Raw genomic sequence first — 60,438 nt, 5'->3', positions numbered from 1 at the left:
TGTGCATCAGCAGCTGCACAGAGCTTCCTTGTAGAGCGAGCAGAAGTATGTAAACTGTTCTTTGTAAGACAGAATAAGAAACTGGTTTTCTGAATGATATGTATATTGACTAAATGTAGTGCCTCTCTTTTCAACCATACTGTACAGTATGTCTCTGCACCAGTTGCTTTGAATCTACATCCTTCATGCTGCTATAACTTTGTTGTCTGCGAATCATATCATTGAAATCGCTGTCCTGCTTTTCATCATCATCATCTACTAACATATTCAGACAAATATGCAAAGGTTTAATTTATGTTAATGTTACATTCCTAGTATGACAATGAGTTGTTATATAATGTGGAATTTTCATAACATAGAGTAAATGTCATGTTTATACATACAAAACCATACTGATATTTCATGATTATCATGTCAGCCTTAGAAGTGTATGGCTATATTTGTCAAACAAATGAATATGCTTTCAAAGGAAAAATCAACCCGGTTGGCAGTGTCAAAGTGCAAGCTGCAAAGACTATAATCATGTCATAGCTGAGTTTTGGGTTGTTGGTTTTTGTTTTTTGTTTTTTTACTTCTTGAGCCCATCTTTAGTCCAAATTGCTACAGAGCATTCATGCACAATGGGATATTTTTCTGACCCAAGAAAATGACAATTTGAATCTGAAACTGAATCTGGTCTCAAAATGACCACTAAGATAGTTTGTGAGTTGGCTTTGGAGTTGGAGTGATGAGCATGCCTTAGGTCAGCCAGCCTAGAGAGCATGTTAGCAGTAATGACATTGCACTTACAGTATGGAAGCACTACTGAATCTCACAAATCAAAACAACTGTACTAGAACAATATCTCAAAGTGTGCATGGTTAAGCTCTATTACTCGAGACGGCAAATGCACAGTGAATCCAAATGTGGAATTGTTTGAATTGGCTACAGCACTTCAAAATGTTGTTAATTATGCTGCTGATATAATCCATACAGTACATTACACTACAAAAACCATATCTCCTGAGATTAGAAAGTATTCTCTGTGTGTTGCTATACTTTGTGGGCATCTAATGAAGAGATCCAAGTTTTTAATTGATTTTACAGCCCTCCAGGTATTGTAAAACTGTTAGGAGTTGTGGTTAATCAAAGAGCAAAATGTGTGTTAATGTCTTTCTTTTGTTGTGCACTTATTAGAGTCCAGCTGATCAATATTACGCTTAAAGTCTATCACAGAGATTCATAGCAGAGGTTGCAGTTGTATTCTATCCAGCTACATCATCATCATCATCGAGGGAAAGCCCCGCTGTACTGTACACTACACTGTGTCAAACACTGTCTGATTTCCTTTAACACCCAATATCATAGAATAGCACCACATGTGGGCCCCAGATTGCTCCAAAACAGGTTTATTTTAAATTGAACCTTACCTTGACCTTTATATCGAGAGTTTTCTTATTTTTATTCTGATGGATTGGGCCTTGTAATGTCACATTTGACTAAATCAGCCAACCAAAGTTTTGTTGGTGCAACACAGAAGTTTCACACTGAATGTAAATTAATATTTAAATTAATGGCTCTACTGGGGTGGTTGTGTTGCCCTATCTACTGGTGTCACTGTCCGGTTCCTTATTGATTGTAGGTAGGCTATTACCATGGAACCATACGGTGGATGTGGGACATACCTGTATTAATCCATCCAATGTGTCAGGAGGAGTTTGGTTCATTATGGCCCAATTAGGCATTGCATCTTATATACAGTGATGCTGTAGATTATGTTACTGTCACACACTGTCAATATGACGTAATGCCTTCACAAAACATTTTTTTTTATCTATCCCCTTTTAATGAACATCATTTCAATTTTTGTGCTTCCACACCTAATCAGAATTTATTCTTTTTCTCGCACCATCAAATCGCACCAGTACATTTCTATTTTTTCTTCATATTATTTTGCATTGTATATAAACCTGATTGCTGTGAACAGTGTATTATAAAGTTGTACCCATTTACGAAATCTGAAATGGGCAGTAGTTCAGTCAGTGTCTCTATTTGAGTGTTGGAGTTTAGCGTCAAATGTTTGTGTACACTAAACACATTGTCATATATTAAATAAACATGGAAATTATGCAGCACAAACTGATGTACTAGTCCTATTTATAGAGTCTACTGCATGTGTACCAATTAACCAAATGTTTCCTTTCATACTGTACATTTTGTGCTTGGTGCCCTTGCCTGCCTTATACTAAATTTTATAGAACCTCCTTATTTTACAACCCCTACAACAACCAAACCAATGAATAGCCATAAATTAACACATTTGGTCCTGAAAATCAGATTTGGCTTAGGGGACAGTTCTTCATGCAATGCCTGAGAGACCAGGTGAAACTGGAACACATGGTTTGGCTCTCTGGTAATCATCATAAAAGCCTCAGCAGTAAGGCTAAATGAACGTGAGTCATAGGAGAGCCACTTGGTGAAGTCAACGCACATCATCATCATCATGGTTTAACTTATGCTAATCGAGGATGAAGAGGATGAACTCAATTGACATTTGTGGAAGCCAAATTTTGCAGACAGATCTCTCGAGAAAGGCTCTCATCAAAGGACTGAAAAGGATAAAGATAAAACTTTTTCATATTTTACCCACATGGGGCTCAACTTTTTCCACATAATCTTTATGCTCAATTCATCCCTACCCTGGAGTGGTTTGAGCCTAAGCACCAATGTTGTGTCTTACCTCTGAAACTGTATTAGCAGTTACATCAGAAAATAATTTCATTTTCACGGATGCCCAACAATCTCAAGCATAGATCACAATTATGATTTGAAATAGCCTCAATACATTTATTTTGCTGTAGTAGCATAAAATGTAAAAAGTGTCTCAGACAAATATTTCCCATTCTCCCCTGTCCTTTAACATTAATTTGTATCAACTGTGAGAAAGCACACTTTGGTTGTCTATTTATTAAACTGAATAAACATTCACTGCATATTTCTTGCATATTCTTGCAGTGTCCAATTGCAGATAGGTGTGAGTTTGTTTGTGTATAGTATGGTATATGATGTAGTATATGATGTCTATGTAGTAGTATGTATATGATGTATATGTAGTATGATGTAGTAGCCTAGGTACATGACATGTATATGATGGGCTTTATTTATATTAAGGACTATATAAATAAACATGACTAGACTAGACTAGACAATTCTGGAGACAAATAAATACATTTTCATCTTCCTTCCTGATGCAACAATAAAGCATTGAACCAAAGCTTCCTGGCTGTGGTAGCAGTATCTGGAGTTGCCATGTCCGGCTATTACACGCGTCTTTGGAATTGTTTATCATTTCAAAGTCTCATGAATATGATGGAGTTACAAGTTCGCGGCTTCTTTCCAAAATATTCTTGCTCTTAAGCTTGTTTGTATTGGCTGCCAAATACATAACAATGCGACAAAAAATAATAGCTGTCAATCATTTCCATCTGCTGCAGTATCCTTAATGTAACACCATTAACGCAATTACTTTAAGGCTCTTCGGCATGATAAAAATCTTGATTTTTGCGGGACATTCTTACATTTTGACTATTGTCCTGCCGTTGCATCCCTCAGAGGAGGTGGACTATTTTCATCAGTCACAATCAGAAATGTGCACCCAGGGACTTCAGTCTACCTAAGTAACAAAAGGACTACATACAATATACAGTTTATCATGTCTGTGAAGTGTTTTGTCCATGCCTTAGGACGATAAAGAGAGAAAAGCAGCTTCTTTGATTTTCACGTATGTAAGTGAAGTGGTAGAGTCGCTTGGGGCTTCTTATAACGGCTTAAATTGCATATTTCCCTTTGCGATATTTGGCAACCCTGTGTAGTCGCGCATCATCCAGTCTTAACAACTGGCTAGCTGATGATTGACACAGATAACTAATCTAGCCAGAGCACCTTCACATCACTTTACAAGGTCAGAGTCGTCCTACAGTAATAAAGCTAAGAAATCCAGCCTGCCATCTCAGAACTGAGAGGAAAAATATTTGACTGAAGCTTAATGTTGAAAGCAGATTAACGTCGACTCTAATCTTGCTAGCTAGTGCCAGTTAGCAATACTAGCTAAAGTTAATGGGTCGCTAGCTAAATACCAAACTCGGTCAGGTAGACATGCCAGGGATGAGTCCGGTGGTCCTTAATGTTACAGCTGCGGGTTAGTTAAAGGTCCCCAGTGTGCCTTGATCAGTTAAAACGCATGAATGAACCGCGGAGCATGGCCAGGACTAGGAAGCTTAGCTAACATGATAGCTGAGTAAACACCTACCTGTCATGCTGCTGACAGGCGTGACGTGGACTTGCCAGTAGAGAGTTTGGCCAGGTTTTATCATGTTAGAAGTCTTGGCTAGAAATGTGTAATATCGTCTTGGGTAACACAATTGTAACGAGAATCACAAATTATTTAGCGATGGCCATGAAGGGAATTGTGGAGCAAACATAATTGACACTAGAAATTGCAAAGGTTAAACTCTGCCTTGAGCTACAACTACTGTGCTTTGTTGATGCTTGCTTGATGTGGCGTGCAGTCGCTGAATTAAACAATGTTCTGTGTATAAGCTTCAAATGAATTAGCTTATAAAAGAAATGTTTTACACAAAGTTGACAAAGTCTCTTATGTCTCCTAGGTTATTATGGCTGAACAACCTGATGTAAAGGGTCATACCCTTGTTGGCCATACCTTCTGTCATCATGCAGAGATGAATCTGGACAGGTGGGGAGTTTTGATTGGATTGGTAACTTATTGGTATCAGCAGTTAGAGCATCATCTTAGAATCAAACTCACCTTCTCTCACCAAGTACATAGCATGGGAAATGAGTTTGATTTGATGATTTACATGCTCTTCACAATACACATTATTGTTTTAGTTTTAGTCTTTTGTAGTCGGTGATCATGTGGAGACTCCACCACACAGGTTATTATCCGTGTCATTGTATGTTTATAGCAGATAGCCTATGTTTCTCTCCTGTACATTTTATAATACAGGATCTATATGGACTACAATGCCACCACCCCTCTGGAGCCAGAAGTGATCCAGACGATTTCTGAAGCCCTACAGGAAGCATGGGGAAACCCTAGTAGCAGCTATACACCAGGTGAAGGTTACATCCTGCCTCAAAATGCCACTGAATTGACACTTTACTTGAAATAGGAAATGCAGAGCGAGTTATGTAACAGGATATGTAATGTAATTTATTTATTTTTAGTGGGGTTATAAATTACTGTTTCCAATATATTATCCTGTTACTGTATGGTGATGAGTGAAATGTTTTTTGTTGTTACACTGATTGAAACCCACACCTTTTTAGTACCCAGCCACATAATGTTGTATCTATGTGTGCAAACAGTATTTGACATCTAACTAACATGTAAAATTTTGCTATACTTTTTTTTCTGTATGAAACATGTTATTTCTAGGTGCCAATGCCAAGGCAATGATTAATCAGTCCAGAGCAAATGTGGCGAGAATGGTTGGAGGTAAAGCAGAGGACATAATTTTCACCTCAGGTGGAACAGAGGTAAGCATCAATGACGGTACACGATTGTGCACTAGTTTTGCAAAGCCACAACAGTCTTGTGTGATGACTAAACCTTTATAATAATAGTAATAGTATCATGAAAACACCAGTGTTTAGAGTTGAGAGGTCTGTAACAGGCTAACCTTCTTTCAGGCCAATAACCTGGTGTTCCACACTGCTGTGGAGCACTTCAGGAGAAGCTGCAGGGCTACAGAGCAAGGTGAAGGGAAGAGGAATTACCAGAATGGAAGCGCTGGCCTTCCTCACATCATCATCTCTAATGTGGAACATGACTCAGTCAAACTAACAGCTGAACACCTACAGAGAGATGGCAAGGCAGGTGAGAGAACCTGCTACACACCCAGATTTTTAATAACATGAATCCTAAGAGCATAACATCTTGTTTTATGTAGTATTTTTTTGGCAGTTTTCTCTTTCACAAGCAACTGTGAACAATTTTTAGTTTTCACTCTTTCTTGACTTGTTTGTGTATTGAGTGTTGTCTCAGTGACCAGCTATGTTTTTGTCACAGATGTGACACTTGTGCCTGTTTCCAAGGTGACAGCCCGTGTGGAGGTGGACGACATCATTGCTGCGGTGCGTCCCACCACTTGTCTCATCTCCATCATGCTCGCCAACAATGAGACAGGAGTCCTTATGGTGAGAGGAGACAGAGGCTTGGACAGCTGAAGGCCTCTTTCTTGTCCAGCTCTTCCTGCATCTTTTACACAATTCCTCTTAACTTGAGCCCCTTGAATTTGAGATTTGTTCTCAAGTGGACTAAATCTCAAAATGGCTCCAGCTTTCAAGAGTTAGTCTCAATGTAACATATCAAACCTTTAAGTTCTAAGATTTCATCTAGGTGCAGAAGTTGAGGGTAATACAGAGGAGCTTTAGTGACTGGAGAGTTTTCTTGAATGAAAAAAGGCAAGTCAGGCATGTCATTTTTACAGTTCACCTCAGTTCTTGTGATAGGGACACACGGCATGAAAAAAACTCATTGTAGGAAATATACTGTATATTGGTGTACTGTTTTTAGGATACATAACCAGTATTGCAAGTAATGTATTATTGTAATAGAAGTTAGTTAATTAATCAATTCATGTTGGACGGAGGAATTTGTTTCTGATGAATCGTAAGACGTCATCAGTTATGTTCTTGTCAACTCCTTGCAGCATTTAAAAAAAATCTAAATTTCTGTGTAGCTCTGTATATACGACCCCCAGTATGTTGAAATGCCTTCCTCTTTTTAGCCGGTCCAAGAAATCTGCCAGAGAATAAAATCTCTTAACAAGCAGGATCAGCAACCCAGAATCCTCCTCCACACGGACGCTGCGCAGGCTTTGGGGAAAATCCGAGTCGATGCCTGTGACCTGGGAGTGGATTACCTAACCATTGTAGGACACAAGGTCAGGGTTTTGTTGTATAAAAAACATGATTTGCCCTTTTGAAAAATAACAAGAATAGTCATTGAAAGTTTTTCTTACATTTCTAGTTCTACGCTCCCCGGATTGGTGCTTTGTATGTGAACGGTCCTGGGACAAAAACGCCGTTGTATCCAATGCTATTTGGAGGAGGACAGGAGAGGAACTTCAGACCAGGGTAATGTTCTATTAATGTTCTCACCTGAATAATCATCAATCAACTACCAAGCATGCATGAAACGATTACTGAAATCAGAAAGAGCTGCAGATTTAAATATAAGGGTCTCATTTCTTCTTTTTTGAATATTACAGTACTGAGAACACACCAATGATTGCTGGTCTGGGAAAGGTAGATCTCCTGTACTCCTATACTTGGTATTGGGATTGTTAATGGAAATATTTTCAGAAGTAGTTTAAAAAAAATCAAAACTGATGATTTCTAATATTTATTTGCTGGTTACCATGAATGATGTTTCACTTCAACCATACCCGATGCCCTGTTGGAAGACCACTGGCAAGTTCAGTCAAAATGATCAGTGATATTCACACTAATACAATCAACCCTACTTACGAAAAGCCAGCTATATCTGCTGCAGATTGATTTTAAATTCATAAATTCAAATGATTTTGGGTGTGGACGTTCCAACGAGTTAGACACATAAATGCTTTCAACTTTCAAAAGCAGTGAAATAAAGTTCTTTCTTTTGCTACTTCTGCCATGACATGAACACGGCAAGTGTTGTGCAAAAATTTGTTTCCGCTAAAAAAATGTGTTTCTCCTTGATTTTTGGAAGTCTATAAAATTATTTCTGCTCGGCCATTTTTCCTGCCTAATTGGAACAGCCAACCACACAACAAACGTTGACCATGATGTTTGCAGTGTTGACAGCAGCGAGCAAGGCAGTTGTGCTGGATGTGATGGTCTCCCAACATGGCTGCCAGGGGGATCTAGAATACCTCTGTTGACCTTAAACTCCTTTAGCCCTCACTAAAAGAGTTAAAAGACATTGTTGAATACAATTGATATTGATTTTGTAAAGTATTTCATTTAGACACCAAAACTGTCATGTCACTGCTGCTTTTGCAGTTACTGATTTATTATGTGTGTGTTAGGCTGCAGAGCTTGTGACCTCCAATCTGTCAGATTATGAGCGTCATATGCTAAGTACCAGACTTTACTTGGAGGAACGACTAAGGGTAAGTCAGTTTCCATGTCTAGATCGAGAATTAATTTAAAAGAAAATTCTAACAATGATATCTATTTACAGTATGATTATGGTTCATATGCCTTATTGTTTCTCTTAATTAGAAATGATTACCTGAGATTATCTTGTTGCTTACATGTCATACATTTAAAAGTTTAACGTCAGTATGTTCGCATTTTCAGGCTGTTTTTGGGGAGAAGATCCGCTTCAACAGCCATTTCCCTGGCTCTGACACCCTTCCCAACACATGTAACATCTCCATTCTGGGCCCAAGATTACAAGGTGATGTCACGACTCCCTTCCTTCTCTTTGCTTTGTCTGTTTTGGCCTGCCACTGCGGACAGTGTCCTCTAACCCTACACCTATGCTTGTCAGAGGCAGGTCATGACCTGCATGGGGCTATTTGTAAACAACAAAAGCTTTGAATGATTAATCTCTCTCCTGCTTCAGGGCGGAAGGTATTGTCCAACTGTACGAGGTTGTTGGCCAGCGTGGGCGCCGCCTGCCACTCAGACAGTGGAGACAGGTAGAGAGTCTCACTTGTTGCGCCTTTATCAAGACCCAGAATTTATCAGTGAATAAGTTACATGACTTCTCTGTACTGTGTCTGTCCATCAGGCCGTCCCATATCCTTCTGAGCTGTGGCGTTCCCTCCGAGGTGGCAGCTAATGCGTTGCGGTTGAGTGTGGGTAGAAGTACGTCAAAAGCAGACGTGGATACAGTGGTGGAGGACCTGAGAGGCACTGTACAGCTGCTGGAAGAAATGGACTGATGGCCTTCATGTATGCTACATAAACTGCACTTAACGGGTCAAATATGGACATAGAGAATTAAGAGTGCGTCATCTGTTTATTGTACATTAATTCATCATGTAAAATGGTTTAAAATGTTTAATATAAATAAGGGAAAAAAGTGACTTGAGGAGTGATGTTATGCAGGGATGGATTGCTTTCATCTGCTGAAAGACCATCAGCAGCTTCCATCACAGCGTCATGCGAGCAGCTAATCAGCTAATCGTCTCTTCTGGAGCCGGGGAGACATGTAGGGGTGTTATTGAAATAAAATATTTACGTATACTTTAAACAATTTTCTCACTTTCTGTATCCTTTACACACCTGACCTAATCAGCAGTCTGATTATAATCTGCTGATTATAATCTGGCAAATTTAACAGTTGTGTTTATTTACTCCCCCGCTGAGATCGAGATTAATTTTTAAAATAGTTGTAAAAAATAACACTCATTGTAATCCACCATGCCTTGGCGGTGACTTCTCCCATTACTTAAGTTTCCGTGCTGCCTCAGTTCCCCTGTCTCCAGTGAAGCGTGGGTGCGTGTGCCAGCGTACGTTCATTGCCACACAAAGGGGAGCAGGAGGCCATGAGTGCTGTGCCTCCACCCGTCTTTCATTACCTTTCTATCTCACTGGGCCTGACCCCCTCCTCTCTCCCACAGCCATGCTGGCCAGCTGGCTGCTGCTCGGGTGTCGCTTTTCTGGCTTGGGAGGAGGCAGCGAGTGCGTGCGTTTTATGTGATTGTGTGCGAGTTTGCCTGTACATGTGCGTATGATAGAGAGATGGTAACTTGCTGGGGTCCAAGGAGCTCCAGGGAGCCTGTACTGTGTGCCATAACATACCCATAGGGCCAGTGCGGGGGATGGTGCTGCACCGGGCCATCCAGGCGGCTCGGGCAGGAGACCTCGCAGCTCTGAGGGACCTAGCGTCTTCTGGTCACCTCTCAGCAGCCATCACTGATGCCCAAGGTGCTGGCCCGGTGCACCACGCAGCCCGGTGTGGACGCCTGGAATGCCTGCGCTTCCTGGTGAGCGACTTGGGGCTGGCAGCTGATGCCCGGGCCTTGAACAGGGCCACGCCAGCGCATGATGCAGCAGCTACTGGCCACACCCGGGAGCTGCAGTGGCTGGTGGACCAAGGCGGCTGCAACATTGAGGTAAGGCTGGCCATTGAGAGCCGGCTGCACAGAGGGATAAAGTGACACTGAGAGCTCAAATCCCCTGGGAACGTGCCACATCTCCGGCTTTCTTGTTACTTTCAACTGAGTTGTGTGTGAGAGTCTAAATTCAAGAGATGGCCATCTAACCAATCCCAGAGTGGGATTACATCATTGCAGTTGTAAAAGGTACTGTAGAGTACCATTTCAGATGCATTACCAGCTGATTACATCATATGGTGTTGACTTACTTGTTATCCTGTAGTATTACATAGCCATTGTAATTACGTCCAGATGCTTCAGAGGTGCTCCCACTAAAGTTAGCTATTAGTTATACAGTTAAATTTACCTTCATCTCTGTTGTTTTTCAGAGAATACAAGGCAATCTCTTGATTGAATTTGCAGACAGCTGCTTAAAATTAAACAACACATCTAATGTTCCATCTTATTATTAGCTTCATTGGTGGTCTCCCTGAGAACCTCTGCTAGCTTTTGAAGTGAGGTCAAAAGGACAAGGTGTTTGTGATGAATTAATACTGTTTCCCCTGATATTCAAGCTGGCATATGTTAAAGTTGGCTACACCGCATTGGAAAATAAATGCATATTTCATACACGTTCAACAAGCAATTAGTTTTGACTGAGTCAGTTTTGTGTATAATGTGGTGTGTGTGTGTGTGTGTGTCTGTGTGTGTGTGTGTAATAAAGTCCCATGATGTGTCCTGACTGTCTACATGAAACTCAAAAACAACTTTCTGGATGATTCCAGGACCAGGACGCTGGTGGGGTCACTGCAATCCACCTTGCAGCCCGGTTTGGTTGTGTGGAAGTAATTAAGTGGCTGCTTTCTGTTGGGGGTGTGGCCGAGGTGGAGACAAACTGTGGAGCTGTACCTGCTCACTATGCTGCAGCAAAGGGGGACCTCACCTGTTTAAAACTACTGGTTCAACAGGCTCCTGGGTAAGTAACCCCCCCCCGCGCCCCCTTGCTTTTACTGGTGCCATTCCTATTTCTTCTTTGAAAGGCCATAAGAGAAATGAGCTCAGCTTTGATAGGGAATTTCCTTCAAAATGTACAACATGTACAACATACCTCTGGTGACCCACAGAATAAACCACAGGGTATCCCCTGACACTCCCTTTGCCCCCAGTGACATGTGATCACAGGACACACACCTACAGACCAGACACCTTGGAACCCCACTGCGGTCCTCACACAGAGCATGTGGGGACATCATGGTAACCTTTGTAGACTTAATTTTATGTAGAGGTTTAGGTTTGTGAAGGGCAAAGTATGAATATTCGTATACAGTAATAAAATAATGACTAATTTTCCAATCTGTGATATAGATTTGTAGGTTTTGTTTTGTTTGAAAATTGGCAAATTTTGTTTGAGAACCATTTTTTTCTGTAAAGTCATCTACCTGATATAGATACAGAAAGTGTATTAATTCCCTATACATTTTCTGTTATTTTAGATAAAATCACATTTGCAGATGATGCCTGAATATTATCAAATAATCAATTCCCCAACTTAACTTTTTGAGGTCATAATTAAGAGGATTTACTGCAGTAGGCTGCACTCCTCCAGAGGGAGGGGATCATGTGAAACATTATTCCCTCCCCATGAATCCCCTTTCTTCTCCACCCTCTGAACCTGAGACAAAGGCACTCAGATGAAGACATGTTACTGTCTGCCTGTTTCATCTCCTTGTTACAGGAGGGTATGACTGTATTTTGCATGGGGCATGGTGGGGTCAGAGCATCACATGTGACCATCAGTAACCGGTGAATAATGGATGCCTAGACGCTGTCGATCACATGTCAGCCTTGTGGTTGTATGTACTTCAATGTAAATAGAAATGCAGCCCTACTGTATGCATTTACTGAATGTTTCCCAGATTGTGTTTCTGACCACACGACTGCTATACAACACTAATCACACGCACAGGATACTCCCAAGATTCAAGGGAGCATTTATGTAGATGTGAAACTCCTTTATCAAAGATGTGTGAAGTGAGTGACATTTATTTCAGATCAACCCTACATTAGCATATTTATGTTGGTTACCGTTTAGTTTTACAATTGATTTACAAAAAAGAAAGCAACACTTTTTGAACAGGTCTTGTCTGACACATTTAGCTTTGCTATATTTTCTTTTCTTACTGGTTTCTGCCATTGACTTCCATGTGCTGTGGCCACTAGCCTCACCTTGATAGTCACAATCCAGATCACCGCTGGCCACGCCCACAGGAAATGGTTTACACCCTAAAATGTCCCAAACATTACTGAAAATCCAATTTCAGGCGAACAGGGACTTTGTTATATTTAGAACAAAGCTGGCTAAATATATATATATCATCTTTTAAATCACTACTTAATTCACTTTGATAGACTTGCTTTTATGTAATGATATTTTATTAATTGTCTTTGACCTTCCTTTTTATGTTTTAGTTAATTTTTACTTTTCATGTTTAAGTTAATGTCCCTTTTTATGTTTTATGCTTTGCTTACATTGTGCTTTTATTGTTGATTTTATCTCTTGGTTTTTATAGAATTTTTATAGAATTTTATTTACATTGTAATGCACTCTGTAGCTGACTAACCAATACTAGTTATTATTATGTTGAGTAATTGTGTTTTGTAAAGTGTTGTACAAATAATAATAATAATATGTTCTGACAATAGGCCTGCACTGTTCAGGTCTTTATCTTTGTGCTATTGGTGTGTGTCGCACTGCAGGTATGTGAACCATCAGACAGGCATCGGTGCTACTCCACTGTACCTGGCCTGCCAGGAAGGGCACCTGCATGTGGTGGAGTACCTGGTGAAGGACTGTGGGGCCGACATCCACCTGAGGGCCAATGATGGCATGACCGGCCTACATGCTGCTGCCCACATGGGCCACCATGCCCTGCTGGTCTGGCTGGTCAGTACAAAAACACAAAAACACTGGGAGCATCTATAAAATTACAAGATAGTAGGGTTGGGTTCCGTTACCTGGTTCCATTTTAGAACCGGTTCCGAAAGAGCAAAATACCCAGATTCGTCAATCCCTAAGTGAACAAATCCTCTACAGAATCTTCCCCTCCCCGAATGATGTCATACATTTGCGTCTCCAGACCCCACTTCCCAGTGTCCACTTTCCAGTGTGTTTGTCAACATGGTGGATGGTGGAAAAGCATTTGAAAGCATGGGCACACTTCTCGAAACTAAATGAGAATACGGCGAAAAGCAGTATTTTTGGTTTGGTCCTGCAATAGTTAACGAGTGATGTGTTTTTGAAATTTTCTTTGTCCTTTTTTCCCCAACAAGTTATGTAAAAAGGTTCTATAAAGTAGAAAGGATTCGAAAGGATTCGGATTCCATAAGCAGATTCAATACTGGATTCAGATTGATAAAATGCTTTCAAACCCCAACTTTACAAGAGAGTGATATATTTTGGTTCCTAGGAATATTTGTGTGTGTTCAGTCAACACTTTCATCTTGTTTCATGTTGATTCATCGACCCCAAATAGGTCACTTTTACAGACATAAGCCTGTCCTGCAAGGACAGAGATGGAGCCACTGCGCTGCATTTTGCTGCCAGCAGGGGGCACTATTGCATCTTGGAGAGGCTGCTTGACATGGGTTCAAAGGTCATCAAGGATTACTGGGGAGGCACCCCACTGCATGATGCTGCAGAGAATGGAGAGCTAGAGGTTGGTCATAACTTGGTCATAACTTGTACTAACAAGTCAATAATCATGTAAATTGCTGTGTCTTGGTTTTATTGACACTGGTCATGTATCCTTTCTCTTAGTGCTGTAAAATCCTGTTGGCCAATCAAGCGAACCCCTTAGACCAAGATATTGATGGGTTCACAGCAGCACACTTGGCAGAGTACAACGGACACTTTGAATGTGCCAGATATCTCCGTGCCATGGAGACAAATGTAAGAAACCACTCTTACCTATATTATATTTTTCAAGTTTTCACAGTTTGTTGCGTCTGTGTCAGTTTTGCCCTGCTGTTTATCTTGGCATGAGAAACAAAGCCAGAATAGGGAGCATGGTCAACAGCAGACATCTGGGAGATCTTGGAACCACTGTGACTCATTTTCTTAATTTGTGACATGTATTTAATTCAAGCCTGTCCTTTCCAGAGCTATTCTCTCCACTCAACTTGATTGAGGGCTCTCAGTTTAAGAGGTCTAGAAAGTGGAGGATGATGGTATTGGTGGTTAATAAGGCATTACGACCTATAATGCCGTAAGTCCATGTACTGGAGCAGGTTGTCTTTGTCTTCTCAGTTTGCCAGTGAGGACTCTCTGAGATTAGCTCTTTTGTTTTGTGTGGTAAGCACGACACTCTTAATTTGATTGATGAATATTTCAGTGTTAACACCTTGTTTGTGTCGGTGTTCCCTGTTCAAGGCAGAAGTCAATGTAGTAAAAATTGGCCTACATTAACCTCACAAAATAAAGTCAGTTCACTGCGTGTAGCTTATTTTGATACATTTATTTCTTTTTTGATTTGTTTGTCCTTAAAATACCTACATAATGATTGGGCCTAGAACAGTTGACACTGAAATTTGAGCATTTGTTAAATTGTTTTTCAAGTGGAAACAAAGAGAAAACCATTAGCTGAAGCAGCCTACGGGGACCACCCTGTCAGCAAACCTGTTGAACTTTAAAGTAACAGCCTGTCCGCCTGCAGACGTCGTTCTTTCTCTGTTGCCGCGGGCCAAGTGAGGCTCACAGTGCAGGCTACACAGTGATGCGCAGAGTAACGGAAGCTGTCAGCCAATAGAAACCATGAATAAGTCAGCAGAGGAGAGCAGTACTCATACGTGAAGAGGATGATGATAGGGAGCCAGTGAGGCGTGGCTGCTGGGCTCCTTCAGAAATAATCCTCCATCAACAATGGAGAGCTAATTAGCACAGGGGCCGCTGCAGCGTCGAACGCAGCCGGAGCCGCCGCCAGCTAAGGGCCTATCAGTTACCCCTCTCCAGCGGCTCAGGTGGAAGGCCCAGGGGCTGAGCCCGTTATGAGATCCAGGAGCTTAAGTTTCAGCGTTTTCACCATTCTGATGCCTGGAACTGGCAACTCTATCCCTCTGTGGACTTGGAGAGCAGGATGTCATTGGCTTCAAACACACGTTTGATTGTGTGTCATGTTTTTTCCAGAGGGTTTGGAAGTGCTATGATTGTCACTTCTGGATGCTGTGCAATGCTGGTAGCAGACTGTATGGTGTATTATGTTTCTTGGCAATGTATGTTTCAGACAGACAAATTATGAAATGATTTCAACAAAGGGGTCATCTGATAGAGTACCTGAAATTACACGTAATTTTTTTCAGTTCAGTCTCATAAGATTTGAAGAACCGGTTGTGTATGCTTTGAAGCCTACAGCACCGGAATTGACATGCTTTAATTACATTTCTAGTGGTGTTGCACATTTGTACCATGTAGCTCACAGGGTTTCATTGGTTCTAAAGTGTCAGTCAGATAATCTCATTTCCGAGCAGCGACCTAAATCGATTGGGACATTGACCAGAGAGTTGCGTGTTTGGCATTTCCGCATGTTTGGTGTGCTCACAATGAGGTCAGACTCTTTCAGTGTTGTCAACTGCTCTTCCTCATCATGGGTCTCAGGAACAGCTGCAATCAAATAAACAATGCATGGCGTGAGGTTTATTTCACTCACATTCACGGCTTTTGCTCTTCATTCACAGCGATCCAGCCAAACACACTGTTGTTTGAGATTGGTATTTTTAGAACACTTCGAAAAGACAAAACACAGTGTCCTCCCATTCATCAATGTGTTTTTTGGGACAGAGTTTACACATTTTTGTTTGTTTGCCATTAGAAAAAAATGCATGCTATAATAAGGTATTTAGCATCAGCGTCTGTTGAGAGTAAGAATGTAATGGTCGTCTAATTCAACATTACCACTAGAGGGTACCTAGTGAACTTATTGTATTCTTCACTGTACCAAAGATAAAGGAATCTGCAGGCATGCTTCTCATTAAACCCTCATCCTCTCTCACATCAAGCCTCTGGATACACATCTATCTGAATCTCACAAAGCCTGGCTGGATCACAGTTGAATGTTTATCACACATGGGGAGCTATTCTATAATACTACAGAATCCTGAATCAAATCCCCATACACAGTCTTACAGGACTCTGAAAATATGTAAAAAGTAGGGGCTAAAATATATTTCAGTGCAGTCTTTTTCTTTCAAATTGAGTGTTTTTTTAATTTCTTTCAAGGAAGGATGCTGGCACACAATCGGTTGATTTTAATGGAAGGAAGTAAAGAGGGTGTTTTCATCAGGAAACTCAGTGTATTAGTAGGTGACTTCAGTCATATAATCCTGAGTGTGGCCACGGTTTGTCACAACATCCACGCAACTCTTGTCAAATGGGCCAGGGGTTTACACTAATGAGTTGGTGTGATACTAGAGACTGTGTTTATCTCTACTTTGTCTCATCGAGAAATCATTGTCAGATTTTCCACATTATTAATCAAAGTCTTGCCATCTATCTAGGCTTATGGCGTGACATGATGTTTCCACAGTGGCATTTCACTAATCATCTCAGGTGGACTTTGCCAAAAAAGTGCTTCATGCATTAGCTTCCTCATTCAATGGAACGGAGTGGAAAAAGCACCTGAACGCACTGGATAAAGTGTCTCTTCCAGCTGCTTTGACAGTCTTCCGCTGATACCTCCCTTCGTGCAACAACATGGCCATTGGATTGTCCATGCATTAGTGACATTACCGGCCATCCTATCCTTTCCCTTAATTATTAACAGCATTCTCCGATCAGAGTTTATTGTTTATTGCCTGGCGGCCCTTGGCCACTAACAGAGATGTTGATGATGGTGTCAAACGAATGGTGGGTGATCTTCAGATAGTGTCACATCCTCAACACTGAGCGGCTGCCTGGATACCTGGCTGCACAAGACAACGCCACGGGAGTTTCACCGCAAGTTGTATTGGTCCGCGTAGGGAAACATTTCATTGTCACAGAGTCAAGGTTAGTACGGTTTTAGGTCGGTTTATCGATCATTCCTGTATTTTTATCACTTTTTTCTTGTTCAATTTACTTTTTTATTTCTTTTCTTTTTTGCTGGATTAGCTTTTTTGTTCCTGTGACCATTTGTTCACTAGTATAACTGACTGGTCAGGCTGAGTAATCGTTATTGTAAGATGAATGGTAGTTTTTGTAAATCAGGTTTATGGTAGCCACTTACGGGTAGTCATGACTAATACTCTGGAACCACTGTGACTCATTTTGTCTTAGATTATGAGCTTGCTATACTTTATCATTTGTGATTTTTACACATTGGATATTTTTTCTTTGTGGGTAGTGGACTGGGGCTGGATATAGATTTTTGATGATACAATAGTGGTTAATGTACGATTAGACCAAAATCTAATCATTGTGTAACTACCACTTACATAATCAACAATGATTTTTTTATAAGATGCAGGGTGCTGTGCAGTCATATTTGTCTGGTTTAGCTATACACACAAAAACTTTTTTGAGTAAATGTTTGCTACAAAGATTGTCTTTTGGGTCTTGATAATTATTAGACTCACAAGCATTCGTCTCCACCATGTAGAAAACCATATCACTGAGAATATATGGAAGTGTGAGTGGACATGTATTTACATTAAAGTGTTCTGTGTATAATGTATACTTGCTGTATACATTCCATGTTGCAATTTATCACCAAGAACTTGAATATTTTACATGGAAACAGGCTGTTTAATGATGGATTCCAGAGCAGAAACTTGTGAGACATGTTACTTAAATAGACATGCTGTTCTAAAATCATTTTCAGTCTCTCATGGCTTGACCCACAGGGACCACAGATTACTGGTGCTGTATGTCTGTCAATGTGACAGCAGTGAGTAGCTGTTTCTTAACTCTTGGCTCCTAATCTGTCCTGATCAGGGTCTTTGTGGCCTCAGATAGTGGGAGAGTGGATCCAGGCCAAAACAGGGTTAGGCTATCTATATCTGCGTGGCGATTGTGATGGGGTGCTGATGAAAACCAAATGCTCACCGGCCACTGGATCTAATTAAACACACACACGAACAAATGCATTGTAGCTTTTAGGACGTTGAACTGTTACGAGAAGGGTCACAAAGGAATTGGGTTCCCCCCATTCCCAGCCCCCTGTTTATCTATTTATGTATTACACAACTTCGGGGAAGTTTATTCCTCCGCCTGAGCAATGTCACAGCATATTTCGTGCTGTTCGACATCAAAGTGCCGCATGACAGGAAATGGCGAGGACCACCTCATGGACACAAAGCACAACAGCATGCAGCAGCATATTAGGCCTTCCTTTGATGTTTTGGTTTCTAATAATGTCCTTGGAGAGCTGAATTTGATATGCATTCTGCATGGAGTCTATTAGGACAATACAGGTTCATTAAAGGGGATCTAAATGCTTCCATATATCCTGCATCCTCCCTGCAGTGGTGTGAAATGTTGCCAATATTTTCAAGGTTGCTCTCTTTCCTCTGCACTCGATTTTTTTCCTTCAGTCTCCCATAGGGCATTTCTCTGTTGTTGTAGCCCTTTGCCGCAGATAAGTCCATTGAGGATATCGCTCCAATAGAGGAAGAAGTAAAGGTAAAGCCAGCTGTGTCGTGGCAGCTCAGCAGAGAGGACTACTACCGGAGCCTGAGTGACGCATGCAGGGACAGTCACAGCAGTAACACACAGATGGACAGTTTAAAGGTTGAGCTTTTTACCATCTTTCCTATGTTTTTCTTTGATTCTTCATATTATAACCCCAAAGCAATTGGCAACGTCACTCTGTTCATCCCAATCAGAAACCTGAGAGTGAGGAGTCCCCCCAGGCAAGATACCCAGCACCCCCTCCTGCACCTCCCTTACCCTCCTCTTCATCTCCACCTGGCACACCTGCCCAACCAGAGAAAACTGCAGTCGCTAGAATAGAACAGTTTCAACTTGCAACATCTGGTGAGAGCAGCTACCTCTAACTGTATGCCTGATGTGTTGTACGTTATGCTGTAAATGTATGTTTCTTGTGTTGGTGTTTTCAAGTTTTCAGTGTATCTGTGTTTCACATGTACTGGCTGTGGAAACAAATTTCCTCTTTGAGGACAATAAACATCTATTCTATTCTATTCTATTCTATTCTATTCTATTCTATTCTATTCTATTCTATTCTATTTATTGAATTTTAATCACTCCTATACCAAGGAATGCAAAGACTATTACGGTATTGACTGATTAAATCATTGCTCGAGGGAAACATTTGCATCTGTGTGTGTTTGTTATTGAAATATTGAAACACAGAGTGAAACAGACACTGCTTATGATTTTTTATTGCAGTTATTAAAGGTTTCAGTCAGTCCAAGGCCACTAGGAGTGAGACAAATGCCCCTGCCGATAAGATGATGTTACCTGATGCAAAACACCTGGCTGACAAAAATCTTCTCGGTGACATGAAGTCCATTAAATCTTTGAAACAGTCTGGGATATCAGGAGCCTTCACTGGACAAGCGGTAAGCACAATAAGCTTGCCTATGTCTTACATCTTTTCTTTGTAATTTCTTGCTTTGATTATCTAATATCCTGTTATGCTGTTATACAGAATGTCATTTCCCTGTGTCCTCTGCAGAGTAAGATGGTGGTGCTGCCCACTGAGGAGGCCAACCTGTCGGACATCGACTACCTGGTGCCCACCCATGATGAGAGAGGCCATCCCATCGCTGAGTGGAAGAGGCAAGTCATGGTGAGACAGCTGCAGGCCAGGCTGCTGGATGAGGAAGATCAGCGGAGGAAGGTGATGTATACTTTACTTCTTAAAGGAATAGTTCACCCAAAAATGAAAATTCTGTCATCATCTACTCCCCCGCATGCCAGTTGAAACACAGGTGAAGTTTGTCCATATAACACACAGGGAGGTTGCCAGCACAACTCCATAGCAGCCTTCTCCAAAACAACTGAAGTCAGTGGGGACCAGTTCTTCAGAGTTCCAAAAAGACCTACAGTATATTTACACCATAATTTAATGCAAATCTTAACTACAGCTGATTGATTTGCAACAAATAATGGTGTATAGGTCTTTCTATTCACAGTGTGATTATTTGGCTGTTTTTGTTTTGGAACTCTAAAGAACAGGTCCCCATTGACTTCAGTTGTTTTGGAGAAGGCTGCTACCAAGTTGTGCTGGCAACCTCCCTGTGTGTTATATGGACTAATACATTTCACCTGTGTTTCATTTGGCATGAGGGTGAGTAGATGATGACAGAATTTTCATTTTTGGGTGAACTATTCCTTTAAGATTAAACATTGTTACATTAATAATTATGCATACAGAAAAACCTTGCTAATCTAAATCCTGTGAGAAGAGAGGTAGCACAGATTCATAAAAATTTTGTATTATTGAAATACATTAAATCACTGAGCTTCATCTCAAAATGTGCAAAACACTTGGACACACTTTTTTGTTAACAAATGTGTGTGGACATGCCACTCACGCCACTCATGCCACTTGGATTCAAGCCTAGGGCAGTGGGGACTTAACCTCTAGACTATTTCTCTGAGCAAAGTTAAAATGTTTTTAATTGCATATATCAAATCATTGAGCACACTTGGTAGCACATAACTGGTCTATTCATATTGCTACGGTTTGTTCTACTAGACTAGTACACTATTCTTCCTATGCCTATGGCATTTGAAATCTGAAATGGGCCTTAATGATCACGTATGCTGCACATTTATCTACCCTGCTATTTACTTGTGTTCTTACAGGAAAATGGGAATAAATATGCAAAGGTCAGCTGGAGGTACTCCCAGGCCCACAATGCCATCCTGGGGCCCTTCGGTGAGCTGCTGACTGAGGACGACCTCATCTACCTGGAAAAGCAGATTGAGAATGTCTCCATGCAGAAGAACTGCGAAGGCTATGAGCTGGAGCTGGCTCGCCTGGCTGAAGAGCTCAGACACATACTGCCTGCTCCCATTGTCAACATCACGGTCAACACACAGTACAGAAACTTCACAAGTCAAGTCCCTCTGCCTGTGTGGTGCAGCCGCATCTCAGGCATCGTAAAGAGCATGTCTCTGCTCATGGCCAACCTGACAGACCAGCCCTACTGCAAGATGCCCAACACCGAACTGGTCACCGTATTCTCCCAGACACCGGTCAGACAGAACTCCACCAGGGGACGCAGAGAGAGGATAGAGAATGAAATCCATCAGTTTGGAGTGTCTGTGAGGAATCTGAAGTCCAATTTTGAGAGTCAGAACTCACCCACTCTGTCAGATGATACAGACGAGACTGTCATGTTAGATTATCCCATACAACTGGAGGCCGCAAAGGCAGACAAACAGCCTAAAGGCTTGACTCCAGCTCCAGAAACAGACCAAAACAGTGACTCTGGCATTGACTATGATGAGAGTGTCACAGATGTTATAGAGACCACCAGCCTTAGAAAGGAGCGTATAGTGGTGCTGTTCTTAGGCCACTGGAAGAAATCTGCCTACACTGTGACACTGAAGAGTAAAGCAGAGAGGAAGATAAGTGGCAGTGAGCCGGGGACGGCTGACAAACCTGGGTCAGATCGTAGGGGCAGCATGGAGAGCGGGCAGTCTAAGAAGATGATGAACAGTTCTCTGGGACATTTCTTCAAGCAGCGGAGTGCGGTCAACAAGATGTTAGGAAACTGGAGGAGCATCATCTCCAGTGTGCCATCCAGACAGATACGCAGGTAGGACTGCATCATTTAGACTTTTTTTCTGAATATTGTGATTGTGATTTGAATTGTAATACATGTGGCATACACCTTTTTATAAATGTACATAATTCCCTTTCAGAACTTACATTTCACATGAACATAAGTTCATGTGAAATGGGTTCCAAAACTTAGGATTTGGTCAGTTTGATTAAAATTATCCAGCATACAACTTGCTTTTCAGCCAGGGATGCTGCGCAGCACACTGAAACTTCTCTCTCTACTAACAAAAAAAATGCAGTCTCTCGCAGTTTGGAAATTGCAGTAGTCAATATTGCAGTGTCAATACTTTTTGATTAATCGTGCAGCCTTGTCCACAGCCTCCACAGGCAGAAGGCCCTGTACTCCCCGGAGCAGTTCCTGCCTCGTCTGGAAGGAGTGCCAGTGGACTATGACACCCTCACCCTTGATCTCTTCATGCTGGGCTACTTTCACATCCTGGAGTTGGATCTTCCTGCGGACGAACGCAAAATGAGGCACCTGCTGTGCTTTGAGGTGTTTGACCACATCGGGGGCTTTACCTGGGAGACGGTCAGGGACTTTCATAAGGCCGTCATCGAGGACATTGAGGCTGGGAACCGCGAGTGGAAGGATGGCTTTGAGGACATTAAAATTAAGTTCTTTGGAAACGCAGTGAATCAGTCTGAACGCGCTCCAGAAGTGGAGAAACATACCCTTCCAGAGGTTAGACAGGTCCCTAAAGTCATTGTCGAGACGCCTACTCCTGATGAGGGGATGCTGCGAAGTGGCACTGACATTTCCAGTTTTAGCAATGAAGAAATTTGTAAATACATTGACCGTAGTTTTGCTTTTTGGAAAGAGAAAGAGGCAGAGATTTTTGATTTTGAGTAGTTGCTTGTGTCATCTTTTTGATATTTTTTGTATGATTTGTAGTCAACTGACATGAAGTTATTAAAAAAGCCAGATTGCTTAGACTACTAATGTGTTTTCCTGAGAGTGAATATCTTTGTTTTGAGATAGAAAGCAGCTCAGCAGATAAAAAGCAGCTTTTCCTTTGGGAAGAAAGCATTTTTATGGTGTATGTCACCAACAAGCCCTAAAATCCATGGTCTGGCAGGATGAGCACCAGTTCTAATATTACAAAATAAATCATCACACAGATTCCTGTGTAATGTCATTTCTTGTAAGCCAGATCTTATTTCATTATTTACCTCAATGCGAAGACTAATTTCATTGACATTTCACCTCCTTTCATCTGTTACTTTTTTTCTTAGTGCAAGCCTCACACATCTTTACCCCCATGGGGACATCTAGCACTTTATCTATTATGGCAGCACTGTTTATTATTGTAACACTAACAGATGGTGCTACATTATTTATATTATTTGCCAGCTTCCAAGCCTCCTTGAGAAAAGGCAAAGTATGTTCCTTTAACAGCAGGTGTGGGTCCCATGCATGTTGTTTGGAATCTGACTTCAGCACAGCCTTACTGTCGGGCCTAAAAATAACTGAGTGAACGACAGGCAGTCTGTCCCAATGACTTGGCAAAAGCTTTTCGCCATACTGGCCTCTCCATGTTGATCTAACCAGCTCCTCAGCCACATGCACCTTTTTTACTGGATTCTTTGATTCTTTGGTGAGTCATTTCTTTCTATAATTGTGTGTTTTGATGACAGGAAATGTAATTTATTGTAGGCTTCAGAGGAGATTATAGTCACAGAAAGCCAAAGTTGCCGTCGTTTGTTGTCGTCGTGATAATACAATGATACCACACTGTAAACAAGTTACACTTGTTATGTTTATGTTTTCATGTTAAATTAGGGCGGACTGAATTAGATACATTAGGTCACTGAGGAGAAATTATGTTCTGTTCTTAGGAAGACAAATACATTTCTCTTAAACTCTCTTATAGGTTTTCTATTTGAAGTCTAACATTACTGCAAGTTGGGCAACATTTTTTATCATTGTAAATGCAACACAAAACATGTCTTGCCAAACTGCCCCTGGAAACCACCTATTTAGTAAGTTGTAGTTGTACTGTATGATCCAATTACATAAAAAATGCAAATACGACATCCATTTGTCAAAGAAGCATCCTAAATTGTTTTGAACTTGGTCAAGTCGTTGCTAATGCTTTATGTGAATGATTTATATAGTTTTGCTCAGCTTTGAAACCAATTTTCTTCTACACTTGTAGGTAAACACTGAACTCAGTTGTTCCCTGTTGAAAGAAGACTTGGCTAAAGTTCTGAACTAGAGGTGACCATGGTGCGTAATGTGGACGACCTGGACTTTTGTCTGTCCTCCCATCCCCAGAGCATCCTGGAGGGCCTGCGCTCCCTCTGCTCTCAACCCAAACTGGTGGACGTGATTTTGAGTGCGGGGGGACGGGACTTCCCCTGTCACCGTGGTGTGCTGGCCCTCTGCAGTACGTACTTCCGCTCCATGTTTTCAGGGGACTTTGTGGAGAGTATAGCTGCCCGTGTAGAGCTTCAGGATGTGGACCCAGATATCCTCAGCACCTTGCTGGACTTTGCCTACACAGGAAAACTGACAATCAACCAGGGCAATGTGGAAGGACTGATCTGCACCTCCAGTCAGCTGCAGTTCCAGACAGTGCGAGCTGTGTGTAGCCGATACCTCCAGCACCAGATCGATGCAACCAACTGCCTGGGAATTCTGGAGTTTGGGGAGATCCATGGCTGTCCAGAGGTGGTAGCCAAGGCCTCGGCCTTCCTCTTGGAGAACTTTGAGGCCGTGCAGCAGGGTGAAGAGTTCCTGCTGCTGGGAAAAGACAGGCTGGTTGCCTGTCTGTCCAACGAAGGACTACAAACACGGTCAGAGTGCACCCGTGTGCAGGCCGTCCTGACCTGGGTCAGGCACCATAAGGAGTCTCGGCTCTGCCACCTCCCCGAGCTCCTGACCCTGACCCGCCTCTCCCTGCTCAACCCAGACTACCTGGCTGACAACCTGCTGAAGGACAGCCTGGTCCAGGCCTCTCCCAGCTGCAGGGAGGCTGTGGAAAATGTTCACAGAGAGGTTAGTGAGTTCACGCTTTAGCCCGCCTGGTACTTTGCTTTCTTATCATTGTTTGCTCAATCTGAGTAGTTTTCCGTTCACAATCACATGACGTTTTCTTTTCTAGAAGATGGATTTGGCGCCAGGATATATGGACCGAGTCAACTCTCAGAGTCCACAACCAAACCTGCAGGAGGTGCTGTTTGTAATGGGAGGCCGCTCACTGGATGACTCGGATGATGAAGATGAAGATGGGGACAGAGACCCAAGACTGCTGCCCAGGAACTGCGCCTTCTACAACACAAAGACCCGTACATTCATTTCTTGCTTATACTCAAGTTTCAAGTTTGTTTCACTTCAAAAAGCATTTTACAATGAGGTGTCAGCACATTTTACAACATACTTTTTTTTTTAAAGGGAAGAGAAGAGCAGAGTAAATGTGAATGATGAAACAAAGAGGAAAAAATGCAAAAGGGAAAAACACATGAACAACACTAATTTGTAAAATTAAAATTCAAAGGATGGGCATACACAGTTTGTAGTGGGCTAGGCTGTGGAGATGGGTTGTCTGTCCTTCCTTAAAAATTGGGTCTGTTTTTGGATTTCTTGACAGGTTGGGAAGGGTTTTAGAGGAGTTGTAGGTTGTTAAAGGTAGTGTTGGCACAGACTGAACCTTGACGTGACAAAATTGGATCATCTTTTCAGTTTCTCTTATAACAGGAACCTTCTTTAATAACAATTTTATCTCTTCATTTTGCAGAGTTAGAAAAGGACACCCTTGTCATTGTCAGAAAATGTACATTTTTGACTTTTTTGGGCCAAGGAGCAATTGCAAAAATTGTTGGCCACCTAACACTGATGTCACTGATGCAGGTCTTGAGGACATCTGTGGAGCTTTGCCCAGTTTCACTCATATAGTTTTGTCATCTAGATACTGTATCTGTGAAAATGGTCTTTTCATCTGTTTTTCCCTTTGCTCTGTTTTTGTCTAGGTTCCCTCTCTTACTGGATGATGTTGTAACTGCTCCTTTTTTTCTCCATAGAACAGTGGCATCAGCTCCCTAATTTTCCTAACCCTAACAAGTGGGGTTACTCCATGGTCTCTCTGAACAATGATGTCTATGTCACAGGTTGGTCAAGTGTGTGTAACCCATCAAAACACAGGAACTTTATGTGGAAATACTGGCAAAGGGAAAAGAGGAATGAAAAATGGATTTGAGTTGACTACACTGTAGTTTCTCTTGTGTGGAATGTAATGTATTCTCAGACTGTTGACAAAGTGCTCTTGTCTATCTGACAGGAGGCTCGCGAGGTTCAAATACCAACACCTGGTCAACCACAGAGACCTGGAAGTACATCACTCGAGAGGGGAGGTGGGTTACTGTGGCACCCATGCTCCGGCCTCGGACTAACCACACATCAGCAACGCTGAACGGAGAGATTTACGTCATCGGAGGTAAGAAAATAAATACAGTCCTGCCTGTGGTGCCTTAAACCTGCAGCGGAATGGAAAACTGTGATGAACTCTACAGACTCATCTGCCCTTCGATGGCCTGGCTGTGGTCTTCTAAGTTAAGATGTTGTTTAAGAGTTTGGTTGGTGTTTTCAATTGTGGATGAATAGCTTCAAATATGACCAGCTTCTGAGAGTAGGACAGCAATTTGGACAACTGTGTTCCTGCTGCTGCTTCCATTGGATATACATTATGTGATGATAAGTATTAGATTTTTATGAGAACTTGGTCCTGTCTCAACACTCACTCCGCATAACATTTTTCTCCTCCAGGTACAACACTGAACTATGTTGAGGTTGAACACTATGACCCTTACAACGACACCTGGGCCATCACATGCCCCGCCCTGAAATATGTGACCAACTTCACAGCCAGCGCATGTCACGGGAAGCTCTATGTGATCGGCTCATGTGCAGTGAAGTACAATGCTTTGACCATGCAATGCTACAACCCTGTCATAGGTAGGGATGATTGAAGCACCATATCACTGCTGTCGGGTGAAAACCTTGTATCTCTAAGGAATACAGTCTTGTTTTTAGCTCAATGGCCATGCATTTTTTAGTTTATCTAATTGGTTTTGAAAGAGTTTTATCATCCCAAGGGTTGTAGGACCATGTGACCCTTCAAATTGAAATTAAAACCAAATCACCAAAACTGGAGTTACGAGGTTTCATCCGACAGCGACCATATGCTAAACTCGTTGTATTGAATCATCATAAAGGTATTACTTAAAGTACCATTGTCTCTTTTGTTCCATACCCATGCCTTTTACTAGTTTACTGAACCCAAACATATAAATTATTATTATGTTATTACATTTATGGGTTTACATTTAGCTATCTTTTTTTTTTATCTTACAGATGGCTGGAGTATTATTTGTTCGCCCTTCATCCCTAAGTACTTATCCTCTCCTCGCACTGTCTCTGTGGAAGGAGTTATTTATCTGATTGCTGACAACACTAAAAAAGTCTACTCTTATGATCCAGAAGCGAACATGTGGCAAAAGGTGAGCTTAGGAATCCTTGCCAGTGACTGCTGACTAAGATCAATACATACACTCACAAAATGTGTATTTTTGTTCAACAGATGAGCATGGACCAGTACAGACTGTCATTTATTGTAATTTATTTATTGTAATTTAACATGAATATTTGGTAAATCTGCAATTGTGTGCTATAAGAACTTATTTATATAAATATGAATCAACACCATCAAATTCTTGAAGTTTTCCTTTGAGATAAAGCTTAAAATGTGGCATCTGAACAGTATTTCAGCTGTAAGGATGCTAATTTAATGGGTACACAGCATAGTCCTAGTCTTTGTCCTGTTATCTTGACCCTCTCTTCAGGTCCAGTTTCTCCACATGCTCCATGAGAACGGAGGCCTGGTAGTGCTGGATGGGCAGCTGTTTGTCACAGGAGGCCATTGGAAGGGCATGGAGGGGGACTACGGGGTGGAGGTAGAAGTGTACAACCGAGCCTCCAACACCTGGACTGTGGAGTGCTTCCTGCCAAGACTTTGGTTCTACAGTGGAACCTGTACCATCTTCCTAGACCCATCCCAGTGGCCTGAGCCTTTCCCCATAGATTCAACATAATGGAATAGGTCCTGCCAGACTAAACTCAGGGTCACAGTGCTCACAGACCTCTCTCTGTCATTTGTCTCAGTCACATTGCAAATGGAATGCTTATCACAGGATTAAAGGGATCCCACTGTACCCTAGAATAGTGTGCTACTTGATCCTCAAGTATCCTTCGTTGTTTTTAGGGCCCTTTTTGGCTGCTCACACCGTGTTTATATATACTTTGTGTCATGTGTTTAATTTGAGATCTGCATTACCTCTGTTTTGATTCTGCTTGCTGAATCATTAAATCTTTGTAGAAAATATTTTGTTGTTTTGATTGTTGACATGATTCATAAATGTCATGTAATATGGGACTCTGATCTGTAAATTTTACAAATAAAAATTACAAATAAAATGCATTTCTTAAATTTGGTCAGCCAGATATATTTGTAATTTCCTTGTCAAGAAATAACTGTTTGCTTGTCTGTTGCCTCGATGTTTTTGATCATTAACCTGCTGGAAGCCAGCAGCCTCACTCGTGCGTCTCTCCTACTATGGAAACGTCCAAGCCAGCATTCTGTTTCTATGGTAACGGCCCGGAAGCGCGTGGTTGCCCTGGCAACCTCGGCTGGGATTTGACTGGAGCTATGTTGCCTGCAATCACTAAAGTTTGTTCTTAGCAAAAAAACTTTAAGCAACCCTTTTTGTATACAGGTGAAGCACAAATTGACAATGCGCTTCAGCTATTTTCCTTTACTTCCAATGACAACGTTTTTGTGACATGCTTGCTTTGCATTGGTTTGACTCAATTTCTGGCATTTGGCTGCTTTTCGTCTCATGAAACGAAGCTATCAAAAGTGCAACTTTTACTAGCGTTATATTGTTAAAGCTGGGCGACATTTTGCAATGAGTTCCCAGGGGGACCAAGATGCACATTCACCTGGACTGGAGGCTGTGATTCAGGTTGGTACAACATGTTGCTCCCTGTCCTAGCTTACTGTTCATGTTTTGACTGAAAGGAAAATCTGAAAACGTGACCTTAGCTTATTTGAGATGTAGCTAACTAGCATTAATAGAAACACATATCACATAGCCGACCACCTCTTAATAGGCGCTCAGGCTAACCTTGATATTGGCTTAAAAGCAAAATAGTGTAGTGTAGAGTGATTTAATAATGACAAGTGAATAAATTAATGGATAACTTAGGGCCCTGTTGCATGTTCTCTTCATATAACAATAGCCTAACTGTAACGTTAATGAGTTCGAGTTAGTCCTTGTCTGTGTAGTTGTAGCTAACTGATGGCTGGGTGGGATGGTGTGCTTGTAGAAGTTGGAGGAGTCTCTGCTCCACCCTGAGGGCAGCACAGCAGAGAAGACCCTGACACTGCGAGGTGATGGACTGGACCCTGATGCCACACCTACACCCGTCTCCACCCGCATCCGCCAGATCATCACCCGCAACCTGGCAGAGCAGCCCACTGGTGGGGAAGAGACCTATAGTCCAAACTCACAGACCAAAGCCTTTTATCATTAAATGCATTCAGTATTATCGATTGCCCTTGACCTTAGTAGTTGATAGCCCATCTCTATGTGTGATCTGTTTCCTAATCCCAGGCGAGAGCTCTGCAGTCAGTGTGCTGGAGGAGAACAGGGCCCTGAGGGATCAGCTGTCTCAGAGCCAGATGGACCGTGACCAGCTGCTAGCCAAACAGGCCAATCTCACAGACACGGTAGGAGACACAGGACAGCAACACGCTCTCAGGTCGAGGTCAAGTTATGGAATACTCGTTGGAGCCTGTACCATTGTAATAAAATGTTTGCTCTGTGACGAAATAAAAAGATCATTATGTCACCAAAGATGGTATAGCACACCAAACAGGATGCAGGTGATTTCATCTAGATAATTTTATTTTCCTTGCCAACTGTAGATAGACATCCTCATCCCCTCATTCTTGATCTGAACAATAATGCATTGAAAAAAGTGTTTCCATATTAACATATCATAATCATGTTATTTTCAACATGTGTAATCCGTGTACTATGATGACCTGCTTTCCCATTTACTATCTACTTCTGTTAAAAATCTGTTTGCCATTTCCCAACCTTGCTGTGTCCCTTAGTAACTAAGACTAGATTGGCAAACACTGTTTACAATGTTAGAAGTTAGTGCAGATCTCAAGGGAGTTGGAGTATGTAATACTGTAGATGGTAAAGACTGTGTTCAGTTTTGTTTGGGGATGAGATCAAGAAAGCCAGTCACACTAGAGCATTGACTGCAAAAGGCCACATACCTTTGAAATGGAATATGCTTACAGCAAACATCAGCGTAGCACCACTCTTTCCAGCAGGGAAAGCCCTTTGGAGTTGGGTAAACAAACAGTGTGGTAACGAAGCAGGTTCAAACGGCTTCGCATGTACTGTATTGAAAACTGGAAAAAAAGGCAGAACATTCACACTCATGAATGAATAAATGTCAACTGGCAACAGCACATTAACTTATATTTTATGTCACATCATACTTTTTTCTTTAATTAAAATGTAGAATTGTGGTTTACCAATTACAGTAAGTATAAGCAACCATTATGTATGTGTGTGTGTGTGTGTGTGATTGTGTGCATGCGTGCATGCATTTGTGTGTGTGTGTTTATATGCGTAAATAAGAGGCGAGGTTCATGAAGGGTTTCCTTGTGGTCTGCTCAGGCAGTCAGACCCCCTGTGCTCACGAGGGCCGGCGTCTCCCTTCACAGCCCCCCATGGTTGCCCCCTCCACCTAGTGGCTGCTGTTTAGGGGGAAAATTGTGAAGGTCACTGGCCTCCTCCCTAGAGGCGGTGGAAGAAAAAGCTCATTTTTCATGGTGCACAAAGCAGCCATTTGTGATAACACTGCCCTCATTCTGCTGCTTAAATCTAATGAACTCCTACTGCTTGCCTTACTCCTGGAACTTATTTTAAAACCGAGGCTATAAATATAACTTAATTAGCTTGGCAGATATATATATATATAGCATATTTATGTTGTTGATATTTTTGGAGGTGTGAAAAGACGCTAAAGAGGCAGAAAAAAAAGAAAATAAGTGTTGCTAGCAGTTGATGTTCATACCACTGGCTAGTAATTTGAAGAGTGAAGGGGCAGGATTACCACAGACCAAAGTTTAGTTTTGTCACAAAGAGTGGAAAAAACATCAGTGATAATGCAATTCAGGCTGTTATCAGGTAGTCCCTCAAAAGTCAGGAGGTTCATCATGAGGTTCCTGTTGTGACTCGTCAGTTCCAGTGCCGGCTGCTGTCTTCTCCCTACTCAGTCTGTCAGAATTTTTCCCTTCAGAGCAGCATGATTTTGGCTTGAGTTTGACATGTGCTGCGCTGTTAATCCAGTGTGCTAATCAATGTCCTAGAGCAAAATACTGCCTTGGCTGTGGTATCATGCAGAGCTAACTTTTTGGCCAACACTCTTACCTGGCTATACAATACTCCCTCAACTTGTATCGCCTGAGAGGTCATATATCACTGCAGCATATGATCAACTTAATTTGTCAATCCCTTTTGAGGCCCATTTCAAGTACAATGTCCCCAGCTGCTCTTGAGTGAGCTGCCAGGCAGTATGTATCTAACATCCACAATATCCAATCTTGGGAACCATTTATATGCACCATATGTTTCTCAACATTGAAGTAATAACTTATTTTGTTTAAAAAAAAAACAGCTTTTGGGAAGTGGAACTGGTCCATGAGAAGCTTTAAGAACCTTTACAATCAACTTAGGTCCAGGCATTAGCATTTATCCCAGTGACTGTGACAAAGATTCAAGATGAACATTACTTTACAGGCCAATTTACACAAGGTAATCAGAATTTCTCCCTGCAGTAGTTTGGTTCAGGGTCGTGCTCAGCAGCGATGGGGACTGGGTAATACCATCCCATATAATAGCAGCCATCCTGCGCCCTCCTGTCAGTGGCAGGGTTCAAACCATCAACCTTTTGATTATTAGTCATCCTACCTACCTTTAGGCTAACCTGCTGCATATGCTTTGTAAACAGGTTGATGCTATGTGATCGGGTATTTGTCATTACAGTACTGTTTGTCAAGTGCAGTATTTGCCAAGCCAATAGCGGGAAGGCTTTAACCTCTCCATGAGATTACTGCATATTTGTTGTTGAATAATTTCCCCATAGATTCACTGACACTTACCGTTCTTTATGCCAAAGCACAGTGTGTTCAATTGTAAAATGTCCTGAAATTATGTTGAGTCACTCTTGTGTTTTATTACATAATCCAAAGTTGTTCTGGTGGACTAGAATGCTGACTTTAAAGCTTTTTTTTTTTCTTTTTAAAAAAAAATCTGACTGAAACAAGGTTGTCCCCTTGGACATGTATGCTGGGGAGTCAGTACTACATATGATGCTTAAGTATCAGAAGTTTTTCTCTGGAATACATATCTAAAGCTCAAAGTGTCAAAATGCCAGCTAAAGCAGGTAGGGAAGGATAGTTATCCCTCAACTCCCCATTCTTCCCCGGCTTCCCTTTAGTCCCTTTGACCTGACAGAAGACCCTTAACGCAATATCCATGAAGTCACACCTGGACTCTGAAAGCCGCCCTCTGTGTTTCTGTTAAGTCACTCAGTATGATCTCTGGTGACCCCAGAAAATTGCTCCTGAACCAGGATAAACCTTGACCCAGTTTGCAGAGTTGGATGGTCTCAGGAGATTGGAGAACATGTTAGGGTGAATTCTGAACCCTCTGTGTTGCTTTTGGATCCCTGCCAGCATACGTTTTCTCAGGCATAGACAACTATACCCTACTGGTTTAACGCTTGGTGATTGGCTGCACAATGCTGCAATGTGGTAGTTAGTTGGATAAAGATAAACTCTTGCTGAAGGATTTCTGACACCAACTGCTAGTTGCCAGTGCTCACTCTTGAATCCTCTGGGTTTTTGTATAAGGCCTCTGTCAAACATAGTTGGAGCAGATAAAGTCTGTTTTTAGGGATTGTGTTACTGTCCCCTTCTCCCTGCTGCCCCCTCTGTTTTCAGTTTGTTTTTCCTACTGGCATATACTCATTCATTTATGCTGCATGGAGTGCTGCCAGAGAGTCTGACTCTCTCAGCTATCATGAAATTGTAAAAATTAATTGCCTTCCCCAGAGAAAATATTCTTAAAAGCCCATCCCAGCACAGTCTTTTTGATGAAAGTTTTCCATTAAACCTTGTCAACATTTGACATTGGGCTACTCATATTACCTGCCTTTAAATTCAAACATCAAACAAACTTTTTCCAACTCTTTTTCAGATGTCATGGGTGGCTAATCAGAAGTGAATTCTTGAACCGACAGAGTGGGTGTATTTGTGTGTAGATTTTGCAGTGCACTTTTCTTGCCTGTGGCATTGTGTTTAGCATTAAAAGGCCAGCCATGTGCTCATGAGTATACAGTATGTATGCTTGGCCAAATTTACACATACCATTTAATGTCGATATCTCTCTGTATGCCATCACAGCAGCTGTCCCCATAACCAAAAAGTTCACTCCACGGCAACATACTCATACAGACCAATCCCCCTACTTCCAGTCCCTCTGTTTGTTATCCCACATTGTGTAATTACCATCAGTGACGATACATAAACAGCTTTCACAATCAGCTGGGGCTCTTTCACAGAGTCAGCGCTCAGGGGGTAATGGGAGGGGAAGGGGGAGGGGGTAAGTTGTTGAAGTAGGATAGTAAGTTTTGGGCAGCTTGGGGGCGATGGACATCCGCTCCAGCTGTGTTTAGGAATCTGACAGATAGTGCACTCCATTAATTCCCTTTATTAAGCCTCTGGGTCCAGGCCAAGCCAGGGAAAACGATTGCAGCTGTAACCCTTCACATGCTGGCTGGACTGTGCACTCATGGCCAGATGTCGCACTGGGTGAGTCAGAGATAGAGAGAAAGGACTGAGAATGTGGATTAGTTGCTGGTTATGCCTAGAAACTCAATCTCTTTGTATACTTGAAGAGGTATGGATCTTTGTAACCAGTGTTGAAGGTATGGAGTGAAATAACTTCATAACTGCAAAGCAACATTCAAGACATTTCACAAAACGCAGTTGAAGGATTAGCCTAGATAAATCGGTGAATTATCAAATCCTAAACTGTTGTGACATTAGGTCATTAAGAGAATACCATAATCATAACTTGGTAACTGTAATGGATTGGATTTTGATCTACCACATGAAGAAGGCAGCAAACTTTGGCCCAAACACAAAAGCCTTCACAAGGGCCTTGAAAATGATTCTCTTGTTGCTTGTTGGCAGATGAATCAAAGCAAGATTATCCCTTGATGTTGTTTGAAATATTTATCAAAAGAGACAATACAAGGAGTGGCACAAATCATAAATATCAAGAAATATAAAAAGCTAATTCAAAGCACATTTTAAAGGGCTGAAAAAGTCTTTTACATTTGAAACATAAGCGGGGCTCAAGAAACAGATACTTGGGATGGAAAAAAGAAAAAGAAGCGTAGCAACCATATGGAGGCATAAAACATGCCACGACAAAAAGGCTGTTTTTGTATAAATTGCATTTTGACCATTATTGCAAAATGGCAGTAGATGACCTCAAAGAGCTGGGCTACATTGGGATTGGGCTCAGCCCACTTTAGGGGGCCGTGGAGGCTGCTTGAGAGTGACTGTACTCTGAGGCAGATCGTAAATAGCAAGGGTGTTCAGTGTGCACACTCCCGGGCCCCCAGTAAGTCCTATAAGCCCCTAAGTTAGGGCAGATGGAGGATTGGGGTTACTCGCTCCTCTCTTTTGCTCTTTTACAGTCACCAATGGATGGGTGTGTTGTGAAGAACAATGAGTTCAAGCTCACTTGGCGATGGGGGTGATGAGATTTAATGATGCGAGCAGAGCAAGGGTGGAGATGGTGGTGTAGGGGAGTTTAGTAAAGGGGGGAGGGGGTCTCCACAACAGACTGTTATGGCGCCCTCTTGGGAGCTTCCTCCATGGAGCATGGCTAATCCAGAGCAGCCCCCGGCCTCCTGCTTTACAGCTGACTAGGGAGAAACCATAAAAAAGCCTCCTCTCTGTGGTGTGTGGAGCAGGGGCGAGGCTCTGGCAAGAAGCCCACACACTGTAGCTATGTATGAAAAAGAGCAAACATCCCTCCCCATCAGGGCAGGGCTGGGACCATACGGGGTTGTCAGGGACACCTGGTCACTGAGTGCACAGAAAGGCAGAGAGGGCAGAGTGCGGAGTCTGCAGCAGTGGCAGCTGTTGATGGAACCACTGACATGTGTCCTCCACCAAACAACACATGCCCCATCTGTGAAATACTGAAGATAATGTCACACTAGGACACTTTGCCCAGATAGAAATGGAACAACAGGCCTGTGGTTTGTAGAATTTGAGTGACCTTCCAGCTGTAGGAAAGGTGTGTTTTCTCTGTAATGCATGTTTTCTAATCATGATCACTTACTTCTTAGTAAGACCACACTCACAGTGAGCAGATAAAAAAAACTTGATTTAAAAATGAGAAAACAGGCATGGCTCTGTCTCCCCTTCATGGAGGTGTGCACGGGTGGCTCCCTCCAGGGCAAGAGTCTTATCAGTGTCAAATATGTGAAGATAATTTGGCCTGGTAGATTGGTTCCTTATGGAAAAACAGAAGTCTCACAGGGAAAAAGCTGACTGTAGCATTTATGAATAAAATTTAAAAGATATAAGCATACACACTGCTTCCAGTGAAAACATTTGTCCTGTTATGATCCTTTTTATGCATCAAACATCAGAAAAGATAATGTCCACTTAAAAGGGTGAGTTCAATTTAGACTTGCATGTAACTCATAATATCCCTTTCTGAATTGCATTGTTGCAGTATGGTCTAAGTTGTACCCCCTTTCCTAAAGTTGTATTAGATACCTCTATAAGGCTCCAAATGTAGACTGTGCTCATGTGTTGTAATAAACCTTGTGTGCTATGGCCATGTATTCAAGGTGTGTTTAAAAAGTACTTGCTTGTTGGTAATACACTGTAATTGCTACAGTTGTGCCAAAATACTTGAAAAGATGCATAATCAGTACTGCTCCACACACAGCTGTTTCCAGAAGTCCCTTTAAACACAGCTGCTGCAGTTCTGTGTGTTTCGAACACTCCGCCCATGTTGTTCCTCCTTTCTCAGTCCCTAAAGCTGTCACCTCAACAACGGGCAGTAAAAGAAGTTTTTGTGTTCTCCAGGTCCTCAAACAAAAACTCTAAATGCACAGAGCCAAGTGCATGATGGCCGTTTCTGTAGTTTGTAGTATAAAATTCTGAAATGGGCATTTGAAAATGTGTTAATAATGGTGGCAAAGTGGCTGGGTCCAGTGTTGAACAGTGAGACTATTGTCCTGGCTCTCTTGGAGCCTGCTGGAGAGATTAAGCACCCAGAGAAGAGATGAGGTACAGAGGAGAGGAGGGAGGGAGGGAGTCGCAGGGTTGATTTGAGGGGCTTGGATGGTGGTTTGGAGAGTGTTGCAGGGGAGGGGGCTCCCTCGCTCTCCTTCTCTTCCTCTCTGTTTTAAATGAGAAGTCGGCAAGGGCAGTTGGAGGCACGCAGTGTGTTGTAGCGCTCTAGGGCCATGTGGTTTGTATTAGTGAGGACAGGGTGTCTGGCACCAGGATAGAGAGTGGGTGGTGCAGAGGGAGTTTAGGTTGTGTGAGGTTGAGAGGTTACAGGACATTTGGATTTCAGATATGGGAGAGGATATGAGATTCCACAATGAGAAAGACCAGTACTTTTGTGTATCTTTGTGTTTAGATGCACACACACACACACACACACATACACACACACACACACACACACACATACACACAAACATACTGCACTTGGACATTCCAAAGACTGACATTAATTCTATAACCTCTAACCTCATCTTTAAGTCTAGCCACTGCTTGTCTAACCCTAACCCTAAAAAAACATCCTTCGCCTCTCTAGATTTGTCTAGCAGTTCAATCATGTGTCGGCTATTTTGGGTTTTCTGTTCTTGTACATTTGGATCCCACAATAAAAACATACCATGCACACACCATACTCCTAACAAAAACATAGCCCAATGTATATGAAACACCTGTGCCATCAAATGTGTTCTCTGTACCACTGTAATCATTTGGATAATTCATAATCACATTTAAATACATGACAAAGAAAAGTACCCCGTCCAACTGGGAAATGGAGCCCTAGAAGAATGTGATGGATAAAATCAACAGTGGCATTACAGCTGAACAACTCTGAACTTATTTTCTAGTTAAGTCTATATTTAAAAATTCATTGGTGTCATTATGACAAAATATGGCTAGAGTTGGTAACTTGTATCTCTGTGCTTGATAAAGCAATCCCAATAGAATCAACAATGAACACAATAGATTTTAGTTAATCCAGTTGATCCTGACATAATATGTGATGATAATTTATCTGTAATTCTCATTGATAGACTTGAGTGAGTGTTTGGAAGCATCTCTTAATCAAGCCATAAACCCATACAATTTAATCCATTATGTGTGTTAATGTGGGAGTAATTTGGTGTAATAAATCAGTAGTGGGGCTCTGTGGCTCACTGAAATTGCATTGACTAGAGCTTTGACCTCTTATATTTGGCACTGACAGTAGAGTTGTCCCTCATATTTAATCACATCAGTATCAATATCATTAAATTATGTGATGGATATGTAGTTAGAGTGCTTTACTTTAAGATGTTTCTTATTACAGTAATAAATCATGTCTCATGATAGCCTATCTATTTGGCATAGACATGCATTCATGGGTCACCTCAAAAATGCATTGAACAAATTCTTCCATGCATTGAATATTATCATTCTGAAATACAACCCACAATGAACAATTACAAAAATCATCGCTAGACTTTCCCATGCTAAATGACCCAGCTGAGTGCAACTGATCCTCTCGCCCGACCATTAATTATAGCTATATCCAGAGATATAGATTATACAGTGCATTTATAATGTGTACTGTAATGTGTAATAAGACTGGCCATGTCCAGTCATGTTGTCAAACTTGCTAAAGGTCAGGTGTCACCACCCCATCCAGCTGGGGCAGATGCTGATGTTGCAGTCAGCAGTGGACTCAGACCAGGACAGCATGTCGGCAGCCCACCTGCAGCTGCAGACCGAGGAGAGAGCTTACAGACGTAAACTGCAGGCCTATCAGGAGGGACAGCAGAGACAGGCCCAACTTGTTCAGAAGCTGCAGACCAAGGTAACTGGAGGTGGGGTTCAGAATTCAGTTCACCTCATCTCAAATTGTGTACCATTATGTACCTTATGTTTGTTTTATGCCAGGTTCTTCAGTACAAGAGGAGGTGTGGTGAACTAGAGGAACAGGTGCTGGACAAAACCTCAGAGTCTGAGAAGCTAAGATTGTTGGTAAGTCATGGGAGACTGTTCAAGAATCACATTATATATAACATTATAGCAACATTATAGCATTGCTAATCTGAACCTGTGGCATCCAAACTGACTTAAAGTCTAATGGCACAGAGTGGTTTAGAATGGTTCAGTGATGACCTGAATCTGCCCTTTCAAGCTGAATTGTTTTTTTATTCCATTGTTTATGCCTGCCGTTAAAAGCATTTCAACAACCAGTGAAAGTGAAATGTGAAATAATCGAAAAGTAAAACATGCACTTTCCATGTTTTGCTCTGTTATGTAAATATATTTCATTCATCCAAATATTTCACTTGGCTGTATGGCCTCCACAGAGCATTTGCATTAACATGTTTCTACTGTAATTATGTTGTTCTTTAAATTGTAGGTAACTGCTAGCTTACTACTGTAAATGCTGCCTTATACTGAAGTGTTACCAGTATGCCAGTTAGAGGTGTTGTTTGTGTTCAGCTGCAAGCCCACCTGGACTCAGCCCAGCGGCAGCAGCGGACAGAACAGGACCTCAACATGGCTGTCCAGAACAAGTCTGCACAGCTGGAGGAGGAGCAGAAGAGGTGAGCACTGGAGTGGGTACCATGCAGTGCAGGTAGCCAGGGCATCCAGGCAATAAAGAAACTTCTACAGACTCTGTAGAGGCAAGCAATACATGCTAGGGTGTTTTAGGAAAAGAAAATGCTCAAACATTGGATTCCAGAAATCAGAAAACCCACACCAGCAGGGAGTCTCTATTTGGATGCAGACTCAGAGCAATAAATTCATGGATAAGCCTGTTAGAAATTTGCTCCCGTTTTTCTTTTTCTGTTTCTTGTTGAGAAGCACAAAGCAAGCCGAAATATTTCTGAGAAATGTGTGGAGCAGAGATATTCCCAGCAGTTCTCTGGGCTTTCCTGTTGTTTTTCTCTGCCCAGGCTGCAAGGAGAGGTTTGGGGAAGGCAGAGCCTGGCCTTGGTAGATAAACTCAGCATCCAATTTGTCAGAGTAAATTAGTGGGACCATGTTGGTTCTCTTCTCCAAAGCATTTTAACGATGCCTCGCACTAAGTGGGGGCCGACCTCTGCAACTGATGCCAGATTTTAAAGCCCTGTGATTTATGGAGCTATGGAACTCTAATTGAAATGGCCATGGCAGAAACCCTCGTATTTGCCAGGGCCTGATCATTTTTACTGCCTAGGAGCACCACTTACTGCACAGTTACCAAGAACTATCCGCTTAAGCACTTTTTTTCAACTGTCATGTAGAGACTAGGTCTACAACAATGAATTACCTGTTTTGTGTAATATTGGGATTATTGAAGCCTTCTTTCCCCTGTTCTCAAGTCCCTTTAAGCACAGTCTCATATTATACATGCAAACACTGGTTTGGCTCCCTCTCAAACAGATAACTGAACATGGAAAACTGGCACGCTTTACTGTAACAGGGTGTGTGTGCAGTGTGAGAATGATGTAAACATTTTTGTAAATGACTCTACAAGCAAATCTGGTTGAAATTAGGACTGAGTTGACACAGACTTTATAAAACTGTCACACATGTTCACCCTGTAAGCGTGGCTGGCAAGGGTGGATCTAAAACTAGCATTATGAGCCCATAAATGTAGGAGTGATATAGTGGCCGCATGAGTGATGGAGTTTGGTTGCTGGGGTAGGGTTGTAAGAGGGTGTCACGACAGTAGTTGTCAAGTGAGGGGTGCCAAGGAGCCTCTCAGTGTAATGAGGCTTGTTTTCCCCAGGTGTGCCAACCTCAGCCAAGTCAACTCTATGCTCCGGGAGCAACTGGAGCAGGCTGGCACCGTCACCCAGGGGCTGACAGAGAGCTTGTGGAAGGCCCGCGAAGACGTGGAGTTGAGTGACACCCGTCTACGCAGAGAGCAAGAGGTGAGAAGAACCGCAAAAATGAGGAGCTTGAGTCAGAAAAAGAATACAGAACTCAGGTTAATCCCTCTCTGTACAGAGATTGTGCAATTAAATTCCTGTTGAGTTCACATGGGGTAGGAATTCCATTCATAGCCAGTTTCGTCAATTCATTCTTATTCTTTGTTCATTTCACTGCCATGATTTTTGAGCTGTTGTTTCCTGTGAAAACATTCCAACTGCTGAGAGGAAGGAAAAATTTGTGCAAACAATCTGGCATTCATGCTGTAAATGGACTACATCTGTTGATACAGGGAAATCCAATTGTTTGTATGTGTGCCAGTGTGTGTCCAAGAGCGTCAGTATTGTATCTGTTTGGGATCACAATAAAAATGAGAGGTGCCATAGTGTGCTGAAAGCAACCCTTACCACCCACCCTCCAGTCTCCAGTGCCCTTGTTCCCTGTTTCTCTCCCCAGACGTGTGCCTCCCGGCTGGGTCGTGAGCAGGCCCGTGTCAGAGCGCTGTGGCGCCAGGCCGCCTCCCTGCGGAACACTTTCACCCAGCTAAGGACTTTCACTGACAGGTGAGCGTGGCGCACTGCCAGAACCCCTCCGGCAGCCCAGGATTCCACAAGCACCCCCTCCTTTCTTCTGTCTCACCCTCGACACTCCAACCACAGCCATCTATCCCAGCCGAGGATCAAAGTGGAGTAGGTCAACGGGGTCGCCTGCTCCCCTGCTCATTGTTTCCTCGGTGGGGGACAGATAGCTTAAGGTGCCTCTGCTCGCTGTTGGAGTCATCCATCAGGACAAAGTTGAACCCTATAAGACTTGGCTTATGTCATGTCGAACCACTGTGAGCAGTGTTGAGGAGTAATTTGCTACAATAGCGATTACTCAGCTCATAGACAGCTGTGATCATGTCGGAGACTCTAACTTAAACAGGAGACACTTCAAAGTGAGCTGCGATCCTGGAGCTTAATCACTACAGGCATCCATCCTGTTCAAATACAAACAGACTGTTTTTTAATTAGACTGATGGCTCACAACTGTAAAAGTGAAAACAGCATGTCCCGTTTCCGTATCCTTTCAGATCTTTTATAGGTTCTGTCACATTCTGTCAAGCTTGATGCGCACGTCTCTTTTGCAGGACTCTCTCTGATATGCGTGGGGAGTGTGTCACTGCCAGCCGCCAGCTGCATGTTGCCTGTATGAACCTAGAGGCCAGGGTGACGCAGGAGAGCTCCTCTAGTGGCATGGAGATGTCAGCACTGGAAAGGCAACTGAAGGACAAGCTCAGGGAGGCCATGCAGCTTCAGGGTCGCTGGGATGCAGAGAAAGTTGAACTCAACTCCAGGTAAAGTGATTTCCTAATGGGTGTGTTCACAAGAGGCTCGCCTTCTGTGTGCCATGTCACACAGGCTCATGCAACAGACTTTTGAGTTACTATTAGGTGATCAGGACTGTATGAAGGTAAAAGCATTAAAAACTTAACTAGAAATTTTGGACTCAAGGTCATCTCATGTGCAGTGCAATTTTTTCAAGTATTCAGAATTCAGATTCTTTCTATGATTGACAGAAGAGCCAAATTTGATCCCTTAAATGGAACACCAAAGCAAAGCACTTGAACTACTACTACACTACTACTGTGGTAATGATATAGAAAAAGCAAGCCTTTTGTATCGTCCTGTGCACTTCAGCCAGAAGACCTCAAGAATATCAATGCAACTGACAGGAGGTCTTTGTATTCTGAACCTCAATTGGCTTTTGATCTTATCAAAAGTCATTGTACTGCCAGGGATTCTAGCACTGCCCTTTTGCAGAGAATATGATAGCGTTGATAGTCTATTCTATTGAAGAAGAGTACTTGTCAGTCCTGCATCTTCAATGTCTAAAGGAACTCAGTGACTATGTATGTGTGTATGTGTGTGTGTGCGCATTTGTGATGTGCTTCTCTGTCTATTTACATGCATACTTGTGCATCTAGGATCCTGGAGCTGACTGACATGGTGAAGCACCTCCGGAGCCAGAGCAGCGAGAAGGATGCAAGCCTGAACACCATGCAGACCAGTCTGGACAGGATGGTGGGACCTTGGGAATTAGGGGTGGGAGGTGGCAGATAGACAAGTGGTTAAAGGAGCTAAATTGGCTGTAGTCTGGACCCCGGTCTTGATAAACTCCACGACTTCCTTGTCTAGGGGCGGCGGTCTGGTGAATGTCAGCGGTGCTCTATGTGTGCTTATCTGACCTTAATGGTTTCCTGCACAGGAGACGAGGAGAACAGAGGATAAAGCAGAGATGGATGTCCTCCATACCGAGATCCAAGGCCTCCAGCAAATCTTATGCCATGTTCACCAGGTCAGCACAGAACAAAGCTTTGAGCGACATTGTAAATTGCGGTTTGTTAGCATATAAGAAAATCGGTGTATTTTTTTTTCCCCGCTCTCCTTCATTCTGTCTGCCATGCCCAGATGGTTGGTGGTGAGGGTGCCAGCAATGGCTCTGAAAGTGTGGCCTCCTCCTCGCCTCTCCATGGCCGGTCTCCTCTAAGGAACACCACTCTGATGGCTGTACAGACTGCTCTCTCCAAGCACCAGAAACAAACACAGGTCCAACAAAAGTCTCATCATACTTATTTTGTACTTTGTACTACTGTAAATGAAATTTGAGGAAGGATCTTTTGAAGCTGATCCATGAAATAGGGGGAAGATGTGTTGAATACATTATAATGACTTTTCGCCCCAGTGTCTTAACCCACATAACAAACACACACGTACAATCCACAGGATCTGTGTGGGCGTCTGGATGCGGCCCTGGAGCAAGCGGACACGCTGCGTGATCACCTGCAGGAGAGAGACACTGAGAGGAGGGAGGTGGAACAGAAGATCCAGGAAGTGCGGAAGGAAGGCCAGGAGGCTAAAAAAGCCTTGGAGGAGAGCCACAGAGACTGCAACAGATATCGCTCCTCACTGGAGCTAATCTCCAGGTAGCAAGCTGACCCATATACACCTTGATAACGTACTTCCTTTGTGTAGAATGGTGATTAGGCGTTTGCCATTAGGGCCTCGGGACTTTTGGAGGCTGCATTAGAATAGTTTTTGCTTTTATACCTATTCTTTTTGTTTCTTTTTTGCTGTTTTTATGTTCTTAGTTTTATATTGTTTTTCTTTTGTATTTTGTATACTCTAGTTTTGTTTCTCGTGAAGTTGCCTGTATATGTTGTTTTTGGAAAAATTAGCTACAATTCAAGTGTTGTAATGATTATGATGATGATGATTATAGTTTTGTTTTATTTTTAATAGTGAACGATCATCATCATCACAACCAGAAACAATATTTACAAGCCACCAAAAATAAAACCAATGTACTAGAAAATGTTTAAAAAAATAAAGTGTCTTGTTAATGTTGTTTTTGGAAAAGTGATATACAATTTAAGTGTGATGATGATGATGATGATGATGATGATGATGATTATTATTATAGTACAACAATGGGCCTTTGCTCTCTCTCTGTCCTCCTTCCTCCCTTCCTTCCGCTTTCTTTCTTTCTTTCTTTCTTTCTTTCTTTCTTTCTTTCTTTCTTTCTTTCTTTCTTTCCATCTTTCTGTTCTTCTGTCTTTCTTTCTGTCTTTCTTTCTTTCTTCCTTCCTTCCTCCATTGCTCACAGTGAGAAGGGCAGCCTGGAGAAGCTGCAGTCGGGACTGCGGCAGGAGGTGGACTCCCAGCGTGCGGAGCTGGAGGTACTGAGGGGCTCGTCACTGGAGCTCCAGAGACAGCGGGACCTCCTGAGGCAGCAGAGGGAGGATCTGGAGAGGCAGCTGGCACGGCAGCGCGCAGAGGCCCAGAGAGGGTACAGTTACGAGCAGGGCGAATGACCGTTACACAACGCACATCCCGTCACCCGCGCTTGTTTTCGAGCTCCGTTTGTTTAGAGTTTAGATCAGTAACACATGTCATTCTCCGGCCGGCAATGCACCCGGACGACATTTGGATGAAAATGTAAATGATTTACATTGCATTACTACACTCATGCAAGAGGGTGACTTTTTTTTTCTCCTTGTGAGGTTTTCCTTTTGCTTCAAAAATTTGATTAGCTGAGAATGAGAGCAGGACATGCGATCCAGTAAAAAAAGTAACTCCCTTAGAGTTCTGGCCTTTGGCACCGACATTTCTCCATCTTTCAAAGTAGAGATGGATTACTGTTAAGAGATTTTGTTTATATAAATAATGTCTGTGTGTATGTGTGTGTGAGAGAGAAAGAGAAAGACATGTATGTGATATGTTTTATGTGTGTTTTAGTGAGAGGAGTCTGGAGCAACTTGAAGGGAAACACTCTGACCTGCGCAGGGAGCTTGTGACAATGAAGGAGGCTCTGAGCCAAATCACGCTGCAGAAGGAGGTGTTGGAGGATGACAAGGCCAGCCTCGCTCTGGCTCTCAGCAAGGTAGACTGCTGTGTATTTCACCAGGTAGCCTGTACTGGATTCTCTCTGGGAGTCCTGATAGTTTTAATCCTTCTGATATGTATGATACACTCCACAGATGGAGTCCCAGAGTGCCGAGCAGGAGTTAGCCCTCACCAAACTGCAGAACCAGGAGGCTGCCTTAAAAGACTCTCTAGCCAAAATGGCTGCCCTGAGCGAAGGCTTGGCCAATGACAAGGTGGAACTCAACCGTATACTGCTGCTGGTCAGTGGGCCTGTTGTCCTGTAATGGCGATGGAAGGCAGACTTGAATAGCTTCTTTATACACTCAAATCATTTTTGCCAGAGTGAAACGTTTGATGATTGGTGTTTGGCTTCCAGACAGAGGGTGAGAAGGCAGAGCTTGGTGAACGTAGACGGGAGGCTGAGGTTGAGCGGGCCGCAGCCAGGGAGGAGACAGCACGGGTCCAACAGGAGATGATGAATCTGCTCGCTGAGAAACAAGCCCTGGAGAGCTCCCATAGCCACCTCCAGGAGGTCCGCCAGAGGCTGGAGGCAGAGCTCAGCCTGCTGCAGAAGGAGCACGCTCAGGCCCTGGAGCAGCACTCACAGGTCAGAGACCCCAGACCGTCCAGCCCCCTCTCCCCAGCTCCCACCACCTGGGAGAATTACACTGTGTGTTATTAACAGCTTTCAGCAGGTTTATGGGTCTCGTTGTCACATTAAAACTAATCGGAGATATTGGATACATCTGCCATGGTACTCATGGTCTTTTCCCTCAAATGGGATACGGAGGGGAGTTTGGGCCCCACTCTGTGTTTTATGAGTAACTTGGGATATGGGAAGCAAGGGATCCTCATGTACAAATGTGAACTGGAAAAGATAAATAGATATAGCAGACATATAATATCCAAGCAGAAGAGAATGAGTGAAAGACCCAATAAATTAACACCTACAGTATTCCCATTCTTCCTTAGCCAGATCCAGATCTCCCTGTTTCGTCTCCCAAAGAATGGAAAGAATTCTGTCCTGTTTTATTATCTGTTCTGAATGTGAAACTGGGATATCCATGTTGATCTCAGCTAGAATTTTACGAAACTAAACAATTTGACAAATTCCATCCAAACATTTTTAGATAACTTATCTGCAAAAATAAATCAGCCGTGTATAAAACAAGCGTTGGAGTGGCCTCCATTGCACAAAGCTCAGGTTTCATCCCCTTATTGAGAGCTATTCTCATCCATAACATTGGTGTAATTCATCCACTTTAATATTTACCTAAGGAGAGGCTGAAAGACACCATGTGCTGATATTTAGTTAGTGTTAGTTCATTTTAGTTTAGTTGAAAATCAAATTACAATGATTATTGCTTCTCAAACATTGCTATTGCACTGAAATATTAGAAGTTGCAGGGGGCCATTGTACATTGAGTCAGAGCAAATCTTCAACGGATGTGAGATATTATGTCAGGAAATGGCCTTTAAGATGCAGCAAGGAAAGGTGTAGAATTACAGCGAAATATTGGGCCATCTTGAGAGCTGACAGATTGTAGTAAATTGATCTTCTATTTCAGAATAGAGCCTTATCATAGCTGATTCAAACCAGTAGAATAAACCTTTGAATGACACAGAAACCCGTTTTTTTTGTCATTGCCTCAGATAGTGTTCTATGCATGCAGCAAGTATTTGGCTCTTTTTAGTCCTATTTACACAGAACTGCTATTACCTGGGGACGTTCAGTGATTTGAAATAATTTTTGAGGCCATCAGTGATTTTAATCTTGTGCAATATGTTTATATTTAAGTACAAATTCCATTGTAAATTCCATGCTGTATTTTAGTGAAACAAAGGTTTCCTGGTTTTACTAATCCCAGGAGAATCCTCATCTCAGTACTTTTGGACAAGAAGCAGGGGTTTTTTTTGTTGTTTTTTTTTTTTTATGTGGAAAAAAAAGTGTGTCAGGGTCCACAGTAATTGCACGTGCGCCCAGTTCATTTTATTTTTCCTGATAGTCATAGTGATTTAATTAGATATTAACCCCACTTATCATTTTTGTTTTGCTTCAGGCAGTTCATCTGATATTGTTATGAGTTCCTCTGCAGTGCCATTTGACTTTTGACATCAACCACTTGAAGTTTTGGCATGTTTAATTTGTGCATTGCAACAGTCAAGTCAGGGACATGTTGAGTTGAATCTCAGGACACCAAATGTGACTGTGGAAAACAGAGGTTGGGTGGTAATTCTCAATTCACCTAACAATGGTCCCACACATGCATACATGTTTTTAATGATGATGTATGATATAGTAATTAACTATTTACACTATCATTTATATTGGTATAATGCCTTGTAGCTTTTATTTTAGGGACTACATCCTACAAGCAGCAAAACATATAAATCAGTTGCTTGATGGAATTTCTAAATTGTGTATTGACCTCCAGGTCAACAGGCAAATGCAGGCTGTGTCAGAGGAGCTGTGTGCGTGCAGGAAGGAGCTCGACACACAGGCCATGGCCCTAAAGAGAGCCACCCATGACAGGCAGGAACTGGCCAAGGACAGGGCTGCACTTGACGTCCAGCTAACCTCTGCTGAGCGCAAGGCCTGTGGACTCACACAAGAGCTGGTTGCTCTCAGGTCTGTGTGTGTGTGTGTGTGCGCATGTGTGAGTGTGCCTGTGTGTCTGTGTGTGTATGTTTGCGTATGTGTTTGTGTTAGTCAGACCAACTGGTAATGTGTATTTAAGATAGTTTTGAACCTTTGAGCATATTTTACTTACTAAAGCGAGTCTCATGTAACAAGAGTCTTTAAGTAACATGGTTTTATTTGGAAACTATGGCAACCATGGATCATTGGATTTTATGACCTTCTGCACCTAGGGTTTCAAAGGTCTGTTTTTCAGAGCTTGAACCACTTTACCACTGTGTTCCAGAGTGGAGAAGGAGTCCCTGGAGACGGCTCTGTTCGAGAGCCAGGAGCTTGCCTCGTCTCTGGAGGCAGAGTGCACCAGGCTGGAGGGGGAGAGGCACAGCCTGCTCCTGGCTAACGAGGCCTTGACGCGTGAGTAGCCCCCTCCCTCAGAGACCCCACTGTCCTCCGTGCCAAGGCCCCTGGCCATGAGGCCTTTCCAACAACCCACTAGAGATCCATATTTCAGCTGTGAGCTCTGCAGCAGCTGGGCTGCGGGATCACTGGAGCTGCTTTCTCAGCTGACCAGGATCCCACCACACCACCCAAACAGACATGGATAAGATAAGCAGTGTTATGCTAGCATGTTCCACATAAAGATATAGATGGACATCCAGTATTCATAACAATTCCAAGTGTAGTAGCATCTTGATACTGTCATTCTCTGTTGTGTGTCATGAGTCTCCATCCAATAATTAGGTGGGATTTTGATTTTGATTTGAGTGTGGGTACATGTGTCTGTCCAGGTGATGCTGCTCGGATGCGGGTGGATGCTGAGCAGCAGGTGGCACAAGCAGCACAAGAGCGGAGTAACTTGGAGGACAAGCTGGCCCAGGTGGAGAGGAATGCCCTGCTAACCCAAAACAACAGAGAACAAACCCACAGAGAGCAGCTAGAGGCTGAACGCAGATATAAGGTACAATATGACTGACATGGTGAGGTTGACTCAATTGAGTCAGACAAATAGTTATCTTTTAACTCATTGGGAGTGTGTGTGTGTGTGTGTGTGTGTGTTTGGTGGGTGACAGGAGCAGCAGTGTGCAGAGCTGATGGTTCAGTGGGAGCAGGCTGAGGAGCAGCTGCGTAGGCAGTGTGAAGAGCTGCGTGTGCACAGCCAGACGGAGCTGCAGCAGGTGCAAGAGGAGCTGGCCAGGCTGCAGCAGGACTGCAACCAAAGCCTCCTGCAGGCTGAGAGTGAGAAGCAGCAGGTGTGTGTGGTGGTCTTCATAGCTTTGTGTTTGTATCTATTTATTTATATTTGGAATGTTTATGAAGCTGATGTGAAACAGGGCATCCTAGTTGTTAGAGATCTGTCTCATAACCAAAAAGTCCCAGGTTCAATCATCACAATTTACCAGTGTGTGTCCATCAACAGCCATGGGTCCTGTCAAAGTTTCCTCCTGCAGGACACTAGACCACTAAGTTGCTGTGGATAAGTATTTTAGCTAAATGACTAAAATTGTGAGATACTCATGTCTCCATGGCCAAATATTCTTCTATTCGTGAGATGTAATATCTTAGGTATGACCCTTGACCTTGTAGTTGTTTGTGCCCAGGCATTGTCCCAGAAAGCAGCAGAGAAGGCCGCCGTAACAGAGAGGCTGGCAGCCCTGCAGCAGGACCTGGCCACAGCAGGCATGGAGATGGAGCGCTTGCGGAGAGAGGCCCTTAGCAAACAGGAGCAGGACAAGGTCAATATATATTATATTGTTCTGCATATAGGATTAGAAACTAGCTTCATCTGACTGATTTGTGTATTTCACTGCTGTTTAACAGAATTTGTATTGTATGTGTACTTCAATCTCTTGTCTTGTTTTTACCAACAGAACATAATAAAGGCAAAACTGGCCAAAAACTAATCTTAAAAAAAAAACATTGAAACTAATTTTAGTGACATTTGTTGTCTTGATATAGGACAAATACGAAAGAGCACAGAAGATTAAAACCATCTTTTTTGTTTTGTGTTGATCTGTGTGTTCAGAACACAATGGCTGTCCTGCAGTCTGAGCTACAGGACTTGCGCTCTCGCTTCGAGGAGTCTTTGAGCTCCCATGAGAGTGCTAAGAGGAGTCTAACTGAGCAAGTCAGAGAGCTGAGCCAACAGAGGGAACATGCAAAGCAGGAGGTGAGGACCTCTGAAAACCCTGATTCCCACCATCTTTGTTCTGCCTCCCTTTTTTTTTTTTTTTAACAAAAACCTCATGCTTGTCTTTGCAGTGGCACCAGTGTACAGTATTGGTGGGAATGTTGACCCATACAGGACTAGTGTCAACCCAAAGTGGATGTTTTATTGGCTGGGAGATGTAGAATTGGAGAGGGAAATATAAGGAATTGCAGAATATATAGGGAGGATGTCACAAGATAGATGGGCAGAGGTTGTTTGTAGGGGCACGGAGACGGATAGGGAACGGCAGGCTTGTTTGGCTTGGCATGGTGTGGGAGGCCTGGGATCTGCTTCTAGGCCAGTTGTAGGGGGAATTTGTACCAATTAGTACCAGTGCGAGGGAAAGCCATTTACCATAGGCCTCTGTTGACATTGGCCATGGCCACAGAGCTTTACTAGCGTCAGGATGCCACCAGGTGCACAGTCTACAGAGCCAAATCCTACAAGGAGGGATGCTGTCCATGCTAAAGACACCCGGTCAGCACTCTCTCTCACTCTTTCTTCCCTGTCGGCTTCCCTGGAGGAGAATGTGGTCATGTTGACCTTGATGTAAACAGAGCAGTGCAGTTAGAGACTATAACTTTGGCCCAATGACATATTTGCTGATACTGTGGGATTTTTTTTATCACCATGCTATAATGTGTATGGATTTAGTACACTAAATCTCATTTCATCTGTTGGGGTTGTTTGAGTTCAGGATTCCAGGCGCTGAGTCCTGAGGCATTTTAGTGAAAATAATAAACTCACAGTCACCTCATTGGATATAACTCCAGTGTTTTATGGGCCTCACCATGCCTCTGATTTAAATGCCTGGTCTCCCTGGAAAAAGGGGTTGTTTATCTGTGTGGGACTTTCTGGTTTGAATAAAAAGCAAAAATGAGGATCATCCTGTCTTCACTCTGTCTCCTTAGTCTTGTCAAAGTATATTGAATGAGGTTGTGTGGAGTCAGAGCAGAGGGGTTTTGGGGTTTGGACAGCCCTCCCTACTGTATATCAAGGCGGGCTACAACGACACTGTCATATTTGGCGGCCACCCCTGCTCCTTCCCTTGTTTGATTATTTTCACTAATCCCATCTCAGGATTCTCATGTCAGACAGTGACAAAGCAGGAGTGAGAATGTGTGACTGAGAGCGAGAGAGTGAGGGAGGGGAGAGGGAGGGGAAGGATACCGCCCCTGGTACCATAATATGAAATCAAAGTTTGAGTTAACCCCTTGTGTAAATAAACTGGTGGGGGAGTGTTTATTTTCTCCCCTGCAGCAGCGAGAGGCTGGCTCCACTGGGACTCCGGGTCCCCCTCTCTCATCCACACAGCACAACACTGCTGCCCTCATTCTCTGCCCTCCTCCTCCGCTCTCCACCAAAAAATAAAGATAAAATAAAGTATAATTGGCCAGATCAGCACTGGATTGTTTTTTCTCACATTAGAATTTATGAGAAGGAACCATCCTGTGTGGCCTCTGAACATAACACTCCTCCTTCTCCTCCTCATCCTGCTCCTCATCCTCCCCCTTCCTCACCCCCCTCCACCCTCTGGAGCTGCTGTTCATCATGTTGCCTGCTGAGGATTCTTCACACTGCGAGCTGCAACATGGAGATGGGGAGAGACAGCACCTGGCTACAGGCCTAACTGGCTCTTATCCATAGCCAGATAAGCTCTGTCCTCCCTAGTTCTCTCGCTACACACAACATGTTGCCATAAAACAGAATAGAGGTCATACACTATCTGAGTTTGTGTGCAGAGCACTTAGATGTTGAGTTTGAGCTTTCAAATCACTAGACCTTGAATATCCAATCCAAGAACAGTCTCAAATATGACGTAAGGTTGAAGGTTTTTCCCTTTTTCAAGTTTGATAAGTTGATGATATTTCAAGTTGATCATATGCATGTGTTTGAGCTTTTGATGTACAGCCTAATGGGAGTTTTTTATGTATTTTGAGGCTGTAGGGAATTTTGTTTATATTGATTGTTTAAGTTGAATTTATATTGAAAACAGACCTGTATTTTGAGCTCAGATGGATATTGAAAACTGCTAAAGGCTATTTTTCATGAATGAATCTTCAAGAACCCTATGTGAATCCACCTCAAATTTATGTGACCAAATACATTCTGGATTGGGGTGTTAACAGCTACTGTCTAGCTACGGTACAACCCACAGTGGAAACATTTTGCCAAGCTGATTATTATTAAAGGGGAGTTTACCTGGTAATCTACTGAATAAGGAGTTTACTTACTTTTTCTATAAGGCCTATTAATATAAATGTTAATCCCTTTTGTCGAGGAAATCATGAAAAAGTATTTTATTATATTTGTCATATCATACCATTTGTTATCTATAAAATAACTTTAATTTTAAATTAAAATAAGATGGGCGACTCTCCTCACTTTTGTTCTCCATTCTGGACTTCAAGGTGGAGGGCCTGCGGCGGCAGCTGCTGGAGGCAGAGGATGGACGCAATGTGGGGCGAAGGCAGCTGATTGAGGCCCACAGGGAGCTGCAGGAGTGTGCCCAGGAAAGGGACAACCAACGCAAAGAGGTGCTGGACCTGAGAAGGCTGTTGGGCGATGAGACTAGGGACAAAGAGGCCATCCAGGCCTCCAACCAGGAGCTGAGAGCTTTCATCAAGAGAGCAGAGAGTGACAACAACAGGTACAGCAGCTACTCAGGATTGCAGAGTCTCCGTAAACACGGTAGACACTCTAGCAGCAGTGGATATTTTTTATGTTTTCTCTTGCGTTAACTTTAAAAACATCTTGATTAGCTTGAGACGAGCTGTGGAGGAGAGGGAGCAGAAAGTGGCGGTCTTAGAGGAATGTAGGAACTCAATGCACCAAGAGGCAGCCACTCTGCGGAGCAACATGAGAGAGCTGGAGAAGTCTCGCCTGCAGGCACGCAGAGAGCTGCAGGAGCTGCGCAGACAGGTGAAGCCTTACATTAAGGTTGTTAGTTTCCATCTGATTTATTTTAAATAAAGCATTACATTCAAGTAAAATGCGTTGCCTTAACGTGAGCAGGTAAAGGTCTTTGAAGGAGAGAACAGCCAGCAGAGTCAGGACCTGCGGGAGCTGCAGGCGCGGGTGTGTCAGGAGGAGCAGAAGGAGGAGGAGGCGCGTCGAGAGGCTTTCACTCTGAAGCAGAGAGTTCTGGAGTGTGAGGCTGGCAGAGAAGCAGCCCTGAGTGAGGTAGAAGCCCCCGGGGATTAGTCTGTTAACAACATGCTAGAGCAAACATTCCCTCCAGGCATACATACTTGAAGAATACCTGCCATACGTGATGAAGAGAGAGCACATCAACCGTAATATACTGTATATTCTACTGTATGGACAACTACATTTGGTAGCCTTAAGTTTTACTTTGGAATCTGTGGATTCAGTAACATGAATATGACTAAACAACAATAGGATACAATAAAAAGCTCAACAATAGGACAATTCTGTGATGAAATTAAAAAATTCAAATCATATTGTATGTTAGTACCTCTGTGGGTTAATAGTATAACGTTAAAGTATAGCTATGCTATAGTAAAGTATATGGAAAAAGTAGGCTTTGTAGTCTTGGGGATAAAGAAGGGTCACAGTTGTAAAGTATATTGTTGTTTACCCTTATACCCTAGCCATAATCCCTGTATCCCATAATCCCCCATATCAGAGTCTAGTAAATAATCTCCAAATGCAATCAGCGACAAACTCCAAGCTTGTCATCCCAAATCTAATCCCAAAGTTACCCTATACAGAAATCATATCACCATTATTGATACAGTATAGTATAAATATTATGGATCACTCGGTATACCCTAGACAGAGTTGTTGATCATTGTTTTTCATCACTGTTGTTATATATTTGTTGTTATTTGACTTAGCCTCCATACATATATCTATATATGCATGTTTAATTATAGGGCCTGTTATAACTTTATTACCCTTTATTGAGTCCAAAGCAAATGAAATTGGCTAGTATGATAGATATGCAACATGTCTAATATATGAAGATCCCAAAATCAAGATGTCTCCCTATTTCAGAAACAGACACATTTTAATATTGTGTAAGCTAGATCATTTGAGAATATTTACAAAAGAAAACACTCTACATTACATTTAATCATGTGTAACTAGCTGCTAAATGTAGACAACTGATGGAAAATTGTTTCTTCAAGGTGCGCATTTGACAAGTATGTCTCTATTCCTTTCATGACTGAAAAAATGTATGAATCCTCTTAAAACTACAGTAGATGCCCCAGTCATGAATTATATACTAATTATATACTATGATATACGTATTATATAATATATGACATAATCTATATGATAATTGATAGAGAAAATTATTTTTCTCATGTGACTGTTGTGTGTGTTGGTGCAGGCTGCAGGGCTGCAGCGTCGTGTGGTGGAGCTGGAGGAAGCGGAGCATCAGAACAGAGAGTTGCTGCAGGAGAGAGAGGCTTGTCTGCAGCAGAGTGACCAGAGGCTCAGAGAAACCTCTGCCCAGCTGGAGGGAGCGCTCGAGGACGCCAGGGGTCAGGTCAGGGAGCTCACCCTGCGGGCCGGCCTGGCAGAGGGCAAGGCGCAGGGCCTGGAGGAGCAGCTGGGCCTGGGCGATGGCGTGCGCCGGGACCTGGAGCTCAAGCTGGTGGGGTTGTATTCAGCGCTGCGCCGCACCCTGGGCATCGGCCGTACTGGACTCTCTCAGTACTGCACCTCTGGGTCCCGTAGACGGTCTCCCTCTCCCTGGAGGAATCACCTACCAGTGAAGGGTATGGCCATGCACTTAGGGTATCATGCAATTAATAGCCTGCCTGTAGTGTAGTCTGTAGTGTCTTTACTATGAGTAGATGCATTAGTGAATGTGGTCTCTGTGTGTAGGGGGGGACAGTGTGGCAGAAGGAGATGTGCCCTCCGTGTCTCGTGGTGAAGATGAAGAGCTGGATGTGGACACAGTGCAGACATCGCTGCGGGAATTCCTGCAGGAACTCAGGGACACACAAAGAGACAGGGTATATTTGAACTGCCTCTTAACTATGACTGGACAGAAGCTCAAATTCAAAGGCACAATCCTCAATCTGTTAATTTATCCTTGTGTACTGCTGATCTAGGATTAGTGTTGCCATTCAGATGGTCACAGGAACCTGGTCGATCAGATTAAATAATGATTGTGCATGTTCAGCAGTATTTTCTACACTTGCTATACTCTGAATAAACTTTGTCCTGCAGGATGAAGCCAAGGCCCAGATAGCCAGTCTAAGTCGTCAGGTGACAGAACTCAAAGGCGGCCAGGACAAGTCAGCCATCCAGCTGCTGAAACTACAGAAGGCCTTGAAGGAATTAGAGGAGGGTGAGGGAGCCAGCGGATCCTACAAAAATGAATATCGGTTATTAATTATGTTCAGAGTTATATTTAGTTTACATGCTCTTCCAGGGAAACGAGAGATAGCAGAACGACTGCAAGGAGCGCAGATCTCCCTTTCCCTGCAGGAGGAAGTAGCACAGCGTGGAGACAGGGAGAAGAGAAGCCTTGGGGGGGAGGTGGCCAAACTCAAGACCAGTTTGCAGGCTGCTGAGACTGAATCCAAGGCACTGCAAGTATGTTGAAAAGCCAAGAAAAAGACAATATCAGAAATCCCACACAGTACCTTCAATGAATTGTAAAAGTTCTGTGCCAATTTCTCCACAGGAGAAGCTGGAGCGTTCGCAGGGCTTAGAATCTCGAGCGGATGCAGAACAGCGGAAGCTGAAGGAGTCCCTGGAGGCGGCGGAGAACAGGGTGAGCCATCTGGAGCTGTCCCAGCGCACCTGCGACGGTGAGCTACAACGGGCCCAGCTCAAGGCGGCGGAGCTGGATGCAGAGGTGGCGGCACTGCAGGAGAGGCTGACGGAGCTGAGGAGGGAGCTGGGTGATAGCGAGGACCAGTGTGCTGCACTGAAGGTCAGTGAGGAGAGGCTGGCCACATCTCTAGCTCGGGCTGAGCAGCATGAGAGCCAGCTGAGAGAGCAGCTCCACAAACTGTCAGCCTCTCTCAGTGACAACAGGGCCAGCACTGGAGCCATTCAGGAGCAGATCGCTCAGCTGCAGAGGGCTCTGACTGTCAGTGAACAGGACCGAAGGCTGCTGCAGGTACGGTCCGTCACCTAATTACACCCACTCAACGATGAGTTAAAAAGATGAATAGGTGGAGGGCACAGGAACATGCTGCAGGCAGAATTGAATTTGAAGAATAATATTTATTCAGGTCTGTTAAATAAAACAAATTATGTGCACTGTGTATTTTTAAGGTTTTTCTACTCAGTCCACCTAAGGATGTTTAATTGAAACTTCAAAATAAGATGAATAGCTGAGCTTCCATTACTGTGCTTTGATTTACAGTGCAGCTATGTAACCTTTTCAGTTACAGTTTTTTTTTTATTTACCTTTGCTGCCGTGGTTTTCCTGAAGGACCTCAAAGACTATGCAATAAAATGCTCAGGCAAGCTCATTAATTCTCCAAGAGCTTCTCAGGAGAGCTTCCCGGGTTTAGTTTGGGACTGCACTTTAAAGATGCTGTGCAAACAAAAACATGGCACGCTCGGTATAAATCTCTTTTATTTTGCTCAAAACCTGTCCGCTCATTGCAATAAAAAGCAAGGGAAAAATCCCAACTCTTGCCTGCAACATTTGAACAGTGTCTCAGGAACTGAACGAGAGACAGAATATGAAGGAAGGTGAATAGGGTCATCCTAAGTGCAGATTCGTGTTTTGATCAAAGTGACTTGCCCAGTGTATAGTATATCTTAAAATGTGCGCTCCCATAGGAACGTCTGGATAAAACACGAGATGCCCTTTCAGAGAGTAAGAGGCTGAACCACACGCTAACGGAGCGGGCCCAGAGCCTTCAGAGGGCCCAAGAGGACTCAGAGCTGAGAAATTCTGAGCTGGAGAAACATAACAGGAGCCTGAAGGAGGTGAGTAGGCTGATGACACAAAAAATAAAAGTTTCCCTCCTAAATCTATGTTTGCCCTTATAGACCGTCTCATCTCAAGATTTATATGGCAGGGTAAGAGGCCCAGGGTCAGATACAAAGTATTACAACTGGCAAAACCCAAGAGGGGACTAGGTCTGCCCAACCTGAAACATTACTGGTTAGCGTCACAATTGCGAGCAATGATGGTGTGGTTATCAGACGATACAAGTACAAGATGGCTCAATATAGACAAAAGTGGTCCCCTTTACTAGGATTAAATCAATCAAAAATCTCCTGGGAGAATGGTCAAAGACCACATATGGGGCTTGGAAAGAAGTACAGCAAATGTTTAAGTTGCCATGTGATCTCTCTATCTTGAGCTCAATTATTCATATTAAAGACTTTTTGCCTTTAAAACTTGATGCAGGATTTAAAAATTGGACACACTTGAATCTCCATTTTGTACATCAGTTATTCAGTAATAACAATTTCAAATCATTTTGAATTAAGAGCAGATTTTAATTTATCAAGAACAGAATCTTTTAGATATCTACAGGTAAGAAGCTTTATATTCAAACACCCAAACTGGAACAGATTGATAGATCCCTCCCTCTTGGAACAGTATTTATTGAAAATTCAGGATGGAATACATGGGAATAAGCCAATAACTAACTTACATAGAATCCTAGCTTCAGTGATAAAGGACAATACCTATCATGTGAAAGAAAAGTGGGATAGAGAGCTACAACAGGAAATAAGGGAGGAAGTTTGGTAAAGATCTGTGCTCAGGCCCATACAGTCACTAACGCCAATTCGTGGAGAGAATTTCAATGGAAGATATAGATCCAGAATAAAATAGATTTTTCAGAACGCCACAAATTGTGGCAAAGATTAATCCAAACCAGTCAAGTAGATGTTGGAGGGGATGTGGAGAGACCATGGCTACCCATTTGCATATATTTTGGCAATGCCCATTGTTAGATAACTTTTGGAAATCAATTTTTACCACTGTGAACAAAGTATTAGATGTTGAAGTGGTAAGAGACCCTCTGATAGCAATTCTTGGGATGAAACTCACAGTAGGATGTATCTCTTACAAATATTATTAACAGCAGCAAAGAAAGCAATTACAATAACATGGCTTAAAAAGGACCCCCCCACCTATGATGAGTGGTTAACAATTCTAAGAAGCATTTATACAATGGAAAAAATTACGTATATGCTAAGACTACAGAGGGAAATTTTTATAGAAAGATGGACACCACTAATGGAGGCACTGGGGGAACATTGGGATTGATAACTGAATGAACATATACTTAGTAAGGAACTGGACTGCAGGTGATGCTCTGAGGTAGTCTACTGTGTCTTCTTTAAAGTGAGACAAAATAAACAGGAAATTTTATTTTTTATTTTTTGATAAATAATATGGATATTTTCCTATGTATATTGGACTGAATATGTATGTCTATGTAAGGTGAACTTGTATATAACCCATGTTTAGTTTTGTTTTGATATGTTTGTGTTATTTACGTTGGTTATTTTCAGTATTGTCATTATTATTATTTCAATTTGTTTTGATTTATTTTTATACATATTTTCATGTTGAATTGTTCGGATATATAAAACTCTACAAAAATTGTAACCCCTTGTAAAGGAAACTGTCAACCTATGTTGAAATATTTTTGATGTAAAAGGGGATGTGAGAAATAGCCAAATAAAAAATAAGTTTAAAAAAATAAATAAATAAATACAAGTTTCATTATTTTTAAAGGTGCTCAACAGTTCCAAGTTGAGACCAACATTCCCGAGTTGAGACTTGAGAGATTGAGAGATTTTGAAGCAGAGTGCGATTTGTCCGGATGATTGACTGTTCCCCAGACCCTGAAGCAGAGGCAGGAGGCCGAGCTCCAGGCCCAGGGGAGCTCCCAGCAGCTGCAGAGGGAGAAGGAGGAGCTCCAGGACAAGGTCACCAGTCTCCAGAGCTCCCTGCAGAAGCTGCAGAAAGAGAGAGCTGAGCTGGAGAGGGTGCTGACCCGTCTGGGTAAAGACAAGGCTTCACTCAGAAAGACACTGGAGAAGGTGAGCTGTCCTCGTCTCTGCAGTGTACTATTTTTAAAGTCAGACATCAGTGTTTACGATGAAAACGTAATGGGGAATAGCCTTGGCTATTGATTACATTGACAAAAATTAACTTTTCCCCGGACAATTGGTACAGATATAAGTAATTTCATTAGCTTATTCTCCATTGTTCCTTTTTCCACATACTCCTCTGTCACATATTGTATAAAGTTATCCTAAAATGATGGAAACATGTAGGTGTACTGTGAGAATTGAGAGGCCCTGTGCAAGGCTTCTGCTACATGCATTACAGAGAGGCACGTGAGTGCAGAACAATCATGGCAAAGTCATTCACATTATGTCCTGCTCATGCTGTTGTCAGGTAGAGCTGGAGCGGCTGAGGAGGGAGGAGGAGGCAGCGTTAGCAGCTCAAGGGAAGGAGCAGCTGGGGCAGACAGTCCACACCCTGGAGCAGGAGCTGGATGAAAAGCAGGTGGAGGTGCAGATCCTGCAGGTGAGAGGCAACTGCATTATGCCATTAAGTTTTAGGAGACTTGCACCGGCATAAAAGATCCTCCCTCTGATCTCTATTGTGCACCATTGAAAACTGATGCTCTATTTTGAATTGGGTAAAAAAAAAAGTGTGTGAACCGTGTTTAGGGCCAAATCTCCCAGTTGGAGCGCTCTCATGCACAGCGCCTCCTGGAGGTGACATCCCGTCATCGCCAGGAGATGGACATGGAGACTGATCGTCTGAGGGGCACCCAGCTGCAAGCAGAGTGCGCCCTGGAGACCAGGGAGAAGGCCCATCGCCTGAGGGTCAAATGCCTGGAGGACCAGGTATTGTAATTGTAACTGTAGATATCTCTAGGGAAGGTGTGCTTGATTACTTTGTTACAGTAAGTCTGTCTCTCTGTTTCTGGCTTTGTCTGTCTATTCTCCAACTTTTTGTTTCTCCGTCTTACATAGGTGCTGACTCTGAAGGAGCAGCTGGATCAGGAGATGAGAAGGCGACAGGCTTATGTCCATCAGATGCTGCAGCCTGGTGTGTAAGCAGCAGCCCTTTAGTGAGATATGTGGCACCTCAAGCCTCCATATTCATTGTTCTTCTGGCAGCTTCCCAACAGCATTATGTTACAGCAGGCGACATCCACATTTTGAAGCACATACACACACAAACACACTCCCAAGCACTTTGTCCCACCCGTGCACATGTGCACACTGGATTACATTAATCTGCAGGAAAACTCAACAACAACAAACAATGAAAGTTTTGTTTATAAGTGGACTGGATGTGCCAAATTGTTTTAAGGATTTTCTCTTGCTCGCTGCAGTTGGCGTTTCTAAGTCTGTTCATGCTGTGCCATTTCTTCAGGAAACAATGTGATGAAAGTTTCCTTAGTTGGTGCTATATCCCACTCTTATTGATTAATCATATACTCATATTTGTCATATGCTTATCATGTACTACTTTTTATATGTCATAATTACTGTTTGTGTAGCCCTAATGAAAAGTTGTTTTTAACATAAATGTTTTAAAATCAGAATATTTACAATAAGTGTTTACAGATTTGGATTGATTTCTGATTGACTTGTGATTTCTGATTGTTTCAAAGACGGTCATATAAGGGTCTATATGGTAACTTCTTCACTTGGTTATGTATTATTTTTGTCATTCAATCAATGTTAGTGTAATTACAGTCATATTTCAAAGAGCTTAGGATTGTTTTTAATAAAACCGGGTTGTATCTGAGCACACGCATAATCCAATTTTTTTTTTTTAAATGATGAGATCTGATAATCAATGAGGTTTATTCTGCTGACCATGCACCATTTTCATGAAAAAAATTGGAAAAGTCTCATTTATTTTCATGTTTCTGTAAATTTTTTGAGTGACCAGACTCCTCCTCCATGGCGTGTGAGCTCCAGAATTTGGTTTGCACCATTAAAAGCGTTTGTGGATATAGTGGTAT

General features: G+C 42.6%; 4 protein-coding genes across 4 annotated transcripts; all 4 read left to right on the top strand.

Annotated features, from left to right (window-relative positions):
- The first annotated feature begins 3,850 nt into the window (after positions 1-3,850).
- scly (selenocysteine lyase) lies at positions 3,851-9,235 on the top strand. The gene is made up of 13 exons (XM_071517619.1): positions 3,851-3,940; positions 4,647-4,732; positions 5,006-5,115; positions 5,438-5,538; positions 5,692-5,878; positions 6,071-6,198; positions 6,792-6,947; positions 7,034-7,140; positions 7,275-7,311; positions 8,076-8,159; positions 8,350-8,449; positions 8,618-8,693; positions 8,786-9,235. The coding sequence occupies exons 2-13, from the start codon at positions 4,653-4,655 to the stop codon at positions 8,937-8,939; spliced, it is 1,320 nt and encodes a 439-aa protein (XP_071373720.1). The 5' UTR covers positions 3,851-3,940; positions 4,647-4,652; the 3' UTR covers positions 8,940-9,235.
- A 586-nt stretch (positions 9,236-9,821) lies between these two features.
- Positions 9,822-22,944, top strand: espnla (espin like a). The gene is made up of 11 exons (XM_071517618.1): positions 9,822-10,115; positions 10,883-11,073; positions 12,855-13,041; positions 13,631-13,813; positions 13,915-14,046; positions 18,691-18,855; positions 18,951-19,101; positions 19,477-19,649; positions 19,766-19,930; positions 20,902-21,860; positions 22,205-22,944. Exons 1-11 carry the CDS (start codon positions 9,822-9,824, stop codon positions 22,734-22,736), a joined length of 3,132 nt encoding a protein of 1,043 aa, XP_071373719.1. The 3' UTR covers positions 22,737-22,944.
- A 1,166-nt stretch (positions 22,945-24,110) lies between these two features.
- Positions 24,111-27,973, top strand: klhl30 (kelch-like family member 30). Its single transcript, XM_071517627.1, has 7 exons — positions 24,111-24,884; positions 24,991-25,174; positions 25,907-25,993; positions 26,164-26,319; positions 26,649-26,837; positions 27,237-27,382; positions 27,725-27,973. The coding sequence occupies exons 1-7, from the start codon at positions 24,111-24,113 to the stop codon at positions 27,971-27,973; spliced, it is 1,785 nt and encodes a 594-aa protein (XP_071373728.1).
- Positions 27,974-28,846: 873 nt separating this feature from the next.
- crocc2 (ciliary rootlet coiled-coil, rootletin family member 2) lies at positions 28,847-59,518 on the top strand. Its single transcript, XM_071517629.1, has 37 exons — positions 28,847-28,903; positions 29,268-29,421; positions 29,555-29,670; positions 32,382-32,387; positions 38,000-38,167; positions 38,251-38,334; positions 38,806-38,909; positions 40,082-40,226; positions 40,681-40,787; positions 41,354-41,560; positions 42,191-42,287; positions 42,472-42,561; positions 42,675-42,812; positions 42,990-43,189; positions 43,870-44,052; positions 44,502-44,646; positions 44,744-44,890; positions 45,007-45,237; positions 47,066-47,259; positions 47,555-47,682; positions 48,057-48,226; positions 48,339-48,518; positions 48,867-49,001; positions 49,292-49,435; positions 51,886-52,124; positions 52,237-52,396; positions 52,490-52,657; positions 53,835-54,225; positions 54,386-54,465; positions 54,683-54,803; positions 54,888-55,051; positions 55,143-55,583; positions 56,258-56,407; positions 58,286-58,486; positions 58,848-58,979; positions 59,126-59,305; positions 59,435-59,518. The coding sequence occupies exons 1-37, from the start codon at positions 28,847-28,849 to the stop codon at positions 59,516-59,518; spliced, it is 5,841 nt and encodes a 1,946-aa protein (XP_071373730.1).
- The last annotated feature ends 920 nt before the right edge of the window (positions 59,519-60,438 follow it).

Source organism: Centroberyx affinis, unplaced genomic scaffold (assembly GCF_046629955.1).
Source record: "Centroberyx affinis isolate AG114_WGS23_722 - 3 ecotype Tasmania unplaced genomic scaffold, CSIRO-AGI_Caff_v1 ptg000503l_1, whole genome shotgun sequence".
NCBI lineage: Eukaryota > Metazoa > Chordata > Actinopteri > Beryciformes > Berycidae > Centroberyx > Centroberyx affinis.
This window is presented reverse-complemented; position numbering and strand designations above follow the sequence as displayed.

Excerpts from the sequence above, each read along its gene's own strand:
- scly (XM_071517619.1), top strand. The coding sequence starts at position 4,653 with ATGGCTGAACAACCTGATGTAAAGGGTCATACCCTTGTTGGCCATACC. Across the intron at positions 6,199-6,791 it reads ATGAGACAGGAGTCCTTATG|CCGGTCCAAGAAATCTGCCA; the intron begins GTGAGAGGAGAC and ends TCCTCTTTTTAG. Across the intron at positions 8,694-8,785 it reads CACTCAGACAGTGGAGACAG|GCCGTCCCATATCCTTCTGA; the intron begins GTAGAGAGTCTC and ends TCTGTCCATCAG.
- espnla (XM_071517618.1), top strand. The coding sequence starts at position 9,822 with ATGGTGCTGCACCGGGCCATCCAGGCGGCTCGGGCAGGAGACCTCGCA. Across the intron at positions 13,814-13,914 it reads CAGAGAATGGAGAGCTAGAG|TGCTGTAAAATCCTGTTGGC; the intron begins GTTGGTCATAAC and ends CCTTTCTCTTAG. Across the intron at positions 21,861-22,204 it reads CCATCCAGACAGATACGCAG|CCTCCACAGGCAGAAGGCCC; the intron begins GTAGGACTGCAT and ends CCTTGTCCACAG.
- klhl30 (XM_071517627.1), top strand. The coding sequence starts at position 24,111 with ATGGTGCGTAATGTGGACGACCTGGACTTTTGTCTGTCCTCCCATCCC. Across the intron at positions 25,994-26,163 it reads CAATGATGTCTATGTCACAG|GAGGCTCGCGAGGTTCAAAT; the intron begins GTTGGTCAAGTG and ends TCTATCTGACAG. Across the intron at positions 27,383-27,724 it reads AAGCGAACATGTGGCAAAAG|GTCCAGTTTCTCCACATGCT; the intron begins GTGAGCTTAGGA and ends CCCTCTCTTCAG.
- crocc2 (XM_071517629.1), top strand. The coding sequence starts at position 28,847 with ATGAGTTCCCAGGGGGACCAAGATGCACATTCACCTGGACTGGAGGCT. Across the intron at positions 38,335-38,805 it reads CTGAGAAGCTAAGATTGTTG|CTGCAAGCCCACCTGGACTC; the intron begins GTAAGTCATGGG and ends GTTTGTGTTCAG. Across the intron at positions 40,788-41,353 it reads CTAAGGACTTTCACTGACAG|GACTCTCTCTGATATGCGTG; the intron begins GTGAGCGTGGCG and ends TCTCTTTTGCAG.